This window comes from Adiantum capillus-veneris, chromosome 9 (genome assembly GCF_014529385.1).
Source record: "Adiantum capillus-veneris isolate H3 chromosome 9, ASM1452938v2, whole genome shotgun sequence".
NCBI lineage: Eukaryota > Viridiplantae > Streptophyta > Polypodiopsida > Polypodiales > Pteridaceae > Adiantum > Adiantum capillus-veneris.
This window is the reverse complement of record NC_140939.1, coordinates 160430663-160502751: the sequence shown is the minus strand read 5'-3', so window position 1 is coordinate 160502751 and position 72089 is coordinate 160430663. Positions and strand designations below refer to the sequence as shown.

Here is a 72089-nt window from a genome sequence, read left to right as displayed (position 1 = left end):
GGGCTGACTAGAGGCTATACCTAAAAGACCTTGTAGTTAAGCTACAATAAAAGGAATTTCTCATGAAATCATCGCCTGACTGATTACCTTTTCTTTGACCCCCCAAAGTCTTTTCACAGTGATTCAATTTTGATGTGTGTGCTTATTTTGTATGCCTTGGGTTTTTTGCTTTTCAAGGAAAAGCGCCCACATTGGAAACCTCTAGGGCTCTAGTACCATAGGCGATACATGTGAGTGAAGTACCAAATCAAGCTGAAGTTTCTCTTCTAACTTAAGATTTTACATTGTGGCACTTTGATTTATTTTTATTTTTTTGTTTTCAACATTCTAATTTTGTCACTTTGGGGGGTCATATAACATCGTTACCCTCCCCAGGCTCATCACACTAGTAAACTCCCTTTATAATACTTAAGCTAAAGGTCAATAGGGACTAAGCCCACTAGAAAGCCCTAGTACATTTCACACAATGTTGCCTAAATCGGATTAAGAACCTAAGTAACATTGATTATTAGGAAGGCATTCCCCATGGTATTAAGAGAAGAAATTTAATGTTTGATACTAAACAAAGGCACTGAATATTATGCTACCAATCACAATCAAAGCAGACAAACATGGATGCAAAAAAGATAAGGGGCAATGCTAATGGACAAGAAACACCTGTTTGTGTTGATGGTCGCGCTTGATTTGAAGTGTGAACGAGAGAAAGATCCCATGAAGGTCCAAATCCTGACCACAGCAACACGTTCCTGTACACACTAGGAAACACAAAGAATACCTCTAGGAGGCACATCAGTGGGAAGAAAGAACTTTGCTAATCACTAAACTCTAAAACAAAAACACTCCTATCGTACTAATCTTACCTACCCTCCATCACTCAAGTGATGAGGATCAAAGGTGTTTAATGACATAGGTCTTTGTTTTAGTGTACCGGATGTGAACGTGTAGGTCTGGGTCAATGTTTTGACTTTTATTGTGTATACTCATTTGCTGATTGCTCTTGCTCTTTATTATTTTTGTTTTTGTGAGTATAAGGCTTTATATATACATTCCCTAAGATTGGAAGATTGAAACATCAGGGAGAAAGGTTGAAAGGGAAGCAAGTGAATGATGACTATCAGCAAACACTCCCCCCTTCCTTGGGTAGATCATACCGTTTGAAATGTGCTCGTCACCCTTTGAAACCAATTGTTCCAGTTGGTACTAGGTGAGGATTTTTGCCAGTAGTTTTCTATTACCTTAGGTGCCTCGTCGAGTTGCAAGGGTGGTAAGGTACTCTCCCATGATCGAACTTGAAGTGGTTCATCAGGTGATTCTTGAACACTGGGAGCTGTGGATTCCTTTGTAGCTTTATGGAGGTCCATTATTGTACGTGGAGGCTATGGAGAAGCTTTTACCTCTATGGTTGCATTACATGAGGAGCTAGAAGCTTCATGGGACTCCCCCCTTCCTGAGCTAGGTGGAACAAATCGTTCTTTCTTCGGTACCCAAACTAGCTCTAGAACGGGTGTGTAGCATTCTATGATATTTTTCTTTCCGCAATTGTCGATTTGTTTTAGAGCTACGGGATTGGGTTCGCATGGGTCAGGTAACAAGTAAGAACATAATCTACGTTTTGGCACCCAGATTTGATCATTTCCTTGATAGTAGCCTTGGGCTTTCAATAGTTGTTTAGGAATCCAACGCCACGTTTTCTTACATTTTTTGGAGCGAGTGGGACGTTTCTTACAAGGCTTCTATTTTTTAGCATCATCCATGGTCGCTAAAGAACATTTAGGGACCCACTCGTATCTTTTCTTTGTTATATGAGGATGAGTCTTGTCAGAAGCTATATGCATTGCTTCTAACTTATTTAAGGGTACGGGCATTTCATCCCCCTCTAGTGTTACCCAAGTCGTCCCCCTGTTTCCCCAAGTGTCTGTGGTTGCTGCTAGGTGGACCCAATCCACATTGTCCGACTCAGTCATCCCAATTAGTATATCCATATAAGGAGAATCTTCCCCAACATCAGTGTCCGCTTTACACGTGTAACAATACTGCAATGGGGCCGAGTGAATTGTGGTGTCAGATCTATGATCAATTATAAACATGTTTCCTAGAGGATGTGCTTGACCTATTACAAGATCCACTTGAATGACAGAATCTTGGAACTGCAAGTAGACATGGTTTTTAGACCAGTCATGTACCATTTTTGCTTCCCTCATGAAAGGACGTCCTAAGATCATCTCAGATGCCATAGTGTGTTTGGAGAAATCCATAACAATGAAGGTAACTCTTATTTTATGTCCAAAGACCTTGGTCTTGAGATCTTCTAGCATCCCAATAGGTTTAACAATAGACCCATTGGCCATCTTCACTACTATGGTTGTGGTCGCAAGGTGAGGTCTTCCCATAGTTTCCTAGCAATTTTTAGTCACAATGCTAACCCCAGCACCACCATCAAGGATTCCCTTCACAGTTAATCCCTTAGTAGTGATTGGTATGGTCGCATTGGATTCATCACCCTCAAAGTATTGTCCCAACTTGTTAACAGGTATTTCTATAACAAGGTTCTCATCTAGGTTGGGTTGTGGATCTAAGTGTTCCTCCTCTATTGGCATCTCCTCAGCTCCATCCATTTGTGCAAATTGTGGTAGCCCAAACTTTAGTTCTCCATTGAGGAAGGCTCAAAGAGATGAGATTAGCTCAGGGTATTTCTATAGTTTGGACATGATGGTGGTTCTAACTTTTGAAGACATGAAATCCGTCAATTTGGCAATGTTTAACGGCACCTTTTGGACTTCAGTCCCTTGACGTGGGGAAGATGGGATCTCCATTTCTTTGATAGGATCAAGTAGTCCCTCTGTAAACATTCTTTCCATCAAGAAGTGAGTACGCCCACTTTCCCATGACTTTAAGTCACTTTCTTCTTGGATGACACTAGGTATGGCTAAGGGTCTATGGTCTTGGTGAGGTTGTTGTTGCATAGGGAACACGGTGTCTGTAATCTGGATCTTCCTAGGTGCTGGTTCTAGATCTCTTTGGGTATCTTCTACCAAACTCCTTAATTGCTTAACTCGCTCAATCTCCTCTATAGGGTTTGGATAAGTTCCTATCTTCTTCTTGGATCCTTGTCATTGTGGTTCATGAAGATCTTCCTTGTTGGTTTCTATCTTAGTGGTCGTTTTGGTCTCCACGGTTTCTCCTGAATCAGAATCCTCTTCAGCGTCGTTCATATATACGGGTCGTCACCAATCCCTATGTTGGTCTTTGAACTGGGGTCTGACTTCACTGCTTTTTGCGATCTCTTCCTTCGTGTTTTCTTCTTTTTCTAATATTGGGCAATTGATGTCGTGTCTCTTTCCTCAAGGATATAGTTTTGTTTTTGGAGCATCGATCGTGTGAGTACATTTACTGGTACCACAGGTGTACTTTGTGATGGCTCCTCGGTAACTTCAATCAAGTTTAATGGCATGATCTTTGGTGCATTTGGATTATTTGGACATTGGGCGATCAAATGATATATGCCACATCGATTACACACGACTATAGGCATTGTAGACGTGCTCGCTTGATTGGTTTGCATTAGTGTGGCATTCTTTTGTAGCCTAATAGGACACTCGGCTACATGATGTGGACCTCCACACTCATAGCATTGAAGAGGTGGTCTCTTAGCGGTGTGATTGATATTTTGGCCTCTTGCCCCAAGAGCAGCTACTTGATAGACGGGTTTGACTTGTCCCCAATAGTCCTCCATGTAGTATTGTGGACTTTCTTCAAGCACATCCAGCCCATAGGCAATATTAGGATCTATATCTTCCTCACAGCCTTCCAAACAAGCAATAGATGACTCACAACCCACTTGATTCACTGAAGTGATTCTCGGATGTGGTGGTTGCGGTCCTGGCACTGGAGGTGGTAAAGGTGTTGTTTGAACAACATTTTGGGTCCTAGGTACCATGTGTTGTGTTGTTTGTTCAAGAGGTGGGGCCAGCATCAATGCAAGCACTCGAGGCGTGTCTGTCCATGCTAAGGTTGGTCTATTGGCCATCGCGCGCTTAAATACTATGCAATCCTTAGCTTGATGACCATACCTCCCATAGGCATTGCAATTCCCATTGAATTTCACTCTAAAAGTAGGGCATTCGCTGGTATTATGAGGTCCATAGCAGATTGAGCACCATTGTTGCTCCCTTCTTGGATACATATGATTGTTCTGCGGAGCACGATTGTCTCTAAGACTCTCTTGAATAGCCTTGGTGAGATGTGCTGAAGTCATCTCAGATATCTTTGGATCCTTAGCAATAGGCTTTAGGGTCATTGGCTGATGCCCCGATGCTTGTGAGCTAATAGATTTAAACTCAACAGACACTCTTTCTCCTTGAATCATTAAATTGTCCTCCAATTGGATTGCATTGGTGGTGACAGCTTCCCAAGCGGTGATACCTCTAATGACTAAGCCATTGTAGATATCCTCATGTCGTAATCCCCTAATGAATCTATCGAGCAATTGGTTATTGTTGAAACGCTCATTTGGATCACATCGAGAATTCAAATGCTTCAAGCGACTAATAAAGTCTCTCACCGACTCTCCTTCCTCTTGTTGGGCTTTCTGGAGCTGAGAGGCTACACCCCAAAGCACTCCCTCTCGTATGTATTCTTTCAAGAACAGTCTCCTAAGAGTAGGGTAGATCGTTTTTTCTTCCACCCTTAGGGTTCTATACCAATCCCCTGCCTTCCCACTTAAGGTTAGGCTTAAAGAAATACTCTTATGCAGGTCAGTGTGTTCTCCTAGAGAATCGAGTATTTGTTCAAACACTTTGATATGCTTTTTCACATCCCCGTCTCCACTAAATTTTTGTGTGAGCTTGGCTACTTGTACTGCCTTACTTCTAGGTTCTCTATCAGGCGTGTTATGCATATTCTCAACAATAGATCGACCGATAGCTTGAGAAAATGTTGCCAAGTCACCTAAGTGAGCAGGCACCGTGGGTGGAGGTGCTCCAGAGACTACATGTGGAGTAGGTATTGGCATTGGGCTTGGGGTATAGGAAGCCCTTGGGTTCCACGTTGGGTACGATGTTGTGCCATGTGGTGGTCCATAGTTCATATGTGTGGATCTAGGCATAACAGACGTCGGATGTGACATGCTAATGCTAGCCGGTATAGTCCCATGGAAATAAGAACTTGGGTGTTGTGGTTGTGGAGCATAGGCAGTTGAAACAATGGGAAGGGTAGGGACTACATGAGTATGAGGATCCATGGGTGTATACAATTGGTACACACTTGTAGGTATTGTTTGCAGGCATTGATCTACCATGTATCGATGCTTTACTAACAAATGAGGTCCATGGCATGTTTCTCGGCATGCCCATCATTGGGGTAGGCATGGTAGCCATGGTGTCATCAAGGGAAAGATGAGCTAGACTTGGAAAGGTGAAGCTATCACTTGTGGGCTCAGATTGCACTGAGAGCCCTGGCGAAACAACATATGGAGGATCCATCGGACTTACCGGGGGAGTCTCCATTTGCGATAAGGTCGGTTGTTTAGCCTTTCCTGTATCCAAGAATCTCATGAGACTCGTTGAAGGCATGTTGACCCCTTGTTATGTGTCTCTAACTCAATGACCCTATGGATGACCTCACAAACTCTTTGTTGTTGATCCTCCACACTAGTAGCGCCCATTGTGGATTGTAGGACATCTAACCAACCCACGTGATAGGTGTGACATGTGTATAGGTCGGTCATAGTTTTTGTTTGTAGTTCGTACTCCCAGTTCTCATTTAGGAACACTCCATCTAGGATTGAGGTGCTAGGGATGTCCTTTGAGCTAGATGCAATGTTGCTTTCTAGGGATTGGCCCTTAGCGGTTGCTAAGTCGGGAGCACTCGATTGCTCTCCTAGCAAAGATATTGACATAGGCCCTTTCGATTTTAACTCTCTTCCTTGCTTCGCCTTGCGTAAGCTCTCAATTTCCTTTTACCTTGCTGCAAGGATATATCGCTCAACCTCTTGCACTTCGGCAAGGCTTCTACCATCGGGTAATATGACCTCGAAGGGAAATAACTATGAAGAGTCAGGAGGTGCAGTGAATGAAGTATTCACGTGCACATTCTCTAATGGTATAGGGTCTACGTTGGTCACGAATGGAGAATTTACTTCCCCACCCCCCTCATTTACATCATTAGCTCCATGTTCGGAGCGAGTGGCTCTACTAAAGGTTTCCTTCAGGCGGCTAAGCACGCTCGGTCGGGACCGCGGGCCCATGGCATGCATGTCTTGGCTTGAGCTATCGGGATTAGGCATTGGGAAACCCTCCATGACATCGTAGTCAGAGGAAGAGTCACTAGCCGCTATGTTCGGGTCTTGGTTTGTACTACCTTGGGTCCCCGCCGAGGGCCCGGAACCTAAAGTAGGTGGATATTGAGAACTCGCGTAAGTCGAAATTCTCTCTAGTTGCTTCGTCTCTAGCACACGACCAGAGCGCAGATGCATGTGCCTTTGGCACCCTACAAGCGTCGGCGAATAACCTCAAAGGTTAACCGCTTACCTTTTTTAAGCGTCCGTTCTCACTCGTGTTTTTTACGTTTTTAATGTTTGATTTTTTTTATTAAAGTGTGTGATAGCTCGAAACGAGTGTATCACTTAGAGGGTTGCTGCGTGCTTTACAACATAATTTTCGGGCATCTGAAGTTCCGTTGGTCCTCAAAAAATCAATTTTTAGCTACGTGTGAAGCTAAAATTCATAATTTTAAAAAGCAATTGAGGCCTAGGCCTGAGTGTGAGCTGAGGCTTGGGTCTGGGATTTTTATTTTTTTAAAAAAAATTATATATATTTTTTATTTTTTTAAGGATAAGGTCGCCGTGGCCTGCGCGAGAGCACACACACACTCTATCTACCTACTTCTAACTAATACACCTACTGTTACACACTAACACACTCTATTAGCTCTCACAAATCTACTTCCTACTTATTGTACACAAAAAACTAACAACCTTAATACACAGAGAATAAACACAGTACCTTTGAAAACTCCATCAACAAAGAAAACTAACAACCTTAATACACAAAGAATAAACACAGTACCTTTGAAAACTCCATTAACAAAAAAAATACACAGTATAACACAAAATCCTTCTTCTCAACACACACACCCTCCTTCCTTACCTTTCCTACAATAGAAATTGCACCACAAAAGAAGCACAGAGTGCCATTCAAGCTTAGTGTATGGCGTTCCCCGGAAACGGCGCCAAAAATGTACGCATATGTCGCACGTGTCAATGCAAGGAACTTGCCGATACACCGCATGCGAGCCACAAATGGCTCCAAGCACACAACAAGCTTAAACTAGTAAGCTCAAAGATGACGATGGTGTGTCACTCACCGCTCTACACTTGCTTCGTGGAGGATTCCTCGCCGCGAAGAAGAGGGAGACGCCGCTACGCCACGCTTAATCGCCTCGCCGCCGTCGTGCCGCCGCAATGCTCGATCGCACTCTCTCTCTCTCTCTCTCTCTCTCTCTCTCTCTCTCTCTCTCTCTCTCTCTCTCTCTCTCTCTCTCTCTCTCTCTCTCTCTCGCTCTCTCTCTCACGCATACACACACACACAAGGAGATGAAGAAGAAGAAGATGGAGATGGAGCAAGAGCACTCTTCAATTGCACAAATGAGAGAATGAGTGAATTTTAGGTTTAGTTGACTTTTATATGAGCTCACCCCATTCACACTTGGGCGCCCATGCTTAGCCAACTAATCCCTTGAATGTTCCAGTTAGAGTGCGCCTCTCATCGGCGATCACTCTTACCCTTTTCCTATTGGAGCGACAAGCCCGTTACTTGACTCTACCAAGTAAATAATACAATCATCCGTCGTAGGTGATAGGGTGTCCGTGAGCCGTGAGGGTTAACATGCGGAAGATGGGATCTCCATTTCTTCGATAGGGTCAGGTAGTCCCTCTGTAAACATTCTTTCCAACAAGAAGTGAGTACGCCCACTTTCCCATGACTTTAAGTCACTTTCTTATTGGATGACACTATGTATGGCTAGTGGTCTATGGACTTTGTGAGGTTGCTTTTGCGTAGGGAACACTGTGTCGGTAATATGGATCTGCCTAGGTGCTGGCTCTAGATCCCTTTGGGTCTCTTCTACCAAACTCCTTAATTGCTTGACTCGCTCGATCTCCTCTGTAGGGTTTGGGTAAGTTCCTATCTTCTTCTTTGGTCCTGGCCTTTGTGGCTCATGACAATCTTCCTTGTTGGTTTCTTCGTTAGTGGTTGTTTTGGTCTCCATGGTTTCACCTGAATCATAATCCTCTTCAACATCATTCATATATACGGGGTCATCACCACTCCCTATGTTGGTTTTTGAACTGGGGTCCTTCGCTGCTTTTTGCAATCTCTTCCTTCGTGTTTTCTTCTTCTTCTAAGATTGGGCAATTGATGTCGTGTCTCTTTCTTCAAGAATATAATTTTGTTTTTGGAGCATCGATCGTGTGAGTACATTTACTGGTACCACATGTGTACTTTGTGATGGCTCCTCTGTAACCTTAATCAAGTTTAATGGCATGATCTTCGGTGTTTTTGGATTATTCGGACATTGGGCAATCAAATGATCTATGCCACATCAATTACACATGAGTATCAGCATTGTAGACATGCTCGCTTGATTGGTTTGCATTAGTGTAGCATTCTTTTGTAGCCTAATAGGACACTCGGCTACACGATGTGGACCTCCATACTCATAGCATTGAAGAGGTGGTCTCCTGGCAGTGTAATTGATATTTTGGTCTCTTGCCGCAAGAGCAACTACTTGATAGACAGGTTTGACTTGTCCCCAATAGTCCTCCATATAGTATTGTGGACTTTCTTCAAGTGCATCAATCCCATAGGCAATATTAGGGTCTATATCCTCCTCGCAGCCTTCCAAACAATCAATAGATGACTCACACCCCACTTGATTCATAGAAGTGATTCTCGGATGTGGTGGCTGTGGTCCTAGCATTGGAGGTGGTAAGAGTGTTATTTGAATAACATTTTGGGCCCTAGGGACGTGATATTTGTTCAAGAGGTGGGGCCGGCGTCAATGCAGGCACTCGAGGTGTGTCCGTCCATGCTAAGGTTGGTCTATTGGCCATCACACACTTAAATACTATGCAATCCTTAGCTTGATGACCATACCTCCCACAGGCATTGCAATTTCCATAAATTTTACTCTAAACGTAGGGCATTCACTGGTACTATGTGGGCCATAGCAAATTGAGCACCATTGTCACTCCCTTCTTGGATACATATGATTGTTTTGCGGAGCACCATTGTCACTCCCTTCTTGGATACATATGATTGTTTTGCGGAGCACGATTTTCTCTAAGACTCTCTTGAATGGCCTTGGTGAGATCTGCTAAAGTCATCTCATATATCTTTGGCTCCTTAGCAATGGGCTTTAGGGTCATTGGTTGATGCCCCGATGCTTGCGAGCTAGTAGATTTAGGCTCAACAGACCCTCTTTCTCCTTGAACCATTAAATTATCCTCCAATTGGATCGCATTGGTGGTGACTGCTTCCCAAGTGGTGGTACCTCTAATGACTAGGCCATTGTAGATATCCTCATGTCATAATCCCCTGATGAATCTATCAAGAAACTGATTATTATCGAAGCACTCATTTGGATTACAACGAGAATTCGTGCTTCAAGCGACTAATAAAGTCTTTCACGGACTCTCCTTCCTCTCGTTTGTCTTTCTGGAGCTGAGATGCTACAACCCAAAGCACTCCCTCTCATATGTATTCTTTCAAGAACAGTCTCCTAAGAGTAGGGTAAATCGGTTTTTCTTCCACCCTTAGGGTTCTATACCAATCCCTAGCCTTCCCACTTAAGGTTAGGCTTAAAGCATTACTCTTATGCAGGTCATTGTGTTCTCCTAGAGAATCGCATATTTGTTCAAACACTTCGATATGCTTTCTCACATCCCCGCCTCCACTAAATTTTTGTGTGAGCTTGGCTATTTGTATTGCTTTACTTCTAAGCTCTCTAGCAGACGTGTTAGGCATATTCTCAGCAATAGATTGACCGATAATTCAATGGTGTACTCGGCAACTTATTGATTATATGCAATGATGTCATAACAATTTCTCCCTAAAACTTGAGGTAAATTTGCCATAGAGAGCATGGAAGTGACCCTTTCTCGAATAGTTCTATTCATGTGCTCAATAATTCCATTCTGCACAAGTGTGTATAGTGCAATAAATTGTTGCCAAATTCCTCTTCTTTTTACTATAGAAATTCTCGAACTCAGTGGAGACATACTCCCCCATTGTCAGTGCTCAAAACCTTCAACTTCTTGCCTGACTGGTTCTTGACCATTGCAAGGAATTTATGAAAGACGCTAAAGACTTTGTCTTTCCTCTTTGAGAGGTAGACCCACACCTCTTGAGTAGACTCGTCTATAAAAGCTATGAAATATAATGCCCTCCCTAGAAACTTATGCGGCATAGGCCCATATAGATTGCTATGAACCAAATCTAGAGGATTCCCTAGCTTTCTATCCAATGGCAAAGTGGTAAGCCTAGTATGTCTCCCCTATATACAATGCTCACATAAACTAAAATCAGAATAGTTTCACAGGGATATTGCCAAAATGTTGTAACTGCTTCATTCCCTTATGAGTCATATGACCAAGTTGGCTATGCCACAACTCGGGAGAAGGCAACTCGGCTACATTATATTCCTTGTATGGCAGCTCGACGTACAAGGAATATAATGAGCCAGACTTTTGGCCTTTGAGCATGATCAAGTTACCTTTTTTGATAATCCAAGAACCATTGCCAAACATTAAAGTGTATCCAATATCATTAAGTTGTCCTGCTAAAGCCAAGATTTTAGTTAGCTTTGGCACATGTCTCACACCTCAAAGCATGAATGCAGTATCGTTGCGCATACACAATTTCACCTCTCTAATGCCACATATCTCAAGCTGATGAGAATCATCTAACTAAATTGAACCATGTGTAGAAGCATAACTGGAGTTGTGAGGAGTAACATGAAAATTGGCCCCTTCATGAAGAGCTAACCATGGCTCTGGACTCAAATCAAAAGTGAAGACTAGTACATGTGACGGATGTGCACCTCAGGTACAACATCAACATGTAAAGACTCAAGGACATTGAGCGCCTTGATCTTCACACTACTCTTGGGAGGTGCATAACTTATGGCAATGGCTTTACCCTTATCTCTTTGCAATGAACGACAATCCTTTTTCATGTGTCCTTTCTTGTGACAATGGTAGCATTTACTGTTCCTTTTGTCATGTCCAGGACTCTTGCTACGTGCATTATTGCAACCTTGACAACAATTGCAACTACGACTATGACCTCTCTGCCTTGAATTGTATTTTTGGCCACTGCTGCCACTAGCCACATACACATCACCATGCCCACTAGTGTTGAGAGACTGATGTCGAATCTCTTCTATGAGCAAAGCACTGGTAACATCACTAAAAAGAAGCTTGCCCTGAGGGGCAGAGTTACTAGTGGCAATGTTAAATTATCTCATGATGCAATTAAAAAATGGACCAATTTTCATTTCAATCACATCAAAATTAAGCCCCTTTGATGTAAATTGTGTAAACAAGCTATTGAACTCATATAAGTGTGAGTTGACACTGCTGCCCTCTTTCATATTCAAATGCATGAGTTTTTTCATGAGAAAAACTTTGTTTGATGCTATCAAGTTGAGCATAATGACTCAAGTAATTCCTTTGTAGTAGTCTTGTCCATAATTGTAAAGAAAATGGACTCACCAACATGCAGGCAAATGGTCAGTGTAGCACGGGAATCAAGCTCTTCCCATTGATCATCAATGTAAACACCATCTTCATGCTCTTTCAATGGCATTGCAAGGCCTATATTGACTAAGATATCAAGCATACACTGCTTTTGCCATAAAATTTCTTGATATAATACTCTTCTTTCTTGGAAGTTCCAGCCATGACTGACAAGAGCAAATGCAAGGTAGTGAGACTTATGAATTTATGGTGACACTTTTGCAAAAAATTTGGCAGAGTCTCCTTTGCACAGAGATGAAATCTCAACTTAAAACTCAACAAAATCACTACAACGTCAATGCAAAAGAGTGCTAGAGACAAAGTAGAGGACTCGCGCAAGAAAAATCCGGCAAAGTCTCCTCTGTATGGAGAGCAAAATCTCAAGGAAGATTGAACCAAAAACAATGCATAAACGGACAAAGAGTGTTGAATGGGCATAAATTGGCATTTAATGCTCAAGAACGACTGCCAACTTGGCATCAGAGCACCTATACTTGTCTATACATATCCTATGTCTAGGCCAAAAATGGGGATATCCAACAAGTTAATCCACCTCACATTGGATAATCCGGCCCCCAATGCTCAGCTTCAAAAAACCTCATGTAGCAATGACCCTCACAAAGGCTATGTAGACACGACTAGCCACAGTCTCCTCTTTTGGACCAAGTCTCAAAAACGGTTGGGATTGCCAAAACAAGCCAAAATCAACTCCACAACAACGTACTGTTAACCCTCACGGCACACGGACACCCCATCACCTACGATGGACGCGTATTATGTATTTGGTAGAGTCAGGTACCGGGCTTGTCGGACCAATAGGGAAAGGTAGAGTGATCGTCGATGAGAGGCGCACTTTAACTTGGACATTCAAGGGATTAGTTGGTTAAGCATGGGCGCCCAAGTGTGAATGGGGTGAGCTCCTATAAAAGCCAACTAAACCTAATTTTTACTCATTCTCTCATTTGTGCAATTGAAGAGTGCTCTTGCTCCATCTCCATCTTCTTCTTCTTCTTCACCTCCTTGTGTGTGTGTGTGAGAGAGAGAGAGAGAGGGAGAGTGTGTGTGCGATCGAGCATTACGAAGGCACGACGGCGGCGAAGCGGTTGAGCGCGGCACGACTGCAGCTTCTTCTTCATCGCGGCGAGGAATCCACCACGAAGGCGAGCGTAGAGCGGTGAGTGACACACCCTTTGTTTTCTTGAGCTTGCTAGTTTAGACTTGTTGTGTGCTTGGAGCCGTTTGTGGCTCGCATACGGTGTATTGGCAAGTCCCTTGCTTCGACAGTGCGGCAAGGAGCGCACATTTTTGGCGCCGCTGCCGGGGATATGCCCTACACTAAGCTCGGTTAGCACTTTACGCTTCCTTGTGGTGCAATTTCTATCATAGGAAAGGCAGGGAAGGAGTGTGTGGAAGGTTTCTGTTTTTTGCGTTTTCTGCAATTGCTGTCAAGTTTCAATTTCTGCTATTGTCTGCGTTTTTCAATTTCTGCGTTTTCAAGTTCGGCGTTTTCACTTCCTGCAATTTTTCGCATTTCTGTCAATTTTCTGCAATTTCTGTCAATTTTCTGCAATTTCCGCGGTTTTCCTGTTTTTTTTCAATTTCTGCGTTTTTCTGTAGCAAAAAAAAAAAAAAAAAAATTTTTTTTAAAAAAAAAAAAAGTTTTTCGAGGAAAAAAATTTCAGAAATTAAAAACGCGAGCAAGCGGGCGGCGAAATTTTTTCGAAAATAAAAAACGTGTCTCTTAAAACGGACGGGTTGGTTTGTATAAAAGGTAGATTGGGATCGGGATCATTTTCCCAAGCCCAGGCCCAGGCCCAGGCCCAGGCCCAAGTCCTCAGTCTTATGATATATACTAGACTCACTCTTATATATATACCCTACTCCCTCAAGAGAGAATGAGAGCATGTGGGACAAGTCCTCCACTCTCCTCCTTTCTCTTCCCACTTGCACCCTTAGACTTTCTAGTTTGGGCTTAGTTCCTTACTGGAAATTGACAGTTTTAGGGATTCCGAGGGCATAGAGTGACCAAACGGAGGGCTGTAAAGCACGGCACGACCCTCTGACCGATACGCTCGTTTTGAGCTATCACACGGTCCATTCCACGACACGCTCTAAAAAATCTAGCAAAAAAACAAACAAAAAACACGCTAAAAACTAGTCACAAGGCCTCCTAGAGCAGCTTTTTGACACCTTAGGGTATCAAAAGCACATGCACTTACGCTCTGGGCGAGTGCTAGAACACGAGCATATTGAGGGTGCCTCTGTTCATACGACACCCATTACCCATCCACGATAAGCTCTAGACCCTCAGCGGGGACACAAGGTAGCACCACCCAAGACCCTAAAATAGCCGCTAGTGACTCCTCCTCCGACTCAGAAATCATGGAAGCATACCCTACCCAAAACACTGAGAGAGAAGGCCATGCACCTCCCGAAGCTCCACAGCCTAGTACTAGTATGTTTAGCCGTTTCATGGAAACATTAGGTAGAGCTACTCGCTCGAAACCTGATGCAAATGAAGCACACGAAGGGGGTGGGGAAGTGGACTCTCCTTTCACATCGCACGTGGACCCCACACCCCCAAAGAGTGTCCATGTGGATATCCTACCAACTTCTTACCAAGAAGGCCCTGTTGAGCTGCCTCCTTCAGAAGTTCCCTCTAGAGTACCGTTGGTGGCAAGTAAAACCACGGGGAGCAACATTGCTTCTACCTCACAAGAAACCGTTAACACGTCGACTCTAGAAGGATTGTTCATTAATGATCATTGGACATACGACCTCCACACTGAGGTGTTGACGGATCTACACTGTGGCCACGCCTACCATGTAGGATGGATAGAGATTGTACAATCCACCTCTAGTGCCACGAGCATCGAAGATCAACAGAAAATGATCTGTAATGTTATCCATGGCATTATTCAATCAGAAAGGCAAAACCGAGGGGTAAATATACTCTCAACTGGCCCCATGAGATTTCTGGATACGAGCAAGGCTCAACAGCCTACTCTATCACAAATGGAGACTCCTCTAATGAGCCCCATGGACCCATCTTACGTCATTTCACCTGGGGTCTCTATGCAATCTGAGCCTCCGAGCGAAAACTTTAGCTTCCCTAACTTGGCTCAACCCTCTATTAAGGAAAACACAGTGCTCACTCCAGGGATAAGCCTGACAGAGAATGTACCGATGACATCTACGGTTAGCGCAGTGCCACTACCTAGTGTCGTAGTACCTAATATGGGGCCTCGACCATATGTGCCTCTATCCCCTTATGCACACATGGCCCCCACACCTCCAATTGTACCACTTGCTTATGCTCCTCGAGTGTCGCTCCCTAGCTCTTATCCGAGTGGACCTATGCCCGGTTATGTTCCATATCCGGCATCATCCACACATATGCCAAGACCGGTACCCGTTCCTCTCCCACATATGATTCCAAGAGTACCTCCACCGGCCCTGCCTCCTCACATAGGTGACTTGGCAGCGTTTGCTCAAACCATAGGTCGATCTATCGCGGAAAATATGCGTCATGCATCTGATAGAGAGCCTAGAAGTAAGGCAGTACAAATTGCCAAACTCACGCAAAAATTCAATGGGGACGAAGATGCTAGGAAACACATTGAAGTGTTTGAACAAGTATGTGATTCCTTAGGGGAACGCAACGAACTACATAAGTGCAATGCCTTAAGCTTGACATTAAGTGGGAAGGCTGGAGATTGGTATAGGACCCTAAGGGTGGACGAGAAAACAATCTACCCTACCCTTCGAAGGTTGTTTCTAAAGGAGTACATACGAGAAGGTGTGCTTTGGGGTGTAGCATCTCAGCTACAGAAGGCCGAACGTAAGGAAGGAGAGTCAGTAAGGGACTTCATTAGTCGTCTAAAGCACTTAAACTCTCGTTGCCCTGTAAATGAGCGCTTCAACAATAACCAACTGCTTGATCGATTCATTCGAGGGTTGAGGAATGAAGGAATCTATAATGGACTAGTGATTAGAGGTATCACAACCTGGGAAGATGTCACTGCCAATGCAATCCAATTAGAGGACAACTTGATGATAGCAGGCATGAGGGTGTCTACTGACACGAGATCCACTAGCTCACAAGCCATTGAGTATGAACCCATGACTGCAAAGCCCATTGCCAATGAGCCAAAGGTATTTGAGACATTCTTGACAGACCTCACCAAGGCAATCCAAGAGTCTCTTAAGGATAATCGACCCCCTCAAAATAGTCACATGTATCCAAGAAGGGAGCAACAATGGTGTTCCATTTGCTTAGGTCCACATAGCACTAGTGAGTGCCCTACGTTTAGAGTAAAATTTAATGGAACTTGCAACGCATGTGGTAGGTATGGTCACCAAGCTAAGGATTGTTTAATGATCAAACGTATGATGGCAAATAGACCACCTGTAGCCTGGACGGATGCGCCTCGAGCTCCTGTATTGATGCCTACTCCACCTGTTGAGCAACTACCACAACACATGGTCCCTAGACCTCAAAATGTTGTACAAGCTACGCCGTTACCACCTCCTGTGCTAGGACCGCAGCCCCCGCATCCAAGAGTCGCCCCTATGAACCAAGTGGGTTGCGAGCCATCAAATGCTTATGCAGATGGTTGTGAGGAGGAAATAGACACTAGTATTGCCTACGGACTTGATACATTGGAAGAGTGTCCTATATACTACATGGAAGATTGTTGGGGACAAGTCAAGCCGGTTTATCAAGCTGCTGCTCTCGCACCCAGAGGTCAAAATATCAACACCCAGGCTAGGAGGCCACCTCTTCAATGCTACGAGTGTGGTGGACCACATCGAGTAGCGGAGTGCCCTATTAGGCTGCAAAAGAATGCTGCACAGATGCAAGTGAATCAAGGGAGCACGTCTGCAATGCCAATACTCACATGTAATCGTTGTGGCATAGATCACTTGATTGCCCAATGCCCCTATAACCCAAATGCGCCTAAAATCACACCCCTGAATTTGGTCGAAATTGCTAGTGTGACGTCACCAATACCACCCGTCGCACCCGCTTATGCGATTACACGGTCCATGCTTCAAGGGCCAGGACATATCCTCGAAGAGAGAGATACCGCGTCAATTATCCAAGCAAAGAAAAAGAAGACACGAAGGAAGAAGTCGCAGAATACGGAAAATTCAAAGCCAAGTTCCAAAACAAACATAGGAACAGGAGATGACCCCGTGTATATGAATGACCTCGAAGTGATTCAGATTCAGTCGAGACAATGGAGACTAGAACCAATACCACAAAGGGAAAGACCGACAAAGAAAACCGTAACATGGAACCAAATGAAAACCGAATGAGAGAAAACCATAAAGAGCCTCTGAAAACACCACAAGTGTTTCCAAATCCAATCCAAGACCCCCAAGAAAAACCGCAGGGGCAAAAAGGGAAGAATCGTAAAAAGAAGATTGGGACGTACCCAAACCCTGTAGACGAGATTAAGCAGGTGAAACATCTAAGAGGTTTAGTGGAGGAGACTCAAAGGAAACTAGAACCAGAACCCATGCATGTAAAAATTCATGACACAGTGTTTCCCACGCAAGTTCATCCACCCCACATGAACCATAGACCGTTAGCCATATCTAGTATCATCCAAGAAGGGAGTGAGGACAGGACATCAGAAAGTGAGCATACACCCTTCTTGTTGGAAAGGATGTTTAACGAAGGAATACCTGATCCCATTGAGGAATATGAGATTCCATCCTCACCAGTTCCTAGTCAAGGACCTACACCCTGCAAAACGCCAATGAATGTTGCCAAACTAGTGGACTTCATGTCTTCTGAGGTCCGAACCACGATCATAGCAAAGCTGTATGGAGATCCTGAGTTATTCCTTGCACTTCGAGCATTCCTTAACGGAGAGCTACGAACGGGATTACCGCAGTTTGCGCAACCAAATAGGCCTGACTCGATTATGATTGATGAGGAAAATCATGTGCAATCACTTGACTTAGATGGACACGAGTCTGTGATTGAGGTACCCATTAACGAATTAGGGCAGTATTTTGAAGGCGACGAGTCTAATGCGACCCTACCCATCACTACCAAGGGATTAACTATAAAGGGAATTCTTGATGGTGGTGCGGGAGTTAGCATCGTTACAAAAGATTGTTGGGAATCCATGGGAAAACCCCGCCTCAGTGTTACTAACATTGTGGTAAAGATGGCAAATGGTACCATAGCCAAACCTATGGGGATGCTCAAGGATCTTAAGATCAAAGTTCTAGGATACAAGGTGCGACATACGTTCATTGTAATGGATTTCTCTAAACACCTTATGTCATATGAAATGATTTTAGGACGACCATTCATGAGGGAAGCACAAATGGTTCACGATTGGTCTAAAAATCATGTCTATTTACAATTCCAAGACTCTGTCCTTAGAGTGGATTTGGTGACTGGTAAGGTACACCCCTTAGGGAGTAAAACCATTATTGATCATCGCTCTGACACCGCAGTTCACTCAGCCCCACTACAATATTGTTACACTTGTAAGAAGGATACAGACATTGGCCAAGATTCTCCTTATATGGATGTGTTACCGGGTATGAAGGAATCAGACAATGTAGACTGGGTCCACCTAGCATCAACCATAGACACTTGGGGAAATAGGGGGACGACCTGGGTAACACCTGAGGGGGATGAAATGCATATACCCTTAAATATGCTACAAGCAATGCATATCGCTTCTGACAAGACTCATCCTAATGTCACGAAGAAAACATACAAGTGGGTCCCTAAAGCTTCTTTAGTGACCATAGCTAGTGCTAAAAAACAGAAGCCTTGTAAGAAACGTACCACTCGCTCCCAGAAAAGTAAGAAAATGTTGCGATGGATCCCTAAACGACTATTGGAAGCCCAAGGCTACTATCAAGGAAATGATCAAATCTGGGTGCCAAAACGTAGATTGTGCTCTTACCTATCACCTGACCCAAGTGAGCCCAATCCTGTAGTTCCAAAACGAATCAATGATCGTGGAAAGAAAAAAATCACAGAATGCTACACACCCGCTCTCGAGCTAGTTTGGGTACCAAAGAAAGAACGATTTGTTCCACCTAGCTCAGGAAGGGGGGAGTCCCATGAAGCTTCTAGCTCCTCATGTAATACATCCATAGAGGTAAAAGCTTCTACACAGCCTCCATCTATAGTAGTGGACCTCCCTGAAGCTACAAAAGAATCCACACCTCCCAGTGTTCAAGAATCACCTAATGAACCACTTCAAGTTCGATCCTGGGAGAGTACCTTACCACCCTTGCAGCTTGACAAGGCACCTAGGGTAATAGAAAACTACTGGCAAAAATCCTCACCTATTACCAACTGGAACAATTGGTTTCAAAGGGTGACAAGCTCATTTCAAACAGTATGATCTACCCAAGGAAGGGGGGAGTGTTTGCTGACAGTCATCATTCATTTGTTTCTCTCTCAACCTTTTTCCCTGACCTCTCAATCTCCGATCTTAGGGAATGTATATATATAGCCTTATACTCGCAAAAAAACAAAAATTGTAAAGAGCAAGAGCGCCTAGCAATGAGAGAGCACCCTATCAGATCTTACATATAAGTCCAAATTCACCGTGTCAAGTCAAGCAACACACAAAAACAACTCTTATGTTTTAAAGGCCTAACCAAATCTATCTGTCTTGTCAGAAATGGCTACTTCACCAGAGGCATGCACTTCTATTTTTGATGAAAGGTACCCCTTGTCTTTTCAACAAGTGTTCTACGTATGCTACCCTATACTTTCTTGCGAATGGGATTTGATAGAGAGCCTTGCATGTGAGAGAAATTTTGAGGAGTTAGAATGGCTGATACGTCTATGGCTAACTAGTGATCCCTACCCAGTGGCGAATGTGTCTCCAATGGCACATGCTTATTCTTTTGCACAAGATGAGTATCCACGCATCACGAGGTTCTTGATTAGCATGCTTGCACAAGAGGATGATGAAGAGGAACTAATAGAGACCGAGGAAGACTATGGCCTCACGGACAACGATTTTATTTATCTAGATGATGAGGATAGAGGCCTAGCCTTAGGGTGGCCACCCGGTTTATATAATATCCTCTTTCCTTGATTCTAAAAGGGGTGACAGATAGGTAGGTTAGGGGTCTAGATTGTATTTTGAGTTTGTTTTTTAGGAGTTTTAATTTTTCCCACTGATGTGCCTCCTGGAGGTATTCCTTTTGTTTCCTAGTGTGTACAGGAGCGTGTTGCTATTGATAGGATTTGGACCTTCATGGAACCTTTCTCTCGTTCACACTTCATATCAAGCGCGACCATCAACACAAACAGGTGTTTCTTGTCCATTAGCATTGCCCTTATCTTTTTTGCATCCATGTTTGTCTGCTTTGATTGTGATTGGTAGCATACTATTCAGCGCATTGGCTTAGTATCCAACATTTAATTCAATGCAATCTTTTGTCATAATCACTTGTTTAGGTGTAAAAATCAAGCAGTCCGACTAAGCTAGTTTGACCAAGCTAGGTATTAGAAATCTTCTCTTAATACCATGGGGAATGCCTTCCTAATAAACAATGGTTACTTAGGTTCTTAATCCGATTTAGGCAGCATTGTATGAAATGTACTAGGGCTTTCTAGTGGGCTTAACCCTAGTGACCTTTAGCTTAAGTATTATAAAGGGAGTTTACTAATGTGATGAGCCTGGGGAGGGTAACAGTGTTATATGGCCCCCCAAAGTTACAAAATTAAAATGATGAAAATGAACAAACAAAAAATCAAAGTGCCACAATGTAAAATTTTAAGCTGGAAGAGAAATCTCAGCTTGATTTGGTACTTCACTCACATGTATTGCCTATGGTACTAGAGCCCTAGAGGTTCCCAGTGTGGGCGCTTTTCCTTGAAAAGCAAAAAACCCAAGGCATACAAAATAAGCACACACATCATAATTGAATCAATGTGAAAAGACTTTGGGGGGTCAAAGAAAAAGTAATCAGACAGGCGATGATTTCATGAGAAATTCCTTTTATGGTAGCTTAACTACAAAGTCTTCTAGGTATAGCCTCTAGTCAGCCCTCGAACATGAATACTTGGCTCTCGCGATTAAACAACTTAATTGACCACAGAAAGTTAAGAAGCTTACCCATGGTAGTAATATTCGATCTCTAGTGCTTTTCGACCGTCAAATTAGCGACCCCGGACTTGTTTAATTTTCTACCTTTACATCTGTTTATGCATTTGATTACATTGCAATTTAATGTTCATTGCTAACAAATTGTTTGAAATTCTTTTACCAATCAATGTGTCTACCTAAAACTGCATATGCTTTTTAAGAGAATGCAATTACTGTGCCAATGTTGTTTGATTTTGCAGTGACTGAAGAAGGCTAAGGACATTCATCTCAAATGCTCTTCCACCTCGACGAACCAGCTTCAACTCAATAGCTTCCGAGGACGGAATCTACATCAGGAAGGGGGGCATGTTAACCCTCACGGCACACGGACACCCCATCACCTACGATGGACGCGTATTATGTATTTGGTAGAGTCAGGTACCGGGCTTGTCGGACCAATATGGAAAGGTAGAGTGATCGTCGATGAGAGGCGCACTTTAACTTGGACATTCAAGGGATTAGTTGGTTAAGCATGGGCGCCCAAGTGTGAATGGGGTGAGCTCCTATAAAAGCCAACTAAACCTAATTTTTACTCATTCTCTCATTTGTGCAATTGAAGAGTGCTCTTGCTCCATCTCCATCTTCTTCTTCTTCTTCACCTCCTTGTGTGTGTGTGTGAGAGAGAGAGAGAGAGGGAGAGTGTGTGTGCGATCGAGCATTACGAAGGCACGACGGCGGCGAAGCGGTTGAGCGCGGCACGACTGCAGCTTCTTCTTCATCGCGGCGAGGAATCCACCACGAAGGCGAGCGTAGAGCGGTGAGTGACACACCCTTTGTTTTCTTGAGCTTGCTAGTTTAGACTTGTTGTGTGCTTGGAGCCGTTTGTGGCTCGCATACGGTGTATTGGCAAGTCCCTTGCTTCGACAATGCGGCAAGGAGCGCACACGTACAATGGTAGTAATTTTGCAACATAACGTACATCCAAAATGTGACATTGTCACAGTAAAACTGTAGGACACGCGCTCAAACAGATGCCAATGAGTATGCAAGAAAAAAAACACGGAACCACCTCCATACAAGGAGTAAAATGCTCTCATTAGAGCATAAGCACTCTCAAGTGATATACATGCATAAAGCATATGCGTCCAAAACTCCCACTAGAACTATAATGGCTGTCACTGTCAAAGATGCTCGTAGATCTCCTATGTCAAGTAAATATGTGATTGTCTTTGTGCATGTAAATTTGTATCTAAGACATGTTTGTGAGAAGCCGTCAATGGATATGAAAAATCAATACCATGGAGAACATACATCATGACCAAACAAGCATATAGCAATCTAAATCCACTATAAAAAATGGATAGAATTGTTGGTAACAAAAATCTGTAACCTATCTCCCACTGTTGACAAACAGTCTATCTCCCACTGCCGCAACAAACGGTCTAGACCCTTTGTCTCGCTCTCTACAATGCCAAAGATCATGTAAATTTTTTTAGCCTATGTTGATGCCGATGTCGAGTGTCACAGCTCTATGGAAGAGGCACCTCATCCATGCACATCGATGTCGCTGAGAAATCAATGCTGCAAGCTGGGAGAACAAGTCATCAATGTCAAGAAAATTGGATGTCGATGCGGGAGGAGATCCAATGTGCTCTCTCTCTTTCTCTGTGTGTGTGTGTGTGTGTGTGTGCTGATATCGAGAAGAGGTGTGTGTCTCGAGGTCTTTAATGTTGAGATGAAGTTATCTATTTCTCTCTCTCTCTCTCTCTCTCTCTCTCTCTCTCTCTCTCTCTCAACTCAAATGCACAATCTATCCTTTAAAAATAGCTTCTATTTTTTAAATTTTAGACACAACTACATTACAAACTAACTAACAAGTTCTTCTAAAAAGTCATAGAGCTCAAAGAGATCTTCATTTTGAAAAAAAGAGTTTTTGAATTTGATTTAATGTAGCCTATGCTAGCCCATTGTTTGCACCTGCCCATGATTTCACAAACTCATGGTTTTCAGATGCGAATGTGTTTTTGAGAGACACACCTCACATCCTTTACCTCCCCTTTTCTCTTGACATTTTGTGTTCTCTATCACACCTACACAACCAGCTTACCCTCAATGGGTGCAAACATATTAACACAATTAAGAAACACAAAGCACACATAAATAAACAAAGGATAATAAATATGGATCAATAATATCCAAATTCAAATTCTTCAATTTCACACTCGTGAAACCATCATGATGGAGGAGTTTGTGTCATAAGAACTATGTAGCATTGAGACAAATCATGAAGAGGTATTTGCAAAATGAGAGCTTAACTTTTGATCGGGCATGCTACTTTGTTGTCTTCTCGTAAACCATTGAGTGATAGGATCTTTAAAAAAAACACTCTCCAAATTTCCAAAGAAAGTCTTTGCGGACTTGAGCCAGTGCAAAAGCTGCAAGTTGACTAGCATCCATGCATCTATTGGTATGCGTGCCACGTTATGCTTGTCTTTGCAAAAACATCAGAGTATATTTCCATCCTAGCTAAAGGTACAAGTAGCCACCTATGTGGAACCAACAATAAATGTTTGCTTGCATTGTGTTTATTGCTTGCATTGTGGTAGTAAAGATACAACTTTGTGATTCTCCCAATAATTATTGTTGGTGTTATGGACCAAAAATGATGATTGCCATTATTTAGAGCCTCAAATGGGTGTATTGTTGTGGTGATAAAAATATAGCTTTATCACCACAACAATTAATATTCATGCAATGTTGCTACCATTTTGTTGGGCCTCAAACGAGTCTATTGATGCTCTCATGTGAAATGAACAATCTGTCCCTACCACAAATAATCTCATTGGAAACTTGGGTTATCCACATGATATTTGGCATGCCTAGCCACTAGATCTCTTGCAAGCTCATCATATCATATGAACGTTTTCCTATGGTCTTTCAGAATAGTGGATGGTGGTAACCTACAACACATCAATCTACAAACTAAGTCTAGTGAGTGACTTTGTCCTCCAAAAAGCAACACTTACAACATTCAAGTATACTTACCATCTCTCTTATTGTTATCCACTTATCTTAGACAATCCTGACTCATATGTTACTAGTATAGGATATGCCTCAAAAGAAGCCCACATTACAGGATGACCGACATATTTTCCCTCTCAAGGTTGCCACAAAATACTATGAGCAAGTAACAATCCTCACTATTTCTACAACGGTATCAATGATGTCATGCCTCATCTCAACACGAACCAGATATAGTCCAAAATACAATAGTTCTTGTGGAAAATTTCACCCAAACCAATCGATCTTACATTAATCTCTTAAAGAATATGAAATTGACACACTAATATAAAATGCGCATAACATAAGTAAGTAGGTCAATCTGAGTTGCAAAATTGTCAAGCCATCAATGTTAAAAGCAAAGGTTATAGGTCGAATTTCACCCATATCCATGTATACAAATCCTACAACAATGATTGAAATGCCTTAGGGAACTGCCTTGTCGAATTCGCCTCCCTACCTCCCTATTTATAGGCCCTTGGCATTGTAGGATTCCCTGCCCATTTAGCAATCGACCCTTGGCCTAGGTCCATGACCCCCTAGGGTTGCCCTTGGCATGACATTACTCCCCCCTTGGAGAAGTGTTTTCATCCTCAAAAACAAAAGTGGGAAACTTTTTCTTAGGAACACTAATGTTTTCCGAAGTGGCACCTTCTTCAGGTCGATCTTTCCACTCGACTAAAGCTTGTCGACGTACATGATGATGTGTACGTAAATCATGATAGTCTAAGATTTGCTCAGGTTCATGCGATTGGGTAGGAGGTTCAACAAAATCAACCAGAATCTGCTAGGCAATGACATTGCCATCCCCATGTATGCGTTTACGTAAATGAATTACATGAAATATCGGATGAATACGAGAGTGTGCAGGTAATGAGAGTTTGTAGTCTCAATCACCAACTCGTTTGAGTATCTTGAAAGGCCCACAGTATCTCGGAGATAATTTAGGTGTTGGCCTTGTCTTCGGACTTTCTGAATACTCTGGCACACACAACAATACCTTATCCCCTTTTGTGAAGATAACTTGCCAACATTTCTCATCATCGTATTTTTTATACCAATCTTGGGCTTGTCGAACATTTTGGTGAGCCAGTTTCAACATATCCATATGGTTTTGGATAAAACCCTTGGCTTGTTGGAGTTTTTTTGTTGCCAACCCCACTATATCTGGAGACCTAGGTCAAAAACCGTTCATTAGCATGAAAGGACTAAAGCCTGTGTTACATGCTTAACATTGTTGTAAGCAAATTCAAGAATAGGTGAGTGTCTTCCCAGTCTAATTCCTACTTGCCAATGTAGGACCATCCATTTCAGGATGATCTGTCGTACTTAGCTTGAGTTGTGTATCGAGTCGTTTAAACAAAACCCTCCAAAAGTGAGTGCTAAAATTGGGATCACGATCACTCACAATGTTACTTGGCAATCCATACAACTTGTACAAATTGTACAGAAATAACTTAGCTAGCTCTGGAGTCTTGATTGTTGATATGGTTGGAATGAACTTGCATAGTTTAGTTGATTGATCTATGACTACCATATCGAGACATGACCTCGTACAGTGGTTGGTAAACCTACAATGAAATCCATAGAAATACTTTCCTATTTACCACTAGGAATGGATGCAAGAGACCTCCTGCCTTCAAGCGCTCTGCTTTATTAATATGACATTTGTGGCAATGCAAGACATAGTCTTGGACATAGCCGTGTAAACCTGGCCAATAAAAATATCATCTTACAAGAGCATAAGTCTTCTTAATGCCTGGGTGCCCTACACTTGGACGATTGTGACATTTATAAAGAATTTGGCACCGAATGTTTGCGTCCGTCGGTACACAAACTCTCCCCTTGTGGACCATTATCGATGGAAAAATTATTCCATCTTTGCAGTTCATCGCTCGATTAGACGAGAGCTGAGTGTGGAGGATAACGACACATATCATCATTGGAGTGAGAAGGATCCCTTATTTTCACATGGCTCCACACTTTGGACTATGCATTGTCATGCTCGTATCTTCCCTTAAGACAGTAAAAAAACCCACTTTTGATTTTTGTGAATAGAAGAGAGTTGATCTCAAGCATACGCCTAAGACCGTCAGCTACCATGTTGTATCATCCTTTATGATAGCGAATCTTTGCATCATACTCCTGAGTCTCAACCCATCTGGCCTTTTGACCCTTCAAATCAGTTTGTTGTGTAAACTATTTTATGCTTTCATGGTCAACCACAATCTCAAACTGAGATCCACATAAATAATGCCACCATGTCTTCAAGGAAGACACTATTGCATAAAGTTCTCGTTTATAAGCATAGTAGTTATGTTTTGCTAAATCAAGCTTGTTGCTTTCAAATGCAATTGGCCTATCTTCCTGTAGAAGGACTGCTCCAATAGCAGCTTACTGGCATCCATTTCTAAAATGAATGGCTTCAAAGGATCCACAATAGCTAGAATAGGAGATGTAGCTAAGGAATCCTTGAGAGCATCAATGTTGAGCGACACCTTTCTAAAAGGTTTTCTCCTTGGCTTTAAGTTGGTCCATCGTCGGCACGACAATGTGAGCATAGTTTCTAATGAACCTTCGATAAAGACCTGCAAATCCGAAGAAAATCTGTAACTCTTCCAGATTTCTAGGAGAAGGCCACCTCCGAATGGCATCCACTTTGGATTGATCCATGTGCAGCCCATCAACTGAGATGACATGCCCTTGGTAGTGAATTTCCTCCTTGAGAAAATCACACTTCGACAAATACTTTCTTTACATGTTGTAATTGCTCATCTTAAGAGGCCTTGTCCACAAGAATGTCATCGAGAAAGACAATAACAAACTTGCCTAAATACGGTCTCACGACACTATCCATGAGCGTCATGAAAGTTGCGAGCGCATTGGTTAACCCAAAGGGCATAACCTGAAACTCATACAATCCAAATCCTATTTGGAACGCAGCTTTGGGTATATCAACAAGTTGAATGCATACTTGGTGATATCCCAACTGCAAGTCTATCTTAGTAAAAATATGAGCATGGGTAAGCTTGTCAAACAACTCATCCACTCGTGGTAACGGGTACTTGTTCTTAACAATTATCGCATTCAAACCACGGTAGTCAATGCACGTGCACATGCTACCGTCTTTTTTCTTCACCAAGTTCTTAACAATTATCGCATTCAAACCACGGTAGTCAATGCAAGTGCACATGCTACCGTCTTTTTTCTTCACCAATAGGATAGGAGAAGCCCATGGTGGTGAAGAACTAGGTTGAATAAACCCTCTATTGAGATAGTAAGCAAACTAACGTTCCACCTCAACAGCCTCAGAATGACTCATTCTATAGGGTGGTTTACTAATTGGTTTATTGTCTGCAACCACATCCATGCCATCTTGCACAAATTGTGTCGATGGTAATCTTGGTGGTAAATCTCTAAGAAATACATCTTGATATTCCATCAACAATTTTTTAAATTATTAGCACATTTGCTTGTTGAGAAGAGAGAGTAGTAGCCATCGCAGGGAGAGAAGCATGCAACGAGGAATTTTCAACAATATCAACAGAATCAACATTTGAAAGAAAATGACACAAATAGTAACACAAGAAAACTTCTTCTATTTCATTATCAGAAGTGAGAAGCATGCGGTGTTGAGGAATTTTCAACAAAATCAACATTTGAAAGAAAATGACACAAAGAGCAACATAAGAAAACTTCTTCTATTTCATTATCAGAAGTGAGCTTCATAAGCTCTATTGTACATATGAGTGGTGAGGAAGGCACATCCTTCTCTCCTAACAACAACATATGTGTGCAATGGGATTCAAACATCAAACTATTGTGCTTGTAACTACGCTTACGTGATGGTCCTAGGTTGTGCAATATTCTTGACCAAGTACCACATCTGCCCGCTCCATATTCATATCTTGGAAATCCAAGGACGTGTTATATTTTTGAATTTTTGACGGTACAACTATCACTTGAGTGCCCCACACCTCGACATCATGGCCGTTCATCATCATTACCTTTCGGTGGGAACTCAGAGTCTGGGGCAACTTGAGTCGTTTCACTAACTCATAGTTAATGAAATTGTGCAAGGCACCATTGTCTACCAAAATACGCACCTCGTGCTCTTGAATAGATCCGTGCATATGCACTAGCTCATGTGGACCAAAGGTCTGCGGTCACACGGAAGCCGTTATACAACATTCATGCACCACCTCAATGTGTGTTACCTCCACATTGGAGAAATGAGAGGAAGAATAAAGATGCAATAGCTACACCATGTGCACTACTCTTTCCTTACCCTGGGCAATATATTTCCTATTGACACAATCCTTTTTGTCGTGGCCGCTTCCTAAGCATTGAAAACATAATTTTTTCCTTTTTTGCCTTCTCAAACTCTTATGTAGAGAGAGACCCTCTAGACCCCTTGGGTTTCTTGGATGCCTTTGAATTGGTTACTATAAACTTTCTTTTATTATGCACATGATGTGTACGTATGTTACCATGTGCAGTGTCAGGCACGTGAGTAGTGTGCTGTGTTTTATCATCAGGCTCATCATGGATATGAGATTGCACTGTGGCCTCCTCAAGCGTCTTGGGATCATGAGTCTTGACATGCTTCTTAAGCTTTGGTGTCAGACTGCAGATAAAACCTCGCACCTGTTGAAAGGTATCTAACCCCTTCAGCTTGAGAATGACATCCCGGTAGTGCGAGATATATTCCAACAATGTTTTATGTTGTCGCATGGAACACTTATCCCAAGCTGACCAATTTCTGTTCGCTTCATTCGTGGGCAAAAAATCCTTCTAAATACAACCTTAAAGGGTGCCCAAGTCTATGGTATGATGCACTTCTCCTTGAGATTCATCCACCATTTATAGGCCTTGCCTTCTAATGTCAGACTTATCTGCGGTGCCCTTACTACATCCGGAGTACTCGTGAATCCCTTCCCACTTACTGAAAAAGATATTCACCATATTTTTATTGCACTCTCTTTCTTCTCCCTTAAAAGTCGGCGGTGTTGTATTTTTCAACAAATCATCCACCTCCTTGTGGGTGAGAGGGTGCAGAGTATGCGGGGGGGACCATGTTCCTGATTGGAGCCTTGCTCCTGCATATGTGTATCAACAGAGCCCTTGGCCTACTGTTGCATATATTGCACTACTGAGGTGGATAATTTAGTAAAACTATCATTGAAAGATGCAAATTTTTTTCCATCACAGACATGCGTACTTGAAGTGCTCAAAACTCCTGGAATATCAAGCAATTCAAAACTATCATCCCCTCCCATAGTTGCGCGAGTACCCTCCGTGAGAGAGTCCGATTGCGGGCCATCATTGGGAGGGTTGGGTGCATGATGCTCAAAGTCAAACGTGTTAACGTCAAAATCCATGGCGACTATGTGCAGTGCTAACAAGAAAAGAAAGAGTACCTTGGCTCGATACGCTCAATGAACATCGATCATATTCTCAGAAATCATCGTGATTAATAATAATTAGCCTTACCAATTACTTTGTCAATTTGTAAGACTATCGGTTTTGAGCAGTAAACCGATGAAACTGGTACTATTGCTTGAATTTTTGTATGAGGCTTTTTGTAGGAAACTTGAGAATTGCTATGAATATCTGAAATGTATAGAAATTCATCACTTTGAAGAACTTTTGTTGCTCCTTCTCCTACTCTGCATGTATGGTTGCTTGCCTTGGTGCATAGAAGATAAATAAATAGATTGATTCCATTATCGTCCTCGGAGGTCAAATATGACATATGGGACCAAAAACATACATGGTCGAGCCTCTTACTAGAGGATTACATGAGAAATTATGACTAATGCGGATACAACAAAATTGTGACAGATGTCACTTATGAGGGGAAGAAGAGAAAAGTGGCTTGGGAGTTTTTGGAGTCCGAAATTCCTCGATGATGGCTTTGCCGCCTCAGTAGACAACCCATTTACCGGCTTCTCGTGCTTTTCGAACCTTTTGGAGCTCTTGTTTCTTGATTTTGAGTTGGGTGGGGGTCAAGGCCTCGCTTATCAATACTTTGGTACCCTTGAGAAGTCGTCCTTGTTGTAGAAGTGCAATGCGTGCCTCTTTAGTCTTGAAGACCAAAATGCCTCGATTGGTGCGGTTGTTGTACTGAACCTTTTCGATTGTGTTGGGGTCGAACTCGGTTGGGTGGATGGATTGGTTGAGCTTCACTAGTGTTGAAGTGCAGTCGTCGCTCTCTCCCCACCAAGTAGAGGGCAAGCCACCGATTCGAACAGATAGTGCTAGTCCTTCACGTCGGCAACGTTCTTGCATGCACTCTTCTACTTTGGAAGAGATCACGACGATTGCTTTTTGAACTTGAGTGGCAAGGTTGGTCATGTTTGTAGTGAGAGTGTGCTCAGCCTCCTTTGCTTTGGCGAGAAGGTGCTCGTTATCTTTTTGTTTTTGAGACTCGAAGGAAGAGAGATGTGCCTCAAGGGCTGCAAGACGTGCCTTGAGTTCTCGAATTTGAGATTGAAGACGGTCCATTGGATCCACTCGTGGGGCAGGCATGAAAAGACGTGTCCGTCTAATCGGGGAGAGAGAGCTTCTGCGTTGCATCGTAACAGATTTTTTTGCTTGAAGTGCTGCCCTCCCCGTGGGAAGGGGTTCTTGTTTTTGTTTTCTTCACTTTGACCTAACTCAAACGAGTTTGAGGATGAAGGTGGGACCGCACGCAAAAATACAAAACGCCGCAGACCTGCTACAAAACGCTGCAAACCTGTTGTGTGCACCGTTGCAGACCTGCTGTGTAATGCCGATGTCACTGACTTGCTGTGTGATGCCGCTGACCTGCTGTGTGCGCAAAAACGCCACAGACCTGTTGTAACGCCACAGACCTGCTATAACGCCACATACCTGCTGTGTATGCACAGACTTGCTGCACGCGGGGTTGGACTTGGCAGATGGGGGTGGGAATACGCGATTCGGGATTGCTTGTTGGACGAAGGCAGGGGCAAAGCTTTATGCGAGGGGCTCTCCCACAGGGCCGCCCTTGCCCTAGGGAGGCCGACGAGGGGGAAGGGGAGAGGGGCTCTGTTCGGTTGCTAGGGCTCGAGGGGAAGGGGAGAGAGGTTAAAGGGTGGGGGGGGGGGGGGGGGTGGCCTATGGGAACCCTCCCTAAATTTAAGTAATTTGTCCTAAGGCCTTTGGCCTTGGGTTCTGAAATATGAAAAGGAGGTCTTAATTTGTTGGCTATAGCAACAGGCAACACAATTGCAGAGAGAGCGAGGTGTGCTACTTCTCGGCCCTTGCGCCTATGATGAGAAGTGCTCCCCAGCCCAGTGTGACCCCAGCGAGCCTGCCCTCCTTCCTTTTGATGCAAGTCAATCTCGGCCTCTTACTCACTCCAAGGGTTCCTACACACGGCCTGTCGGCTTCATCTCCACGACTCTCTATTGCATGAGCATGCAAAAGCATGCAAGCTTGAGAGGCCACACTCTTTTTTTGCCCCAAAATCTTAAATCTCTGATACCAGTGAAATGCCCTAGGGAGCTACCTTGCCGAATCCTCCTCCCTACCCCCTATTTATAGGCCCTTCCCTGCCCATTTAGCAATCGGCCCTTGGCCTAAGTTCGTGACGCCCCAGGGTTTCCATTGGCATGAAAATGATACAAAAGGATGCTACCACAATCCAAACAACCTCATGTAGCTCTTCACACTGTTGGCTTCAAAAGAAACTTATTGGAACCTCACAAAAGCCTTGCAATCATCAAAGATTGTACATTTTCCAAGCCGTAAGGAAAAGATACCATATGGGCTTACAAGCAATAGAACAATATTAGTAGTAGCTAGTGTGTACATGCATGTACTAAGGAATCAACACTCCCACTTGAACAAAAAATACCTCAAAGAATTCATAAAGAGGCGTCAAGAAGACAGGAAGAGTGCACACTAATGCTGCTACCTATCTATTTGCCTTGTATCACTACGAAGGTTGTAGTTAAATGCATACAAGTGTAGTCTTTTACTAAGATCAACCCACAATGGATAACGTGGCAATGATATCCTACTCTCTTTGACTCAACCCAAAAATCCTTGCAAAAGTCTATCTCAAAACATCATAATAATGTATGTATCGAGACAAACAAAGTCACATTGTGCATACATATTTGCCTATACAGACTGTACATGCATGAGAGCATCAAATTGGCCAACAAGAATCTAGAAAATGTTACCACGTTTGAGAGCACTACATAAAGCAAAAGATCCAAAACAAACAATTTTATATGATAGGTTATTGGATTTATCAAATACTCCAAATACAAGCATAAGCAGTTGAATCTTGACAGAAGTATTCACTTTGCATACTCCAAAAAGAGCCCTATGCTATCAAATTACCATACCGTGTTTTCAATACCACTGCCCAATTATGGATGATATACGTATGCCTCTGTGAGCTATTCACCTTATGGAGCTTCAACCACCTTGCTATACCCCTCAACTATGTAGATGTGCTCAAACTTGCTACATGTTTAGTATTCCACTCTTGTGAGCTTGTTGATTTGTCATGTAAGAGTTTATTTGAAATGTTGCCCAAGTGCACCAAAAAAAAAGAGCAATTCTACAATCCAGACAAACGCTACCCCGATTTTGTAATAAGTGCTACAACTGGTTTTAGAAAGCATTGTAATGCTACAATAGTGCTATCATATAGTGTATTTAGCAAGTATGCTATGAGACATTTTGAATGCTACCATCATACTTGGAGCTTATCTGTGCTCAAAAATAGAGACTTTACCATGCTAGTATAGCTGGAAACTTGCACTCAATTCTACAACCTATGAAATTGTATGCAATTTACTTGACCCAACTTGTACCCTTTCTTAAGTTAACTTCAATGCTTGCTTTGGCTACCCTGCTTCATGTGTGCTACTAATTGATCTCCCAACACTCACTGATTGATCTCCCAACACTCACTAAAGGATCATGCACTATGTGTTTGATTCAGAGGATTTTTTTGGCTGCAAGCAATTGTACATAACACATATATTAAAATTGAGAACTTTTTGAAAAATTTATGGCTTAATGTGATGCCCAAGGAACTATGGACGTGTTGTTCTCCACCCAGCCACCTCGTCTTGTAGATTCCCTAAGCCCTAAGCTATCTTTACGAGACCCCCTTACTTAGCACACTATCTATAGCCGGCCTTGCCTAAGGACTGTGTCTAACCCAAAGTGCATCCTACCCTTGTCCCAACATTATTTCCTCCTTGAAGGAGAGTTTTCATCCTTGACACATGCCCACAGCTTGGATGACGAGAGTGGCTGATGCATGAAATGCTCAGTTGCTATGTCGAGGAATCAAACTCAGTCCTTGGATGTTTTTAGAATGAACCTTGCTTGTTCATAATCGTTGGAGCTCTACCTTTTGCATTGGGATCTTGAATTGTGTTGAAAAAAAAACATTATCAATCCTGATGTGAGACATCCATCACTACTTTTTGCATCGGGAACTAAAAATTGTGTCAAAAAACAACCGCAAGGCACAAAATTGATTTCGGTCGAATCTTTCGATGCAATTGGTTTGCGCTATCGTGAGTAGCTTTATAGAGAATAACCTGATCGAAGCGAGTGATTTTGCTTAAGTGTTCTAAAAATGGTGCCCCAAGAAAAAAGAAATCATCGATGCGAGGGATTGGCAAAATGGTTTCATGGAGCCGGATTTGGATCCTTTTCACCCCTTTTTCAGAAGGTGAAAACCATTTTTGAGAAGGAGAATTCTACATAAATTTTGGAAACCCTTCTTGCAAAAATTAGAGGCGGTCATTTTTGGATCTGAACAAGTTTTGGATGAAGGGGAACCTACCTTTTCATGCAAGGCAACAAAGAAAACTTTATACATGTATTTACAACCAAACATTGTCAGGGTAAAGGTGCCAATACGTGGACACGCCCCAAAAGCAGGACATAGATTAAGCACTAGCAAGGCCCTAATAAAGGACACAAACAAGCGAGTAGGACAATTAACATGACGTGTGCGCATGTGATTTGCGGAATCTTGGGTTCAAATCGAGCGAGTGTTGATCTGTTAGTGGTGTGACGGTGTCCAAAGTGGGCTCTTTTGGCACTGATTGAAAACTTAGTTGGATTTTTTTTTGCTCATTGCCAAATTGTCAAACCGCCAAACTTATTGTGATTGGCACATCTTCCGCTATCTTTTGAACCAACTCCCGCTCAAATCAGGGTGCACCATAGCTCTTTCTATGAGCTTTCCCAGCTGAGTGTCCTTTATTAGGGGCTTTTACCCCCTTGTTGATAAAGCACACGGGGTGCACTTGAGGGATCAACGGCCCGAGTGCATCCCACCGTTGGATCAAATCTGGCTGGGAAAAAAAATTCGCGCTGCCTGTCCCACTCCCGCCTCGAGCTCGCGACCCCTTCCCACCCACTCGCAGACCTCAACCGTCTCGCCTAACGTGTCTCCATGCAACCAGTGCGCCTTTAACAATATAAAAACCTGCCCCCTCTAGGCGCGTCGATCCAACGACCTAAAGCCCCTCGCCCTGCCGATCGTGCTCCCCGCTGTCGATCCCTCGAGTGACACCCCGTGTCACTTATAAACGAGGCTTTTACCCTATACAATTTCACCCACAAGGGGCCTTTACCCTCAACGGGTGCATTTGTCACGGAAACCACTTCATGTTCGACAAAGTTGAAAGTTCACGAAACGTGAGCTGTTGGTAGTTTTCGTGAAGGGCATCAGACTTTCTGCTTTTTTCCCGCCCGGCAGCTCTCCTTACCCTGTCCGGCTCTCTCTCTCTCTCTCTCTCTCTCTCTCTCTCTCTCTCTCTGTGCACGCCTCTTTCTTGCCTGCACTATCTCTTCTTCATTGTCGCGTTCGCCATGTACCATTTCTCACTTCCTGCCGTCTGGGCCGCGATCCCTGTGAAAATGGCGAGCTTAGCCGTCGTGCCCCTGACAAGCTAATACATCCCTCTCGCCATGACGAAGATCGAGTCCGCGACTCGAAAATCTGCAGACATCGGCCATGCCATTGGCCCTTCCGAGCGTTCGAAAACTGGAGACGAACCAAGAAACGAGAAGGAGAAGAGTAGCAGCACAGGTATAACAGCTTGTGAAGGCCCTGTTTCACCTCCATTGATTGTAGCCTTAAATTGCCTTGAAGATTACCATCTCGAAGAGGAGGCACTTACGGGGGTTGCACAAATTCAGCATGTGGGCTTGCAACAGGTTCCCGATGGCAAAATTGAAGCGGCTATTGCAGTGCTCTTGCATTCTCTTTCCTTTCTTCCCCGTGCAGCACAGCGCCGCTTGCAGCCATGGCAGCTTATTCTGTGTCTTGGATCGGTGGACAAGGCAGCTGACTCCTCGCTTGCAAGTGAATTAGGGCTTCACCTCCTGCACGTAGACACTGGGCGGGCAGAAGAAATAGCTGACACTGTCATGGCTTTGGTTTTGGGGTTGCTCCGGCATACTCATGTTCTGGCAGAGCGAGGTTTGTCAAATTTAGGAGGCTGGCTTGGGACTATACAGCCGGTCTGCCGAGGGATGAGACGGTGCAGAGGCCTTGTTATGGGGATTGTGGGGCGATCAGCTTCTGCTTGTGCACTTGCATCCCGAACATTAGCTTTCAAAATGAAGGTCCTCTATTTTGAAGTTGAAGAGGTGTGTTTTCCTCCATTTACACGTCTCACTTTCGATGGTTGGTTTCGGTTTCAACAACCCAATTTTGCTTGCAGGGGAAGGATGGGATCCTTCATGGGCGGCTGAACTTTCCAGCAGCTGCAAAAAGAGTTGAAACCTTGAAGGAGCTACTAGCAGCTAGTGATGTTGTATCTTTGCATTGCTCCCTCACCACTGAAACAGTGCAATTAATTAATGCAGATGCTCTGCAACACATAAAGCCAGGTAGAAGACAACCAGCTAAATGTAAGGAACACGTTTTCACTCTAGAAGTTTTATACAGATTGTTTTGATATACAGGGGCCTTGATTGTGAATACAAGCAGTAGCCACTTGCTTGATGATTGTGCCTTGAAACAAGCGCTCATTGATGGAACTGTTGCTGGATGCGCTTTGGATGGTGTGGAAGGTCCTCCATGGATGGAAGCATGGGTAAGGTTTTATTTGATCTCATGCTCACTCTCTAGCCATCGTGTAAATCTTCTGCTGGATAGCTCATGTGTAGCAAGAGCACTGACGAGCATACTAGGGAAACCAACATTAGTCATAGTATACGGTAGCTATACTCTTCTTGTAAGAAACATTCAAATACAATGTTTGATAACATAGCTTCTGTTGTGCGTTTTCACTTTTGAGGCATAGCCTAACAATAGTGGGGCTAGCTGTATCTCAAAGTAGGGGCTTGCCTGTATAAAAAAAGCATTTGCTTTGCAAAGGTGAGTTGGTTTGATATCACAAGTGTGATGACGTGGCAGGGTGTCTAATCATTTATGGCCCTTCAGTGGCCATAATGAGGCTAAACAAAAACTCAAAGGCCACATGCAATAAAAAGTTGCTGAAACCAGTCAGCACAAAAACTGCCGTGTTTTGTGGCAGCCCGTACAACCAACTCTTTGGGCAGTTTGTGTGAAGCTTTTGGGAGTGCTTTTTCGCTGGGGATTCTTGGGGATTTGTGAAAAGCAACTGGGGTGCCTAGTGTAGGGGGCCCGTGTAACTTTTATATGTGCCCTTGGGTCTCCTTTCTTTGGACTAAGCCCCTAGGAGCATAGTTGCAAAGAGGATCCTCGGGAGTTGTACTTTGAGGTCAAGCAATAAAGAAAGAAATACAGAAAAGGGCGCCAATCTTTGGGGCCAGTGCATGTGGAAGTGGAACTCCGCCGCTTCGTGTCAACCCTCTTCTTCTTCTTCTCTCTCTCTCTCTCTCTCTCTCTCTCTGTGTGTGTATATATATATATATTTCAAGTTCAGTTGTTGCAGTTTGTGTTCGTGTGTTGCCACTGATTTCTCGCTTTGGTGTCCAAGCGTGTTTTAGTGGTATTAGAGCTCAAACTATTCTTCGTCTACGAAGGATCTGATCCTTTTTTTTGCAACACATGGGTTCTTGCAGTAAAACCGGCAAAGAGGATTGTGTTTCATCGGAACCGACTACCTGATTGCGGGAAGATGGAGAGCACTCCAATCCTAGCAAGGGAACAGAGAGATCCACCATGGCGAGCACTCCAATCCTAGCAAGCCTCCTTCTGAGGAATCGAGAGAAGACTAAGGCAAGTTTTGGCAGGAGATATCGACAAGACGGATGGCAGGTGCAACGGAAGGGTTTAACACTAGAATGGTAACCTAACAGGACATAAAAGTGTCCTTTCAGGTTTTGGGAAAAATTTCCAAAACCATAGTAGATCCGCCCATTTTGAAAAATCCTTTCATGAGCTTATAGTTCAATAACTACTACATATGGAAAAAATGAGAAACTTCTAATTTTTCTCATCCCTTGGTCACTACAAGCCTCCAAAGTTGATGGACCAATGCATTTTGCCCAAAACAACAGTTTCTTATGGTTGATTGCATATAAATAAGAGTGGGGATTTTTGTAGGACATGAGATAAAATGCCCCGTTAACTTCAATGGGTTGGTGACCAAAACATATGGTTGTTTTTACCTCACTAATTTTTTTTTGGGCAAAAAAAAAGTACAAAAAAGTTGCTTTTTTGCCATTCTGCGGACCTATCATCAAAGTTTCTATAATCACGCTCAATACAGATACTGTATACATGTTTTCTTAGTTTCCTTTGGGCCTTTGGATTCAAAAGGAGCCATGGAGCATGTCAAAAGGATAATGGATCTCTTACAATTGGAACCTTGGGGGCAATGATAAAGTGCTAAATACAGCAAACATGAAAAAACTGGGTTTAGCATTATGACCTCTAGAAACCCATGGAAACTACTCAATATCTAGCCAAGTTTGTAGTCTATGATTAGATATGGTTACTACCTACAAAATACACACAATTGGCCTAAGAAACTAGCAATATTGAGAAAGTTATACTTGCTACTCTAAAATGTATCGTATTCTTCAGCAATCAAAAAACTCAACCTTCATCATATACTATGCTATATAGCATATTAGGTCCCCCAAAACTCAAGGAAGATTAGCTTTATGTTATACATTACACTTACACAATCAAAATTGAATTTGGATATCAAGAAAGCCACCAAAAAAATCATAAAAGTGCTAATTTTGGCCGATAAACAGGATTATGCAATTCTTGTAAATTGGTCATAACTTTCAATTTTAACACTTAGCTCTCTCTACAAGAATCAAAACATGTTGAGAACTATGAAGGCCTAACCTCTAGCCATCTAAACCTCACAAACATGAAGTTTAGAGTGGTATAGTTGCCAAAAATTGAAAAAAAGCCAAAAACAGGATCCGTTTTTTCACACATTTTAGGTTCAAAAATGTTGTGCAAGAGTAAGGTTAATGGTGAGATCGATACTCCAAAAAAAATGCTAAGTTTTTTTCAGCTCAAAAGGCAACTTTGTGGATATATAGCACCTAGAAATTCATTTTCATACTCTTCAAATAATTCAAGCAAAATGGTCACTTAACAGGACATAAAAGTGTCCTGTTACCATTCTAGTGTTAAGGATTTTAACTCATATCTAGTACTCCGCACAAACACAAGATTACTTTATTTCAATTGAAAGAAAAACTGAATTGAATACAATGAGACAGAGATGCACACAGAGGGAGAAGAGAGATGACACTGCATGTCGGGTCTTAACCACTCTCAAGGGTCCCTTGCTTAGATCTAGTACTCTGCTCAAACACAAGGTTACTTTACCGAACTGAATACAATGAGAGAGACTATTCAGAATCCCATGGAACATGCAAAGGACGGAGTGCATTCAGGCTCCTTGACTTATCCAAGGGACAAGCCGTGAAGGGCTCTTCCAAGGAGGTGAAGGACAAGAAGAAGGAGAAGAAACCCATCCGGCCCAAATTGACAAAAGAGTAGCGTGTTGAGTACTTCAAAGATGACAAGTGTTATGGTTTTTGGTGAATAGGGGCACGTCTTCACGAAGTGTTCAAAGAAAGAACCAAAGGAATCAGTTGATGCTACATCAAAGAGTTCCGACGACTCAAAATGATGTGCGAATGGACAGGAGCCAAAGCAGCGTCCTAGGGCACAAGAAAAAGCACAGAAGGGTAAGCTAGGTCCATTGATAATTTGTGGGCAAGAACTTTTCGGCTCTCGGGGCAAATTGGATGGAGGAGAAGGACCTTGTAGATTCTCTTTATTATTAGAGTTGTACCTTGAGGCTTTTGGATTTTAACAATGTCTATTCCTTCAATGCATGGCAACACACTAAATTAGAGGGTTGAATATGGTGTGGTGTGTGCTACACAAGAGGGGAGCCACTCCACTCCTTCCCTCGATTTTCTTTTCCACTCATTGAGAGTGGACCTTGCACATTGCGTCAACCCAATCTACGTGAGGTGGGAAAAAGCAACCTTGGTGTGAGTGTAAGGTTGGCAAGGGGTGCACTCGCGGGATGTAATTGAGCTTGGGTAAGAGAAAAGCCTTCTTCAACGTAGATTGCAAGCAGTACCAAGTACCAAGAATCCCACAAACCCAAGTATCCCAAGAACCTCAAGTGCTCGAGTACTTAGTGCATGGTCATTATCAAAAGTGCGATGCATGAAGGTGATGAGAGTGGAATTGGAGAAGAAGAAATCGCCACGCGAGGAGGATCGTTTCCGAATCCTCCTCCACGCTCCATCCTCATTCTTGCCACGGGCTGCACCAAGCTCAGGGGAGGTTTTGATGAAGTCCTTGGTGGAGATGATGCTACAACAGTAGGCTCATCGAGCAACTGTCAAAAGGGAAAGAATGGCTCTAAAGAGAGAACGCAAAGCTCTATGTATAGTTGCTGAAGAAAAGAGGGTAGCTATGGAGCAAGAGCGTGAGGCTAAGAAACACCAAGGTATACAAGAGTTTGGTCCATCAGTTCATCTTCTGGAGGATCGATCCTTTCAAAGAGGCTTACAAGTCATCACGTAGCCCAGGTAGAGACGACGACTGCAACCACCCAGCCACTGAGAAGTCGACTTTCCCAGCCGCTGAGAAGTTGACTTTCCCAACCACTATGATGGTAAGATGGATACTTCTGTGATTTATTTTTGGTTGCATCAATTTAATGCTTCCTTTGTGTCACGAGACCGACACCACGTGCCAACGGAAAAGAACAGACCGAACAAGCTTTTAGCACTTCAATAACAACTGAACTGAAAGAGATGCACGACACGAGACGGGGTGGTAGAATTCCACCCCGAGAGAGCACTTGCCCCAAACCTTGGCGCCCCTTTCAGTATTTCTTTATATTGCTTGAACTCAGTGCAAGGTCGGTACTCCAAGCTCTGCACCTTCACGCGAAAGCTGCCCAAGACTCGGCCCGTGGCACATATTGAAAGGCTCTTGGCCTATGAAAAGCAGTTACATGAAAAGCTTCAAACTCAAAAGCATATGGTTCAAAAACATCTTTGCCAAAAGTTGCCAACGCAAAACAGGGAATTCCGTACAACTGCCACGTCAGCACTTGCTAATGCAATTCGTGGAAGTTCGTACAGCTTGCCACATCATCAACGTAAATCATGGGCGTCCGTAGAATTGCCACGTCATCACCTTTTCACAATAGATTGAGTGTGTGTGTGGTCTTGTTTTATTTTAAGGGCTTTAGGTCCCTTGGGCCCCATTGGACGGGTTCCCATAAGTTGGTAAGATTTCTTCTTTAAAATAGGCCACTCGATAAGACTTTGCAAGTTGGTAAAACTTCTTGTGCCGCTTCTACTTCTTCTTCTTAGGGTTTAGGCCCCTCCGCTAGGATCTGTAGGTTGGCTCCGTTCTTCAGTGGCTTGACACATCAACAGTTTGTGACACTTTGCAACTAACAAGAAGAAAAGTTTTGACAGCCGCCATGTATTTGTCGAGTGATGCCATTAATGGGTACCAAGCCTGGCGAGAGACACAGATGGCTGTGGACCTTGAGCCATAGTAACTGTCTTTTATGGCAGATCTAGCCCACACTCCAAGGCCTTAATTCTTTCTATGTGCGAGTATGACCCTGTATGCAAGAGTTACAAGCCACTAGTGCCCCTTTTTGGTCTGCTAGGTGGGAGTGTACATTATCTATGTTCTAATCCATTGTGTGTCCACCATAACCTGTGACTACTCATTTTAGTGTGGGCTACTCAAATGCACTTATCTGGCTACCTTCTATGTTAAAGAAGAAAAACAAATTAAAAAATTCATATAAATGAGTAAAAAGGATGTGTATGTCACGTGACACATCCAACCCTATGTGTCCGTGGACAAGCTACAACATGATCAGGGTTCAATCAGTCTAGTCAAGTCTAGATTAGAAGTGACCTGTCACTTTTGTGAGTCTATTCGTAGACCGTGCATACCCAGTCACTTAGTGTAGATGCATATCCTCTGGTTGCACACAGCATGATAATCAATATTCCCATCAGAATCCATTAGAATAAGTTAGGGGATTTTTCTAGTGCATTTAGCCTATTTTCCCTATTTTTGACATTTTTTCACTTATTAATTTAAGTCACTTCCCAACAAAAGTAGGTAGGGCAATTTTGCTAAGTTAATATTTAAGCAACCCTAGACTAGCACTCTTGGGCAGATGAGCAAGGAGCACAACAGGCCCTCAGGCAGCAGGTACCCCTTCTCTCTCAGCAAGACCTCCCCAAGTTCCTTGGCGAGCCCAAAATCCCCCTAAGCCTAGCGTTTTTGGTTTTCATCATCGCCATCAACCATAGCCCGGCGTTTGCAGCTTTGCCTCATCGCCAACACATTCAGCTAGCGTCTTTGTTCATCGCCACAGTCCCTGACCGTGGTGTTTCAGCCCCTTCATCGCCACAGTACCAGATAGGCCAGCGTTTTACTAACGCTACAGGCAGCCCCAGCGTTTTCCAGTTTCAGCCTTGTTGCAGCAGATGGACCAGAGTTTTCAGCCTTAGGAACAACAACAGATTCAGCCCTAGCCACTTGCAAAAGATCCCCATTTTCAGCCCTCAAAAACGCAGCCAAAACAGCCATTTTCAGCCATCGAAATCAGTCCCAGATTTTCAGCCATAGCGTTTTTATGGACAGCAGTTAGAAGACCGCAGATTTCAGCCCTAGAGTCGTCGTCGTCGTCCCCGTCGTCGTCACCGACATAGTCCCAGGTTGCATCAGTCCATTGCATCGTCATTGTACCACTTTGTGCAATCAATAAGTAGACCACTCTCGCCGACGAGAGTGGGGCCTTCGGAGGAGGGTTTTACGTCTCTGGTGTCGTATCTCTCTTCTCTCTCTATCTCTCAGTCTCATACACTTGCACGCACAGTGTCCATTCACTTTGTTTGTGATCATAGAACTTTCCATTAAGAATGGAAAGTTCTATGCTGTCCCTTCCATAAGAACTAAAAGGAACCTTGAGCACAGTTCGGAGCACTCATCTTGAGCAAAGCGCAAACATTCATTCCGTTGCACCAAACATTGGTATCAGAGCTTTGGCAGTGTTCTGTATCACTCAAGGAAAGAACCACAAGAATCACAAGATTTTTTTTTTTGCTTGTTGCGGTTGCACGAACCCAAGTTCGCTTGGGCGTGTTGATTCCTAATCGTGTTTTTTGAAGAGTGACAGGAATCCAAAGAAAGAAGGGCTTGTCCAACCTCCCCTTGTGTCTCTTTTCACTCATTGAGAGCGGACCGTGCACTTAGCGGCCGGCCAATCGACGTGAGGTGGGAAAAAGCAACCTTGGTGTGAGCGCAAGGCCGCCAAGGGGTGCGCCTGCGGAAAAGAGTAGAACTCGGGTGAAGAGAAGATCCTTCTCAAACGCGGTTTGCAAGCGAAAGAAAACCTCAAGAACATCAAGACCCCCAAGAACCCAAGTTCCTCGTGAACTTAAGAACCCAAGACCACAAGAACCCACGACTTTAGAATGGTCGTCACCTGAAGCGGAATGGATACTTCGCATACAGGTGGTGAGCATGAGAGAGGCGAAGAAGAATTTTCCCCACCAGGAGGTTTTTCTGACCCTTCCCCATCTACGTCAAGGATTGCACTAACTCTTATGGAGGCTTTGGACCATATGTTTCTGGAACAGAATTTAGAACGCAACGCAAGAAATGCAAAAAGAATGGCAGAAATGAAACGCAGACACGCAGAAGACAAAGCAGAAAGAGAAGCAGAAAGAAAGGCCTATGCAGAAAGAAGGGCAACCATAGATCGTGAATACAAAGAAGGTATGGCAGCCATAGAGCGTGAGCACGGGCAAGCACGCTTGGAAGCCAAAGAAAGACAAGCCAAATTTGATCGCGAGAACAATGAAAGACAAGCAGAATATGATCGAGAGAACAAAGCAAGACAAGAGAACAACGACCGACACATGAAAGAGTTGTGGCGACTTTTTTCTCACGTGCAGGCGTACTTTGCACCGAATCAGGAAAAGGAGTCCCTCTCACTCTCTTCTTCTCCCAAGCATGACACACACGATTTGCATGATTATGAGAAGCATGATGAATTGATTGATAATGATAAGCATGATGATGATTTGAATGACAATGATTTGCATGATGATTTGGTTGACAATGATAAGCATGATGAATTGGATGTTAATGATAAGCATGATGATTTGCATGATCAAGATGTGATTTCTCACAAGCATGATGAGTTGCATGAAGATGATGCGATTGTTCATAAGGATGATGTGTTAGTGGATGCTTTTTCTAGCGAAGCTAACCTCGTAGATTCAATCAATCACGAAGGATCGATCTTGACTTTCGAGTCGAGGTCCAAAGAACCCCCACAAGAAGATTCGATAGATCCCAAAGAACCCCCACAGGACGATTCGATCATTGAGGAAGAACCGATCTTGGCTCCCGAGCCTAGGTCCAACGAACCCTCACAGGAAGTATTATGTGTTTGCATGATTGATACGCACGCATTGTTCGAGTGTTTCATTCGTGATCGTTTTCTGTATTTTAGTCAGCGTCTTTATGTGATCCCTTTTACTAGGCATGCCATATTGTACGTTGAGCACGTTTCACTTATGAATGAGCACGAATGTATGCGGATTGTTCATGAAAAGTTGAAAAGTATGCATGTAAGGAAGTCACATTCCATGTCTCTTCCTTGGCATGACACAGATTCCGAACGAGCACATGAAAGTATGAGCACCAAGCGTGGGCATTTCCATTGTGTTTTGCCACAGTTGATTGCTCTAGATCATAAGAGAGTCTCATTGTTTGCGTGTATGTAGTGAACGGTTTGTCACTCCGTCTCGTTGTTCATCTACATTGCATACACAATCTTTAGCGAAGACAAGATTTTTTCCACTCACTTTACATGGAATGGGTATGTTCATGGTTTTGTGTTGAAAATGGTTTCAAGAATTTTTAGCCATGGAGATTCTTGAAGACGAAAGAAGCATGACTCTAGACGAAGTTGAAGCATCGAAGGAGCCACAAAAGACTTTGTGTCGCTTTTAGCGCAGCCCAAAGAAGCAAGCATTGCAGACCTTTATGAAGTTCAAGTACCGCACGACCCACACATCAGAGTTGACTGGCAAAGAGTCCCTTCCAGGATTCCGGATGCTATTGGCGATCTCCCTCGACGCCATACAGTTCGGTACCAGTACCTCACTTTGAAAAGGAGGGGATGTCACGTGACACATCTAACCCTATGTGTCCGTGGACAAGCTACAGCATGATCAGGGTTCAGTCAATCCAGTCAAGTCTAGATTAGAAGTGATATGTCACTTTTGTGCGTCTATTCGTAGACCGTGCATGCCCAGTCACTTAGTGTAGATGCATATCCTCTGGTTGCACACAGCATGATCATCAGTATTCCCATCAGAATCCATTAGAATCAGTTAGGAGATTTTTCCAGTGCGTTTAGCCTATTTTTCCTATTTTTGACATTTTTCACTTATTAATTTAAGTGACTTCCCAAAAAAAGTCGGTAGGGCAATTTTGCCAAGTTAATATATAAGCAACCCTAGACTAGCACTCTTGGGCAGATGAGCAAGGAGCACAACAGGCCCTCAGGCAACAGGTACCCCTTCTCTCTCAGCAAGACGTCTCCAAGTTCCTTGGCGAGCCCAGAATCCCCCTACCTAGCGTTTTTGGTTTTCATCATCGCCATCAACCATAGCCCGGCGTATACAGCTTTGCCTCATCGCCAACACATTCAGCTAGCGTTTTTGTTCATCGCCACAGTCCCTGACCCTGGTGTTTCAACCCCTTCATCGCCAGAGTACCAGATAGGCTAGCGTTTTTACCAACGCTACAGGCAGTCCCAACGTTTTCCATTTTCAGCCTTGTTGCAGCAGATGGACCAGCGTTTTAAGCCTTAGGAACAGCAGCAGATTCAGCCCTAGCCACTTGCAGAAGATTCCGATTTTCAGCCCTCAAAAACGCAGCCAAAACAGTCATTTTCAGCCACCAAAATCAGTCCCATATTTTCAGCCATAGCGTTTTTATGGACAGCAGTTAGAAGACCGCAGATTTCAGCCCTAAAGTCGTCGTCGTCGTCCCCGCCGTCGTCACCGACATAGTCCCAGGTTGCATCAGTCCATTGCATCGTCATTGTACCACTTTGTGCAATCAATAAGTAGACCACTCTCGCCGATGAGAGTGGGGCCTTCGGAGGAGGGTTTTACGTCTTTGGTGTCGTATCTCTTCTCTCTCTATCTCTCAGTCTCATACACTTGCACGCACAGTGTCCATTCACTTTGTTTGTGATCATAGCACTTTCCATTAAGAACGGAAGGCTCTCCCTTCCATAAGAACTAAAAGGAACCTTGAGCACAGTTCGGAGCACTCATCTTGAGCAAAGCGCAAACATTTATTCCGTTGCACCTAACAATGTATTTCTCAATTCTTTTTCTATTGAGTTGTGACAACAATCGTTGAACGTGGAAGCTTTGAGAGCAACTGTGTCATGAAATTGCAGCAGAAGGGGTCACCTAGGGCTAAGCAAGGTGCCGCAAGGGCAACCTCCAGAATGTTTTTGGGGGGGGGAGAGAGAGAGAGAGAGAGAGAGAGAGAGAGAGAGAGAGAGAGAGAGAGAGAGAGAGAGAGGACAAAAAGGGTGGTAGGAAGAAACAGAGAGATAAAACGTTGCATTCTTTGCTAGGATATGGGTCGTGAAATCGGCCCGAAGGGCAGTAGACTTTAAGCCTTTACCCGATCTTTACTTGAACTTTACGATACAAAGGAACCTCATGAATATGCCTCTCATTGGAAATTACACTTCAAAGAAAACACGGCGTGAGAGCTAGAGTGCTTCCAAGCAGACAACGACGACACCATGTTGCCCCCAAAGACTGGCGCCCCTTTCGGAATTTCTTTATTCTTATTACACTTGAGAGAAACTGTAAATTTCTACAAGCTGTCCCACTATTATCGGGCTGAAATTCCCCTCCTCTAACTCGATTTCGACAACATAACCACAATAGAAGTCTCCATGGACAAAATCCCAAGTAAATAGCGACTTTCCACGCACTTTACAAAACCTGTCGAGAGATTACAACGTGCTAAAACCTCTGTTTTTGGCCTCCAATGTGTACCAAAACACCTGTTCGGTGATTCTATGGCTTCTCCGAAGCTCCTAGGACCTGTAGGCATCAAAACTGGCCAAAACCCTAAACATGCAAAAATTTATAGCAAGCTGTAATTCCCTGTTTTGCGCTCCGATTCGCGTGCCGATCACTTATGTGGGTAGCCCTTGAGCTCCCGCATTTGTAGGGGTCACTTGCCCTTTGAATTAGACGAGATTTCTCGTGGGAAATCTCTCTAAATTGTCCTGTACACGCACCCAAAGGGTTTCACGAGGCTCGCTTGGTGATATCTTGCAGTTTAGGTGCAAAACCCTAAAGCTGCAGAAAAACACAGCAGGCTGTAATTTTTTGCTTCACATAATTTTGAGCGGAGCAAATATGTTTACGTGTTTCTCAGAGGCTCTCGCACACAATGGGACAGCTCCCATTTGAATCGGACGAGTTTTCAGGCGAGAACACTCTGTTTTCGCAATCCTTCGCGATGGAGTTGTGCTTAAGTGTAGGGGATTAGCAATGAGCGGAGAGAGATGCGCGAGAGCAAATCATTGCGCAGCATGAGACAAGGGAGAAGGCAAGCTTTCCATTAAAGCTGCAAAACATGAAAATCCACCTTAAAGCTGAAAACTCAGCTTTCCCAGCCTCATATTGGGTGCCCCCTCTTGAATGAGACCTTTTGGAGTGAGTTGACTTGCAGGTTTCTTTCCTATTGCCATGTGTCCAGTTTGCTCCTCTTGGATTAATTCCTAGTACCCACCAACTTATAAAGTCTTGTTGAAGGGCCTAAATGACTTTAACTAAGCCTAGCCACTTCTTTACTAGTCAGATTCCAGTGCCGATCGGCCCAACCATCTCGTGGCTACCTGGCCTTGACTCTTGCGGGGGAAACTCTCGGCCAATGGCCATTTCACATTGGCATGCAATGTTTGGACATTTGTGATTGTAACAAGAGGGTCCCAAAAAATAAATAAAAATCAAGGGAAAGAAACCAATAAATATATATAGTGGTTGTCACAGTCTCGCGACATACCCCTCTCTTGAAATAGCAAACGTCCTTGATTGCATGCATCCTATACATGCCACATATGGTTTAGTGTGGTTAGCACCCTTTTATCATCGCATGTATCTGCAAGAAAGACTGTCAAACATGTGTACAAATGACTTAATGAGACCTTCATACTTATGTCAAACTGTGTACAGTTCTATTGGACTGAATCCTTATGTACATGTGAAGTGCTAGCTCTATCATCACCCCTCTTTTGAGCACCAGTCAAGCCCTTTGACCTTTGCTCTACTGAAGTGATCTGAGTTGGAGAATACGTGGGTTGTAAACCAAAAGCTTCAAGGTAAAACTGCAATACATTTGGTGACTCTTATCAGTTCACTTTCTTGCATCCACTTTGCATCCATAGGTGGATAGTTTTTGAACTTCACCAAATAGCGTCTTGCAACTTTTCCTTGTTTGGTTGTGTCCTCCAGAAGACTCGACTGATTCTTTAGTCTTCTTTGCATTTCCTAACCCCAGGGAAGCTTCAGGAGTCGCTTGTGCAAAGGACCTCTTTGCTGAATTTTTCTTTGATCGACCCCCTTTCACGTTGCCTTGGAATCCACTGTCTTCTCCCTTCAACAAGGCATGACCAATGTTAGCAACATCCATAAGTTGAGTAAGGGTGGCCACTTTATTCTTTATACAGTAATTCCTGAGCCCTTTAGGCAGCCCACAACAATACTTTTTTATCTGCTTTGTTAATGTCACAAACTTGTAGGAAGTTACTGAAAGCAACACAAAACTTCCGGTTGTACTCCTCTAAGCTTTTGCAAGTAGCTGCATTGAGTTGGTGCCAATCCGTCATGACATTGGCTTCAAATTCATTTGACAATCATGCAGATACAAACATTTGCTTGAAGTAAACCCATGTGGCGACAGCAAAGGATAGATCAGCACTAGCGTTAGTGGATTTCACCAGCAGATTCACAGCGTGTTTGCAGCGGGACCCATTTTCAGCCCTAGCGTTTTTGGTTTGTAGATCTACCTCAGCGTTTTTGCAGATCTTCGCGACGGAATCAGCCCTAGACTCAGCGTTTTCAGTTTTTCAGCAGTCAGTTTCCGCGGTAGAACCCCCAAACCTCGCAGATCTCACCTTCCCGTAGCAGATCCTCGTCGCACGATCAAATCCATCGAAGTTTGCAGTTTCAGCCTGGAAAATGCAGATTTCAGCATCTGTGTTTTCAGCGCGTCGTCGTTGCATCATCGTCATCGACATCGTCACTGACATAGAGTTAGAATTCAGCAGATAAAGATTTACAGATTTCAGCCCGTCTCGTCGTTGTCCTCATCGTCGTCGACATCGTTGGCAAGTCCAAGCATTGTAGAGATTTGTGCAATCATAAGTAGACCGCTCTCGCCATAGAGAGTGGGGCCTTCGGAGGAGGGTTTGACAACATTCTGATGTCGTATTTTGTTCTCTCTCTATCTCTCAGTCTCATACACTTGCACGCACAGTGTCCATTCACTTTGTTTGTGATCATAGCACTCTCTCATTAAGAACGGAGGGCTCTACCTTCCATAAGAACAAAAAGGAACCTTGAGCAGAGTTCGGAGCACTCATCTTGAGCAAAGCGCAAACATTCATTCCATTGCACCTAACATTAAATCTATGTGACTAAAGATGCTTGCATCCTATAACTTATCAAGAATGTCATCAATCAAAAGAATTAAAATTGATTCTTGATTGTGATCTTGTTTAGAGATTAGTAATCTATGCACATATGGAACGTGTCATCATTCTTCTGCACCGGTAGACTTGGGGGAGAGCAATAGGGAGAAGTACTTGGTCGTATCAAACCTTTATCTAGAAGCTTGTTGACTTGCTTCAAAATTTTCTCTTGGTGAGCAAGGCTTACTCTCTAGGGGGTTTGGTTAGGAGGAGAGCTACCTGGTATGAAATCAATGCGATGATCTTCTGGACGATCTGGAGGTAGCTTATTTGGTAGAGTTTCAGTGAAACAATTGTTGTATCTATCAATAAATTGAAAACAACTCCTATTAAGACTCCAGAGAGAACTCTCCTTTGACTTATCCCTCTTGTGCAAAAATCAAGTAAGCCGAAACACATTTCCTCATTTCCTTTTTAAGATATGGCTTACAATAGGGAATAGCCAATCCCCAACATCAACAAAAACTTCTATTTTCTTGCCCTCTAATTAGAAGGTGAGGGACTTCAAGCAACTTCAAACTGCCTAATGAAGGACAACGCCTTGGAGATATCCCTCCTTCCAATGTAACTGCCAAACTTGACGTCATTATCACTAGATTTGAAAACTTGCATCGTGTGGTGATGTTTGTGTTTATCCTTTTTGAAGTTGGGCTTTTCTTTAGTGTTATGTAAAGTAGTAGGTACTTTCCTCTTAGAAGAGGGTTTAGGTATTGTATAAGAAGTAAAGGTAGTGTGATTAGGATAGAATGACAGGGAAGAGATAGCGACATCTTTACTGTCATTTAGCAAAGAGAGTTCTTTTTCTTGGCCTTTGCTCTCGGTAGGCCGGTTGTATCAATCCGGAGATCCTTTGTGCACAGCGGCACCTTTTTTTTTTGCATTTTCCTCCTGCCAGTTGTTACCAATGGTAGCGTTTTCTCGATGTCAATCGACATCGTTTTCTTGCGGTGTCTTGAGTCCGTCCAACACCTTCTGGATATTTGGCAGCGTAAGGAGTTGTTGCAATTCTGCGAGTTGAACTCGTACTTGCTGAAGCTCTTCTTCAACGGTTCTCCCTTGACTCGTCATGGCTCTTCTCATTCCTTCTTAGAATCGTCGTCCTTTGTAGACAAATAGAGGCGACCGTGCTATGATTCCATTGTTACAAATTGTTTGCATACGAACAATTGGGCTGAAAATAAATTAAACTTGATCGAGCATAAGGAGGGAAGAGATCGACACAATATTGGGGACTGGAAGATGGGTTGGTTTTGTCAAAGTCGACGATGCGGAAGCGTAGAGACCAAGGGGCCGGCCCGTGGGGCGGTAGGCGTTGGCTTTCACCCGAAATTCTTTACTTTAAACACACACACAAAGCACTTTGCAAAGGTAACCTGTAACGGGGATTAACACCTAAGTACACACACGGCTCGTAAGCTAGAATGCTCCGAGCAAACGCCGACAACCTGTAGGCCCCAAAATTGGCGCCCCTTCCGGTATTTCTTTATACTTTGAGAGAGTAAATTACAAAGTAGAGTCCTGGGAATCCTTTATCTGTATCCCGCTAGATACCACTTGATTTGGCCAAATTTCGGCAGCATAACAGCCCCTAAACTTGCTCGAAATAAATTCCCCTGTTGGAACTCACTTCCACTAGCATAAACCCTCTGATTCCTGCCCAAAAACAGTAAATTCAGCATGCTGTATTTACTGGTTTTTGCCCTGTTTTCAGCCTGAAACAGTCCCCTAACTGTCCTCTGCCAGTGGGGCACTATTCCCAATGGTTCTGGCGTCCGTATGGCTGAAAAACAGTCAATTTACAGCGCATACACAGCGCTGAAAACGCACCTTTACGGTGAGGTTATGACCCTCACCGGTGCGTGCTTTGGAGTAGCAGTTAGCTACCCCTGTTCCTACTCAAGGAGGCTCTTGCCTCAACACAAAAGCATGAAACCACACAGCTGTACATCAGTCAAATGAAGAGTCCTCTTGTGGGGCATCACATAATTGCACGTAGGGGGGAGAGAGAGCAGTGTGTAGTGTGCAGGTCATCACTCCTAGCACCACATTGTACATAGAGAGGAAAGCAAGCACTCCATAGCTCTTAACTTGTGACAGGTTCTCAATGAAGCATCCTCCCATCATAAATTGAGCGCCCCCTCTTCTGCCCTTGACCTGTAATGTATCTGTGAACAAATAGATGCAAAAAGGGGAAGATTTCCATGGCTGCCAAAACCTGCGTATCGCTGAAAACGCAGCAAAACAGCCTTGTAAACACGCATCTGACGCCTTCCAATGCTGAAAATGAGCTCCTTGGACCTAGGCAAAGTCGTGGGAAGCTCAAAAATAGAGAGAAATGACTGAAAATCATAGTTAACAGCCTTCAAAACTGCTCCAGAAAGTTAGTTACGAGTTCTCTTCTCCCAAACTTGGTAAATTGACCATAAAGTGCCACTTGGCACTCATGCATGCAATTTCCTCACATTGGGCTTCTTGCTTAAAAATCTCTCAAGTGGTGCATCAATTGACTTTGCAGCAGAGTACTAAAATGTTTCTCTTGTCATACCGGAGGTAATGATACGAACACATTTCACGGCCCAAAATAGCAGTTCCCTAATTTTTAGGAGATGTGGCCCAACTGTCGGATACTTTCTGTTGGTGATCCCACCTTGACTTTATGCCTTTATTGAGTTCACTTCCTAGTATCCACTAACTTGCTAAGTGCGACGGGGGGACCTACATGATCTTGCACTGAGCCTAGACATCCTTTTACTTTACGAGTTCCAGTGCCGACCAACTTTCTGTCTACGGGTGAAACTACCGTTCACATTGGCCATACAATGTCCGACCATTTGCAACTTCAAAAAGAGGGTCTCAAAAATTAAACAAAAATCATTGGAAAGAACTCAACAACTAAGGTTAACAGTTGCCACGTCCTCGTGACATACCCCCCTCTTGAAATCGCAAACGTCCTCGATTGCATACCATAAATACATGCCACTGATGATCTTGTGTTGTTAGCACTCTTGTATCATCGCATGTATCCGCAAGAGAGACTGTCAAAACATATGTACAAATCACTTAATGAGACCTTCATACTTTTGTCAAACTGTACACTGCTGTTGCACTGAATCCATGAGTACATTTGATGTGCTAGCTCTATCATTACCCCTCCTTTGCAGACATTGGGTTGGGGTATACGTAGGCTGTAACCCAAAGGCCTCAAGGTAAAGCTGCAATACATTTGGTGACTCTGATAGTTCATGCTCTTCCATCCACTTTGCATCCATAGGTGGATAGTTCTTGAACTCACCACATAGCATCTTGCAACCTGTCCCTTAACTTTTTACTTGTGCAAGAGGCTCTTGCCTCTGCGAACGAGCATAATTCCACAGCACTGTAGCGTACTACCCACGACCAAGTAACCTCAAATTTCAAGATGATTTACCAATGCGTCAAAGAATCCAAGCAATCGCCTCAGAGAATCGGCGAGCAGCGTGCCACTTGGCAGACCCACATACTCCCGTAGGAGATCTAGTGGCCAATCTACCACCGTGAGACCTCTCCCTATCTCATCTTGGTTCATACTTGCAAACCCTAAAAACGCAGCAGAAAATCAGCCCTAATTTGACAACTTTTTGGTAGGGCGAACATGCAGAATTTCCTGTTTGTCGTGTGAAGAGGAACCCTCTTCCATAATGCCCTTCCCTTTGTCGGCCATAGTGTAATCCCGCGTTCCTGCACTCTGTGTCTTTACCCAAAACAACCGAGGCTCACTCTTTGAGGAAAACGTGATTGATGTCCCGGCAATGGAACCATGAAACCGGCCCGTGGGGCGGTAGGTGTTAGCTTTCACCCGAAATTCTTTACTTTAAACACACACACAGAGCACTTTGCAAAGGTAACCTGTAACAGGGATTAACACCTAAGTACACACACGGCTCGGAAGCTAGAATGCTCCGAACAAACGTCGACAACCTGTAGGCCCCAAAATTGGTGCCCGTTTCGGTATTTCTTTATACTTTGAGAGGGTAAATTACAAAGTAGACTCCTGGGAATCCTTTATCTGTATCCCGCTAGATACCACTTGATCTGGCCAAATTTTGGCAGCATAACAGCCCCTAAACTTGCGCGAAACAAATTCCCCTGTTGGAACTCACTTCCACTAGCATAAACCCTCTGATTTCTGCCCAAAACAGTAAATTCAGCATGCTGTATTTACTGGTTTTTGCCCTGTTTTCAGCTCGAAACAGTTCCCTGACTATCCTCTGCCAGTGGGGCACTATTTCCAATGGTTCTGGCGTCCGTATGGCTGAAAAACAGTCAATTTACAACGCATACACAGCGCTGAAAACGCACCTGTACGGTGAGGTTATGACCCCCACCGGTGCTTGCTTTGGAGTAGCAGTTAGCTACCCCTCTTCTTACTCAAGGAGGCTCTTGCCTCAACACAAAAGCATGAAACCACACAGCTGTACATCAGTCAAATGAAGAGCCCTCTTGTGGGGCATCACATAACTGCACGTAGGGGAGAGAGAGAGCACTATGTAGTGTGCATGTCATCACTCCTAGCACCACACTGTACATAGAGAGGAAAGCAAGCACTCCATAGCTCTTAACCTGTGAAGGTTCTCAATGAAGCATCCTCCCAACATAAATTGAGCGCCCCCTCTCTGCCCTTGACCTATAATGCATGTGTGAACAAATAGATGCAAAAAGGGGAAGATTCCATGGTTGCCAAAACCTGCGTATCGCTGAAAACGCAGCAAAACAGCCGTGTGAACACGGATCTGACGCCTTCCAATGCTGAAAATGAGCTCCTTGGACCTAGGCAAAGTCGTGGGAAGCTCAAAAATGGAGAGAAATGGCTGAAAATCATGGTTAACAGCCTCCAAAACTGTTCCAAAAAGTCAGTTACGAGTTCTCTTCTCCCAAACTTGGTAAATTGACCATAGAGTGCCACTTGGCACTCATGTATGCAATTTCCCTACATTGGGCTTCTTGCTTAAAAATCTCTCAACTAGTGCATCAATTGACTTTGCAGCAGAGTACTAAAATGTTCCCCTTGTCATACCGGAGGTAATGACGCGAACACGTTTCACTGCCCAAAATAGCAGTTCCCTAATTTTTAGGAGATGCTTCCATTGGGCTCCCACTGGTCATTTGACCATCTATCCTCATTGGGACCGCATCCAAAAGTGCAATGTAGCCCAACTGTCGGATACTTTCTGTTGGTGATCCCACCTTGACTTTATGCCTTTATTGAGTTCACTTCCTAGTATCCACCAACTTGCTAAGTGCGACGGGGGGACCTACATGATCTTGCACTGAGCCTAGACATCCTTTTACTTTACGAGTTCCAGTGTCGACCAACTTTTCGTCTGCGGGGTGAAACTACTGTTCACATTGGCCATACAATGTCCGACCATTTGCAACTTCAAAAAGAGGGTCTCAAAAATTAAACAAAAATCATTGGAAAGAAACCAACAACTAAGGTTAGCAGTTGCCACGTCCTCGTGACAGTGAGCACGAGAGAGAGAGAGAGAGAGAGAGAGAGAGAGAGAGAGAGAGAGAGAGAGAGAGAGAGAGAGAGAGAGAGAGAGAGAGAGTCCTCTGAACCAATCAACCTTGGCAATGAATAACTGAATGTGTATACAATGGAGGCAAGGGGTTGCTTATATAGCAATCCCAGTAAATTGCCCTACCGAAGAGTTTGACAAATAAGTAAAATAAATACCTAAAAGCCAAACTAAATAATGGGATCACATTGGGCAGTTCACTTGAGATGCCAAAACAACACTCTCTGCAGTTCATAGTGGACATCAATAGTGAGACCATGTCGCTGTGGAAGCTACCATGGACACCCCAACACCGGGCGAGATACTGGATACACCTCGGTGTCGCTCTCCTCAACTTTGTACTTGAAAGCAATGCCATCTTGAGCATCGGTTGCCTTTGTAGAAACTATGAACTATAGACCATACTACGTCCAATACTCCCCATTCGTGAATTGTGAACACATCACGTCCAAAATATAGAACTCCAAGATAATGAATTGTTGGAACACATCTTGTTTATAATCTGACCAACAACAATGAATTGGCGCGCCCATCCATAATGTTTTAGACCTCTGATTGGTTCCCTGCAAGATGCATGTGCTTAACTCCAACCTACGGGTCCAAACACCAATAACTTGAACTCCAACACAAGGTTCCAAAATAATTATAGGGAGCATTGCTTGCCCCTCTTTGCCAATCACAAGCCTCTCTTTGGCTGAAGCTAGTGGTGACACCTGTCATTTGACTAGAAATCTTATGTCGAGGCCACTGTGGCCTTTGCCATGAGTGCCACACCAATTTCCTCTGTCAAATCTTTATTACCGTAATCTCTGTCCAGCTTGCCTTTACCCTTGTCTTCATGTGAGTTCTTGCTTTTGCCTTTGGCTTCAAACTCCCGAGCCAAACAAAGCGTCGAGTCACATTCATAACAACTTTGGTCGTACTCGTGGGTACCAAGGTAGCTAACTAAGTACTGGTACTGCCATCCTTGTCCAATTGACCTTTGTCGCTGTCCTCTAGCGAAGTCCTCCATTTGCTTTTGACTTCACGAACTCGAGCCAAACAATTTGTCGGGTTTCTTGAGAATTGTGCCGTTGCTAAATGGATGGTTGACGATCCGTTATCCACAGCTTTTGGTTGTCTTTGGTCGATGTTGTCGCGTGTGTTCGAGCAAGAGGAGGCCGTTTTGAAGTTGCAAGATGTGGAAAACTGTACTCCTCGCACTCCAAGGGCCGCCGTACTAATCCCAAGCAATTCCGCTCCACTCGCATTCCCAAAACGCTCCAAAGATTAGCTACAAAACCCTCTCTTAAGTTCCACTCTCCTCGTCCCTTTCCGAGCCGCTCCACAACTGTTCGACTCCCAAGTCGATGCAGGTCCACTCCTTTGCACTAATCCCAAGTTGCATGATCTCCAAGCTCCTGGCCTCCTCCAAGCCGTTTTTGCACTCCACGGCTTACATCACAAGGCCGATTCTCCAAAACTTTGCTCCCAAGAAGATCCACTTCTCTGCAATTCCCAAGCGGCTCCAATATCCGCCTCTTCGTCTCCCAAGCCACTCCTCTAACAACTTTTCCGCCTTGCTCCTTACTTCAAGACACCAAAACTTTGTCAACCTTCTTCCTCATTGCTTCTCAAAAGGGGCCCACTACTTCATATTCCACAACGTCTTGACACGCTGGCGTGGAGGAAGTTTACTGGCACCACTATAGGTCACGGATTGTGGCGTTTTAAAACGCTACGGGAGAGGAGGTTTTTAATGTCGTCGTTGGCGTTTCACCAAGAAGGAAGGCCAAGCAGGCGGGGTGGGAACTTGCCGACAGACAGTGTTTTGAAACGCTGTCGTCGCAATTGGAAGGTCTGCCTAGCGGGTGCAAGGCAAGGCGTTTCAAAACACAGACGGGCAGGGGGGAGCTCTGTCGGATAGCGTTTTGACACACTTGCAAGGTAAAGGGAAGTTCGTCAACAGGCGTGCAACATGAGGGTCCGAGCAGAGGGCAGGTTTTGACAACGTTTTAATATGCTGCCGCAAGACGGGGGTAACACAAAGTGGCGGTGGTGAGCACCCGCAACGAAAATGGTTGCCTTTTAAAACGCAGGGGTAGGAGAGGGAAGCAACGACAAGCGGGTTCCTTCACAACGAGCTCTTCTTCTTCGGGATCACTTCTCTGAGAGCTGCTCCTCCACGCCAAGAGCTTCAAGCACTAAGCTCCACCAAGGAGCTCTGATACCATGTCAAAGTCGACGATGTAGAAGCGTAGAGAGAGAGAGAGAGAGAGAGAGAGAGAGAGAGAGAGAGAGAGAGAGAGAGAGAGAGAGAGAGAGAGAGTCTCCTGAACCAATCAACCTTGGCAATGAATAACTGAATGTGTATACAATGGAGGCAAGGGGTTGCTTATATAGCAATCCCAGTATATTGCCCTACCCAAGAGTTTGACAAATAAGTAAAATAAATACCTAAAAGCCAAACTAAATAATGGGATCACTTTGGGCATTTCACTTGAGATGCCAAAACTTTAACAGTTCCCCCCTCCCCCCCCCCCAAAAGAGAATCGGGAGCAAGTGTTCTAGAGAGAGGAGAGAGAGAGATCCTTGGTTTTGCTACCAAATTTGGCCAAATAGGTGGCTCCTTGGTTTTTGGGTTGTGTTGTATAAGTGGCAGCTGGTCAATTTTAAAAGTGGTACTAAATAATTGGATCACTTTGGGCATTTCACTTGAGATGCCAAAACTTTAACAACTCCCCCCCCCCCCCCCCCCCCCAAGAGAATCGGGAGCAAGTGTTCTAGAGAGAGGAGAGAGAGAGATCCTTGGTTTTGCTACCAAATTTGGCCAAATAGGTGGCTCCTTGGTTTTTGGGCTTTGTTTTATAAGTGGCAGGTGGTCAATTTTAAAAGTGGTGTGAACTTGTTCAAAACTCAGTCAAAACTTATGAGTTGAAAAACCAATGCTAACACAACTCTCCCTAGGCATCCCTGGCATGGATGCAATGACAGGGAAGCATCTGCTTTCCTAGAAAGCACTCAAAAACATCGTGCTTTTCTGCAAAGCTTCTTAAAACTCATCTTTATTCATGTGCGTGAATCTTTACGCGTAACTCTTACTCCGTTCGGATTTCCTCCTCAAACCCGGAGTATCCCCTATCTGATACTCCCATCACCCATCCTGTGACGCATCAGAATCCCACTACCCGATCTCTCCCACCAAACTTACAGATCAACTCCTTGGCGATGCCTAATGCCACCCATCATATGACACATTAGAGATGTTTGTTCTCGATGGCTTTTATCAGTTCTTGTAGATCTAAAGTTCCTAACTTAATAACTCTCAAGTGCACAAATTTAAATATCTTGATTTCATTAAATAGAAATTATTCAAAAATTAAAGAAATAGTCAATTTAGCAACAACCATCTCTCATAAAATTCAATGCACCAATCAAACCACAAGTTGCACCCCCTTTGGAGTCACATCTGTCGATGTTGAACTAGAATGAAAGGCCTCCCATAGATCTGATGCACAAAAGAAATGATCATGCCAATGTCTAGGATATTGCAAGCTGCAACAGTCACAGATAGACCGCATGGACCACCACCGGATGGGGTCCTGTCAGAGGGTAACTGTGGAAGAAGGAAAGTAGCAAATTCGATCCTCTTGTCTACCCATGAACACACCCACAAGGGGATGAGAATTCTGCTGTCCGGCCAAAATCAGCATGTATGCTTCGCTCCCGGACCATACCAGATCGTCGTAGAGGAACAAATAGGGAAGATCTCTGCGTCGAAAGCCGTCAAAAGCCGTCAAAAGGCTGAAAACAGAGGAAAAACAGCATATAACTTGAAAAGAATCATCGTAGTGCTGAAGTTATCGTGGAAGAGGTCCAAGGTCTGGTGCATACAGATGTCCATAGGCAAGATGCAATGCCGATCTTCCACCGCAAAGGCTCTTCCGTGCTGTGAACCCACGTAAACCTATCCCGAACCCACTTAAACGCAAAAGGGATGTATTGGATCTAGGTGTTGTGAGTGTGAAGCGAAGGAGAAGCTAATTCAGGGCGAAGTTAACGATGTCGTGGATGAAGAGTAGGCATCCCAAGCGGGGGTGCCGAGCACTTCTGTAAGGAATACTACTCCTAATCACCTTCAAGTTACTATGTGATTATGGTGTATTATTTAATAGACTCAAGAGATTGAAAACTGAGTAGTTGATTGAAAAGTGTTACAATTGGCCTCTTATATTGGAGATCAAGAAGCATGAATGAAGAGTCATGACCATCACGAAAAGACACCACCTTTATGTGAGTAGACATGTCTTCATGTGAGCTGCAACCGTTGGGTGCAGGGACATGGGTAATTGTCGAGAGGGTGTGTTGATGAAGAGGTGAATTTAGGACAAACAGTTGCAACCAGTTAGGGGCAACTGTCCCCTTTGGCTGGTCACTCTCTTTATCCGCAAGAGGAGTGAGCAAAGGAAGAGATAATCATATGCACATCCACATCACAATTGAGAGAATTTGTCTAAGATGCAGGTGGCTGATAAGAAAAGCTAAAACAGCCTGCTGTTTGCATCAGAGGGAAGGCGAGGGGCTGTCCTAGGCTGGGAACAGCCCTAGGGGCAACAGAGCCCCTCAAATGAAAAAATGCGAAGGCTTCACTAAGGGCAGCCAGGTGTTATTCAAAAAACACACAACCATAGAAGTGGCTGCCCCAGCGTTCTGCCGAAAGCGCAAAAGTTGGGGGTTACCTGTCACGAGACGGGCACCACGTGCCAACAGAAAAGAACAGATTGAAAAACTTTAAGCACTTCAAATAATAACTGAACTGAAAGAGAGGGAGAGAGCACACGCGACAATGAGTGGCGGAATTCCACCACAGAGAGTACTGGCCCCAAACCTTGGCGCCCCTTTCGGTGTTTCTTTATATTGCTTGAACTCAGTACATCGCCGATACTCCATCCTCTGCACCTCACGCGGAGCATGCCAGAGAATGAGCCCTTAGCTCATATTTTGAGGCCCTTGGCCATGAAAAGCAGTTTACATGCAAAGCTTAAAACTCAAAAGCAATTGCTACAAAAGCTGGCGCCCAAAATTTGTCAGTGCAATTTTTGGAAATCTGTACAGCCTGCCAGTGCAAAATCCGGGACTGTCGGTACAGTCTGCCATGCGGCACTACGAGTGCAAATCACGGCCGTCCCGTACAGCTGCCATGTCATCATCTTCTGTGCAAGTTCTTTGGATGCTTTATTTTAATGCCTTTAGTCACTTAGGCCCCATCGAATGGGGTCCCATAGGTTGGTGGGAACTTCTTCTGCTGCTTCTTCTACTCCTTAGGGTTTAGGCTAGGGAGCTGGGATTTGCAGGTTAGCTCTGTTCTTCAATGGCTTGACACGTCAGCAGTTTGCGATAGTGCCTTTTGCAAGATCTGTGATGCGGAGAGGGTGTCACCAAGATCAAGGCTCACCACACTCTTTGATACCATGTCAGAGTTGAGCGGAAGTGAAGATGATGTGAGAGAGAGAGAGACATAGAGAGAGATTGCAAGGAAAGGAGGGCATCACCTGTCAGGTGCAGCGGAATGATTGTTTGCGCTTTGCTCAAGATGAGTGCTCCGAAACTGTGCTCAAGGTTCCTTTTAGTTCTTATGGAAGGGAGAGCCTTCCGTTCTTAATGGAAAGTGCTATGATCAGAAACAAAGTGAATGGGCACTGTGCGTGCAAGTGTATGAGACTGAGAGATAGAGAGAGAAAGATACGACACCAGAGACGTTGTAAAACCCTCCTCCGAACGCCCCACTCTCGTCGGCGAGAGTGGTCTACTTATTGATTGCACAAAGTGGTACAATGCGTATGCAATGGACTGATGCAACTTGGGACTATGCCGATGACGACGACGGTGATGATGACGACGACTTTGGGGCTGAATTCTGTGGTCTTCTAACTGCTGAATTTCGGGACTGTTTCGGTGGCTGAAAATGACTGTTTGGCTGCGTTTTCGAGGTTGATAATGGGGGTGTATCTGCAACCAATTAGGCTAAATCTGCTGCGTTTTTATCTGCTGAAAACGCTAAGTCTTCTGCTGAAAAACAGGCTGAAAACCAAAACGCTGATCTTCCTCTGCTGAGCGTTAGTAAAAACGCTAGCCATCCGGGGGAAAGCTTGCGATCATGGGAAAAACGCCAGGCTGAGTATGGCGATGACACAAGGGCTGGAAACGCCAAGGTGAATCAAGTACTGTTGATGCGGGAAACTGCTAGGACAGAAAACGCTAGGTGTTTGAGGGTGCCCGGCGAGGAAGGAACTCCCAAAACGTTGGGGGTGCTGTTGGGGTTCTGCTGAGAAGGTGCCTGTTGAGCATGTGCTCCTGCTGCCTCTTCTCAAGAAAGTGCTAACTTGGGTTTGCTTATATATTAACTTAGCAAAATTGCCCTACCTACTTTTGTTGGAAAGTCACTTAAAAATAATAAGTGAAAATACCAAAAATAGGAAAAATAGTCTAAATGCACTGGAAAATTTCCCTAATTGATTCTAATGGATTCTGAAGGGAATACCGATGATCATGCTGTGTGGAACTAGAGGATATGCATCTATGCTAAGTGACTGGGCATGCACGGTCCACGAATAGACTCACAAAAAGTGCCAGATCACTTCTAATCTAGATTGATTGGACTGACTGAGCTGTAGCTTGTCCACGGACACATAGGGCTGGATGTGTCACGTGACATCCCCTCCTTTTCAAAGTGAGATACTGGTACTGAACTGTATGGCGTCGAGGAGATCGCCAAAAGCATCCGGAATCCTGAACCTGAACAGAAAACTTGACATAAATGAGTAACTCTACTAAAAAAAGAAATCTTTTGAATAACCTCACCAGAAATCTTTTGAATAACCTCACCAGAAATCTCTCCTTTCTTTTGAATAACCTCACCATATATCTCTCCTTTATTTCTAAGAACCTCAACATATATCTCTCCTTTCTTGACTCTTCGTTGGTCCACTCTGATGTGTGGGTCGTGCGGTACTTGAACTTCATAAAGGTTTGCAGAGTCTTCTTCTTTGGGCCGCGCCGAAAGCGACTCAAAGTCTTCTTCAATGCTTCAACTTCGTCGAGAGTCTTGCTTCTTTCTTCTTCAAGAATCTCCATGGTTGAAAATTCCTGAACCCATTTTCAACACAAAACCATGAACATACCTATTCCATGTAAAGTGACTGGAAAACATCTTGTCTTCGCTAAAGACTGTGTATGCAATGTAGATGAACATAGAGATGGAGTGACAACCTGTTTATCAACACACGCAAACAATGAGATGGAAGCTTTCTCTTATGATCTAGAGCAATCAACTGTGGCAATTCACAACGGAAATGCCCATGCTTAGTGCTCATACTTTCATGTGCTCGTTCGGAAACTGTGTCATGCCAAGGAAGAGACATGGAGTGTGACTTCCTTACATATATACTTTTCAGATTTTCATGAAAAAACCGCATACATTCGTGCTCATCCATGAGAGAAACGTGCTCAACATACAATATGTCATGCCTAGGAAAAGGGATCACATAATGATGCTGACTAAAATACAGGAAACGATCACGAATGAAACACTGGAACAATGCGTGCGTATCAATCATGCGAACACATAATACTTCTTGTGAGAGTCTAGGCTCGAGAGCCAAGATCGATCCTTCGGTATGTATTGAATCTTCTTCTTGAATGATCGAATCGTACTGTGGGGGTTCTTTGGACCTTGACTCAAAAGCCAAGATCGATTCTTCGTGATTGATCGAATCTACAACGAGGTTAGCTTCGCTAGAAAAAGCATCCACTAACACATCATCCTTGTGAACAATCACATCATCTTCATGCAACTCATCATGCTTGTGAGAAATCACATCTTGATCATGCAAATCATCATGTTTATCTTTGTCATTCAATCCATCACACTTCTCACAATCATGCAAATCCTGTGTGTCATGCTTGGGAGAAGAAGAGACTGAGAGAGTCTCCTTTTCCTGATCCTGTTGCATCTATGCCTGCATTCGAGAAAAGAGTCGCAACATCTCTTGCCTTATTGCTTTGTTCTCGCGATCTATGGCTGCCATTCTTTCTGTGTAGTTACGCTCTATGGTTGCCATTCTGTCTTTGTGTTCACGCTCTATTTCTGCTTTTCGTTCTGCATCTCTTGCTTTGTCTTCTAACTTCTTGTCCATCATCCTCTTGTCGAAAACCTTCATAGGAGTGAGGGAAATCCTTATCGTAGATGGTGAAGGGGGAGGGTCGGAAAAAACTCCTGGTGGGGGAAATTCTTCTTCGTCTCTCTCATGCTCATCACCTCCAAGCGAAGTATCCATTCCGCTTCGAGTGATGACCATTCTGAAGTCGTGGGTTCTTGTGGTCTTGGGTTCTTGGGTGTCTTTGTTCTTGAGGTGCTTGAGGTTTCTTTTCGCTTGCAAACCGTGTTTGAGAAGGATCTTCTCTTCACCCGAGTTCTACTCCTTTCTGCGGGCGCACCCCTTGGCGGCCTTGCGCTCACACCAAGGTTGCTTTTTCCCACCTCACGTCGATTGGCCGGCCGCTAAGTGCACGGTCCGCTCTCAATGAGTGAAAAGAGACACAAGGGGAGGCTGGACAAGCCCTTCTTTCTTGGGATTCTCGTCACTCTTCAACAAAACACGATTAGGAATTGACACGCCCAAGCGAACTTGGGTTCGTGCGACCTCAACAAGCAAAAAAAATTCTTGTGGTTCTTTCCTTGAGTGATGCAGAACACTGCCAAAGCTCTGATACCAATGTTAGGTGCTGCGGAATGATTGTTTGCACTTTGCTCAAGATGAGTGCTCTGAACTGTGCTCAAGGTTCCTTTTAGTTCTTATGGAAGGGAGAGCCTTCCGTTCTCAATGGAAAGTGCTATGATTAGAAACAAAGTGAATGGACACTGTGCGTGCAAGTGTATGAGATTGAGAGATAGAGAGAGAAGAGAGATACGACACTAGAGACGTTGTAAAACCCTCCTCAGAAGGCCCCACTCTCGTCGGCGAGAGTGGTCTACTTATTGATTGCACAAAGTGGTACAATGCGTATGCAACTTGGGACTATGCCGATGACAACGACGGTGACGACGACGACGGTGTATCTGCAACCAACTAGGCTGAATTTGCTGCGTTTTTATCTGCTGAAAACACTAAGTCTTCAGCTGAAAACACTAAGTCTTCAGCTGAAAAACAGGCTGAAAATCAAAACGCTGATCTGCCTCTGCTGAGCGTTAGTAAAAACGCTAGCCATCCGGGGGAAAGCTTGCGATCATGGGAAGAACGCCAGGCTGAGTAGGGCGATGACACAAGGGCTGGAAACGCCAAGGTGAATCAAGTACTGTTGATGTGGGAAACTGCTAGCACAGAAAACGCTAGGTGCTTGAGGGTGCCCGGCGAGGAAGGAACTCCAAAAACGCTGGGGGTGCTGTTGGGGTTCTGCTGAGAAGGTGCCTGTTGAGCATGTGCTCCTGCTGCCTCTTCTCGAGAAAGTGCTAACTTGGGTTTGCTTATATATTAACTTAGCAAAATTGCCCTACCTACTTTTGTTGGAAAGTCACTTAAAAATAATAAGTGAAAATACCAAAAATAGGGAAAATAGGCTAAATGCACTGGAAAATTTCCCTAATTGATTCTAATGGATTCTGAAGGGAATACTGATGATCATGCTGTGTGGAACTAGAGGATATGCATCTATGCTAAGTGACTGGGCATGCACGGTCCATGAATAGACTCACAAAAAGTGCCAGATTACTTCTAATCTAGACTGACTGGACTGACTGAACCCTGATCATGCTGTAGCTTGTCCACGGACACATAGGGCTGGATGTGTCACGTGACATCACCCATGGTGACCAAGAAGGTGCACCCCCATGGGGGTGGCAGCAGCATCACAGACTCATGGGTTGGGGTCTGCCTATATAGCCCCAAAACATAGGTCGGCCAGCTGACCCCATGGGGGTGGCACCACAAATACAGCATCACAGACTCTTGGGTTGGGGTTTGCCTATATAGCCCCAAAACATAGGTCGGCCAGCTGAGAGGACACCCCACAACCAAGCAATATAGAAAAAATGCAGAAAACCCTAAAAAGGGTGCCGGGACATAAATAGGTCCAACAGGCCAATATGGCCCGGCCAACAATTTTAAAAATCTGCATGAAGGATTGCTCATGTCCTTCAAATTGTATCAATCCTTCAAACAATTCTCAAGTATTTGTATCTATCTTCAGTTTTCTTTTACCTTTGGCCCACTCTTAAATTGCTCTTGTAGTATTGCATTTTGGGGGGACAATCTAAACATACGAGGTTACAATTTTGTTTAATTTAGACTTTTTGGCATTTGGGTCGTAGCTTTTTACTTTGATTAAGTTTTGCATTGGTTGTATCGAAAACTTAACTACTCACTAAACTCGATCTTTTTCTAGGCCAGGGAAATTTGTAGATTTGTATGAGAGAAGAATGAAATGATATTTATTTTAAAACAAATAAGACAAGGCAGTATAGAATGCTTTGAACGAGTTACTTTGTTTTTTTTTGTACCTTTGAGGGCTCTTGTTCATGCAATGTCCTTTCTTCAATTTTCTATGTCTTCTAAACAAACTTTGTGCTGCATGCCTATGGGAGTAAATATTCAAGCTGGCAATTAAAATCGTCATCTTCTTGGTATTTGCAGGTTAGAGAAATGCCAAATGTCTTAATTTTGCCACGTAGTGCTGATTACAGCGAGGAAGTCTGGATGGAGATTCGTGCAAAGGCTGTGACAATATTGCGATCCTTTTTACTGGATGGTGTGGTACCTAGTAGTGCTGTTTCTGATGAGGATGACGATGACAGAGATTATGCTTGGCAGGAAGAAAGGCAGGATAAGCAAGAAAAAGACGCTGTTTTGTGGTCCAGTGATCAGAAAACTCTATTGGGGGATGCACAATCTGGACAGGATCTACGGCACAAACAAATGTATTTTAACACGCCAGATCCTCGCCTTCAAGATGGAGTTTCACAGTCATTAAATCAGCGTGAAAGAAGCCATGGGAAGGGTGCAGGGAGAAAGGGAAAGAAGCGGCCTGGTCGCAGAAAGGCCCAACGAAGTGCAGATTCTTTGGCAACAGAGAGGGAGACCAATTGGGTTGCGTTGCAACGAGATGATCTTGGTGCAAGTATAAGTGGAAGGGATCAGGTGCTTAGCTCTAGCTCCAGATTTGCATCACCAGAGGATTCTAAGACAAAAAGAGAAGGAGAGCTTATTACTGAAGAAGTCACATCAGAAAGGCGCAGCTCATTGGGACTCAACAATGGTGTCTTTGGGCAAGCAATCGACCTTCTTAAAGAGGGGTATGTGGTTGCTCTACGAGCAGCAGGTGGGGCTGGGTATCATGTGGCAAGGCAGCGTGGCCCAGGCCGTGGATGGTGCCTTGACACAATGTCGAATGTAACCATCCGAGATCCAGCAGCTCAATTTCTAGTGGTCTTACGCAATCGGGTAAAGACGTTTTTTCTCATCTTTCTATTTAGGCAAATAACATCTTAAGATATCAAGTTTCGACAACACCTGTTTTTGGCTTTGTAGGATAGGATTGGACTGCGGTCTTTGGCAGCTGGTGGAAAACTTTTACAGGTAAGGTTTTTCTCTCATAGCAATATTTGTCTGCCTTCATATCATTTCAAAGTTGCCATCAAAATTGAGACTCAGTCGACTTAATCAGTACTTTTCTGTGTGTGATCTTTATGTTTTACATAGGCCAACAAAAAGCTGGAGCTTGTGTTTGTTAATCATACCTTTGATGTTTGGGAGAGTTGGATGTTAGAAGGTACTGTCTTACAGGAATGCAGACTTACTAACAGCAAGTTTCGTACCGTAAGTTCCTTTCGCGATCTGTTTTCACTTGTATTACAAATTTATCCTCAATTTGTGGATGACTACAACTGTATAACCCTTCCTTGATTCTTGTAAAACGACCTAAGGATGATATTTTATTACATCTTGCAGGTTTCGTTGGATGTTGCTGTGGAGATTCTAGCAGTGATTGGCGAAGAGGATGGAGTGGCACGGTGGTTGAGCTGACCTTGAGTAAGTTGAAGAGATACATCAGAATGGGCTTGTCTGCAATCCAGTTGTAGTGCTGATGACCATCTTTGTTGTATACTAGAGGTTTTCATTATCAATGAGAAAAGTTTAAAAACTAATAGGTTGGTGGGTGTTATTCTTTTATAATGAAAGTCATAATATGTAGTTTTCTAGGTCAATAACGCCGTCATGAGTTTTTGTATTATCTCCTGTAACCCTTTCTGGAGGATTGCTCGTGATGGGTCAATTTGCAAGAAGGCACATGCGACGTGTTAATGGGTCAATTGATGGTGGCCATCCCCACACCTGCGTCCATGCTTTATTTCTGAGAAATATTTGAGCATTGCCCATTGTCAATACATCTGGACAAGCTCGATTCTCAAGTATTTTGAATTCTACAAGCCAGCTGCTCTGTTGGTTGATTTATCTTTTGTGTTACTCCCCTTCTAGAGAAAGGGAGTGTTGATGCGGAGGTTTTTTGAGCTGTGTAAAAAAGGCCACGCTTTCAAATTGTGCCATGTGGGTGGAAAGAAATAGCAAGTCTCTCTCTCTCTCTCTCTCTCTCTCTATATATATATATATATATATATATATATATATATATATATATATATATATATATATATATATATATATATATATATATATATATATATATATATATATATATATATGGATAAACAGAGGAGAATGGACCTTTCTATCACCCAAGTGTGGTAGATTGGTTATGCCATTTCCCTCTTGAATAACAGGTCTTGAGTTCAACTCTCCTCGTCGGATAGATATTTAAGGTCTCTTGGGATAGTTTCTTTCTTCTTCTCTCTCTCTCTCTCTCTCTCTCTCTCTCTCTCTCTCTATATATATATATATATATATATATATATATATATATATATATATATATATATATAGCGCTCATTGAGCTCATTGAAAGGTAGTGCCACAGTATGCAGAGGTAGACGCCTTGTTTATATCATTGGCTCCACAATTGGTTGAATAGGTTCTGGGTTCAATCCTGTTCAAATATGCAATAATTGAACAGTTTCCTATGTTAGTACTTATTTTTTGAACAACGGTCTGACTTAATTTCCTGATTCATCCCCTCCAAGTAAGGCACCTTATTGCCATAGCAAAGCTCAACAAAATAAGATTTCTGCGGAGTCTTCAAGCAATTGGGGAAAGGCTGCAGATCCTAACAAGCTCTTCTCTCTTTTGTTCCCCTGTTTTAGTTGTACAAAAGAAGAATGGTTCTTGGTGTATATACGTGCTTAATTATCGTGCCCTTAACAAGATAATTATCAACAATTGGTTCACTACTTACCGACTTGGGAAAAAATGTGTACTTGACATCCCTTTCAAGAACATCTTTGCAGTTGGTTATCTAGGTAGCTAGTTTGCTCTGTGTTCTGAATGGATGAGTGATATCTTAACGTGACCAACCTGATTGCATTGAAGTTGTGAAGGACATAACCACTGATTTCGTAGACTGCTAAAAAGTGCCTATGAATGCAAGGTCCACTACCTCTGGGTTTGTTTTTATCAGTGGGTTGTAAATGTGTAGGATCGATGATCAAGCAAACCATGTTCAGAGTGGAGGGAATCAACTTTGCTCTGAATGGTCTTGTGCTCTTAAAGAATGACGTGGGGTGGCAAGCAAAACCTTTTTATTGGGACGCAGTCAAAGTCCATTTTTCAGCCACAGCGATTCAAAATTAAATGTGAAGAGACCGATTTACCTTATTAAACGGCTTGATTTGGTGCCCTTCATGATGCGAGTATTCTGTCATTGGGGTAACATTGAGTTGTATGATGCCTAGACATTGAGTCTATAAAGTATATAGTATCAATGACATTTTTGAAAATATCTCAGTAGGATTAATGAGGTGGGAAAGTCCATGTTCCTAGCACATGGTGCATCAATTAGGTGGCCATGGTGATGCCTACGTGTGGCTATTGCCCCATGGTACGTGGCCCTTGCTTGACCATGTAACATGGCTAATATTTGGAAGGGATAAGCACCTCCCCCTGTGGACATTTTTGAAAGGATCTCGGTAGGATTTTAATGAAGAAACTGCCTCCAAACCACTCAAACCATGTGAAAATGCTTGAGAGAGAGGGGCCCTTTTGTTTGGGTAAATGCAAGAATAAAGCACAGAATTGGACATTATATATTTAGTACATTTGCTCATGCACATCATACAAGAACAAAGTAGAGAGTAGCATTCCATATTCCTAAGAAACTAGTGACATACTGGTAACACTTAAAAAGAAATTCTATTAGTGCTACATACTCCTCCGAATATACCCCTCCCACCAAAAATCCAAAGGCGCTTCCAGCCTCGATCTACATGCAGTCATCTCCACCTTCATGCCCCTCTTGCCTCTGTGGCTCTTCACAGGCGCAGTTGGGTGTTGGGCACATGAGAGAGAGAGAGAGAGAGAGAGAGAGAGAGAGAGAGAGAGAGAGAGAGAGAGAGAGAGAGAGTTGTCGCCAGTACAGAGCTCCGAGAGTCCCTCATGATCAGCTCTCCTCTAACAACCTCAGTGTGAGAAACAACTTGAGTGGAGCGCAAGAGAGAAGTTGGTTGCCCCTCCAGACTCCGGCATGCATCCAAACGTAAGGTAGGCAGAGGTTGAGAGAGAGAGAGAGTCGCTACAAGAGCATGCAAATTGCCCCCCCCCCCCCCACACACACACACACACACACACACACACACAAGTGCCGGTTCACTCTCCTTTTCATTTTTCCCGTCCATTTGCTTTCGCTATTGAGACGGAATCCTTTATTGATTCCATCTATAAACGATTTTTCAGAAATCATTGACACATACTATACCATACCAATGGAAATAAACTATACAAAGTGCATCTTGCATGCAAATACATAAAAACCTTGCCCACAATAGTTACTCTTTTGCTCTGTCTACACATGCACAAATGCGTGAGCATACACAGATGGATTAATACAGGCTCTAAACAACACCGATATCGGCCACACAATCGAAGTCTCAACCAATTCCCTTGAGAGAGAATTTAAATATAGTTAAATAAAGCCTTACAAAATTCTTAAATCATTACAAGTTGAGGTAAGAAAAAGCGTAAGACTTTACAATTGATGAAGAACTCTGATGACTTTCTCTCTTTTTACTTTTTCCAACCAAATGAGTTTACAGGTTCTTTATGCAATACAAAGTGACTTGGGCTCCATTGAGTACTAGTAAAGATGCTTTATATTTTCCTTTTGAATGATGACATAAAACACATTTGAGTGTTTCTTCTTATGAGGGTAAACGGTCAATTGCACCAATTGTAGGGTGAAAACATGTTCATGTGACATCATTTTTGCTACTTTTAGTAGATTAAGCTTAGCACAACATGAAAACCTTGGGTGCTTGGTAAAATTTTTACCAAAATCTGCCAGAGCTTGCACTTTTAGATTCTTTGTTTCAAGAGCTTTCAATTGATGTATAATGCGACATAGATCTTGGAGATATAGCTTGTAAGTTAGCATACTTCAAATTGTGCTAATTAGTATTTCTTGGGACAGTCTTTGGACCAATTTGGGCCTAACCATTGGCAATTGATTTTTAAAAAAAATTTCTCTACTCATTTTTGTGTAAATTTCATCCAAATCTTTTTGCTTTGGGTCATTTGGACCATATGAAACTTATGTACCTTTGACAATTTGCCTTGTAAACTAATAGCTTCCCTTGGCATCGATCAAAGTGAAGGTTTTGCAGGATTGCTATTCTCTTTGTAAGGGATCTCTCAAACATCTATCGTTGCAACTTATGCAAAAGTTGTAGCTGCATTATTGTTAGAACTAACACATGAATGATAAAGTGAAGGTTTTGCAGGATTGCTATTCTCTTTGTACCTAAAACATTTATCCTTGCAACTTATGCAAAAGTTGTAGTTACATTTTTGTTAGAACTAACACATGAATGATATGAATATTTTTTTCAATTTTAGAGAGAGAGAGAGAGAGAGAGAGAGAGAGAGAGAGAGAGAGAGAGAGAGAGAGAGAGAGAGAGAGAGAGAGAGAGAGAGAGGAGGAGGAGGAGGAGGAGGAGAGAAGTTTTACATTGTAGTAACTATCCCAAGAAGCCTCAAAGGTCTATAGCATCAGTCTTGAACTCAAGACATGTTGTTTACAAGGGAACTAAGATGACCCACTTGAATACCACCACAGAGAGAGAGAGAGAGAGAGAGAGAGAGAGAGAGAGAGAGAGAGAGAGAGAGAGAGAGAGAGAGAGAGAGAGAGAGAGAGAGAGTGAGTTGGGATAGAACGATCAACTCATTTGAAAAATCATTTGGAAAAAAATCCTCACGTTTTTACTTAGAACATTTGATAAGGATCATATCAATTCAAACATATATGCACTTGCAAGCCCTTGATTCCCTTTTACTTAGTTTTTAATGAGTATACTTTATAATGCCGATAGACATACACTAAGATCAACCAAGTTTTCCCTACACAAACCATGGAAAAAAGTGCTCGAGAGAATGGGCCATGATTTGATTTCCTTTTGATTGGTAAAGAAAATGAGTAAATAAGAGAATAAACATATAATCTTTCGCGGATGAGCTCCAGAGTGCTGTGTATGGAATATTTAGGCATCTATACTCCAAGTTTTGTATCCATACTACTCTTTTAGAGCCTTGTCTAAATTTAGGTTTTGGGTGGGGATTAGAGCCTAAGGAAAAACAATGTTTTGAATTTGTAAATCTATCCTTGAATCTTCACAGGTCATGCTGGAGGTCCTTGATGAGCAACAACAGGCTATAGCAGATCCACAGTAGGGATTAACACTAAAGCAACCTCAATGAGAGCTCATAGATGGGGAAGCGTGGCACTATATCTTCACAGGCCATGCTGGCGGTTCTTGATGAGCAACAAAAATCTATAGAAGATCTCGAGTAGGGATTAACACCAAAGCAACCTTAATTAATTGTCTCCTATCGACCTATTTGCAAGTACATTTTTCAAGATAGAGAAAGGAGTTGTTACAGAACTGGGGAATACCACAATCATTTCATTTAAGCTTGTCCAAAACCTCAAGGCCGAGGTACTTGAAGCTCTCAATCACTTCAAGGATTGTCAAAGTACATCTATAGTATCAATGTGCACAACAAGTGTAAAATATTCCCACGATCTAATCAATAAATATTGTAATCTTTGCTTGATAATATTCCATGCTAAATTTCTAGTGTTCATTGCATTTTTCAAACATGTAATCCTTTTTTTTTTT

General features: G+C 43.4%; 1 protein-coding gene across 1 annotated transcript; it reads left to right on the top strand.

Moving 5' to 3' along the window:
* The first annotated feature begins 34677 nt into the window (after positions 1-34677).
* AN (NAD(P)-binding Rossmann-fold superfamily protein) lies at positions 34678-66956 on the top strand. The gene is made up of 7 exons (XM_086520369.1): positions 34678-35589; positions 35664-35832; positions 35908-36038; positions 65446-66252; positions 66340-66387; positions 66511-66627; positions 66760-66956. The coding sequence occupies exons 1-7, from the start codon at positions 34906-34908 to the stop codon at positions 66832-66834; spliced, it is 2031 nt and encodes a 676-aa protein (XP_086376495.1). The 5' UTR covers positions 34678-34905; the 3' UTR covers positions 66835-66956.
* The last annotated feature ends 5133 nt before the right edge of the window (positions 66957-72089 follow it).

What these genes read in the sequence shown, in the direction of transcription:
- AN (XM_086520369.1), top strand. Translation starts at nt 34,906, where the DNA reads ATGACGAAGATCGAGTCCGCGACTCGAAAATCTGCAGACATCGGCCAT. An exon ending in TCTATTTTGAAGTTGAAGAG is followed by an intron (nt 35,590 to 35,663) that starts GTGTGTTTTCCT and finishes TTTTGCTTGCAG; the next exon opens with GGGAAGGATGGGATCCTTCA. An exon ending in CTGGTGGAAAACTTTTACAG is followed by an intron (nt 66,388 to 66,510) that starts GTAAGGTTTTTC and finishes TGTTTTACATAG; the next exon opens with GCCAACAAAAAGCTGGAGCT.